We start from the raw sequence: 60,948 nt of genomic DNA, 5'->3' as shown, positions 1-60,948 counted from the left end.
TGTTTAAGTCCAACTAGAAATCATAGCACAGCACTGAGCCAGACCAGTGACGATGCAGTGAAAGTGAGTTTCTTTATTGATGCAAAAAAGCATCAGCATTAAAGACAAACCATGAGGGAGAGTTTGTGAAAACACGCTGAAGGCTGCAGAAGTCCTGAGTTCTGAGAATTGACAGCTGAGTCTGAAGAGAAGCGTTGTTCCAGCTCACATTTCACATTGAACTTTGTTTTCCTGTCAGACCATTTCAGCTTGTTCATCATAGATTTTATACAAATGTCAACATTTTAGGATGGAGTCCTAATTTCTGGAGCTGGAGTTATTAATTTCTCTGCCCATTGTAGTTTTTTCTTTTCTTTTTTTTATCCTTCTCTTCTGCTTTTCGGTGGTGTTGTTTACAATGTTGTCAATGTGATTAATGTCTCTCTCAGTGCAACTCTTCTATTTCTGTGGACATTTGTCAACATTGTTATCATGAGTAAGATCACTGTCTGTTCTGTTGTTTCTGTTTTGTTCACTCTCTGTTTTTTATCCTCAGAGTGTGAAGTTTCAGTGCTCCATCTGTCAGGACGTGCTCACTGATCCAGTCAGCACACCATGCGGACACAACTTCTGCAAGACGTGCATCTCTCAGCACTGGAGCACCCAGGTTAGATGTGACTGTCCCCTGTGTGGAAAGGTTTTCAAAAGGAGACCTCTGGCGATGGTCAACGTTTTGCTCTCTGAGCTTATTGCTCAGTTCAGACCTGCTATCAAACCAGGAGAAGTTCCCTGTGACATCTGCACTGGAACCAAAGTGAAGGCCGTCAAGTCCTGCGAGGTGTGCATGGTCTCCTACTGTCAGACTCACCTGGAGCCTCATCTGACAGTATCAGTCCTAAAGAAACATCTGCTGATTGAGCCTGTGGAGGACCTGGAAGCCAGGATGTGTCCGAAGCACCAGCAACCTCTGGAGATGTTCTGTGTTAGCGAGCAGACGTCTGTCTGCATGATGTGTGCTGTTTTAGAGCACAGGACTCACATGGTTGTTCTTCTGAGTGAATATGAAGAACAGAAGATGGAGCTGACGAAGACAGAGGCTGAAATCCAGAAGAGACGAGTGAAGATGGAGGAGATCAGAAAGTGTCAGGAGAAGAGTAAAGCTGCTGCAGACAGAGAGAAAGCAGACGGTGTTGAGGTGTTCACTGCTCCGATGGAGAGTGTTGAGAGAGCTCTGACCCAGCAGAAGGAGAGGATTGAAGAGGAAGAGGAAGCCAGAGAGAAACAGGCTGAAGGTTTCCTCAAAGATCTGGAAGAGGAGACCTGTGAGCTGACGAAGAGGAGCTCAGAGGTGCGGCAGCTCCTTCACTCTGACGACAGCCTCAACTTCCTCCAAAGCTTCCCCTCCCTGAAAGTTGCTCCACCCACCAAGGACTGGACGGAGGTCAGCGTCCTTCCATCATCATATGAGGAGGCTGTGGCGAGAGCTGTGGCTGAGCTGGAGAAGACTCTCAGCAAAGAGATGAAGAAGCGGTGTGAGGCTGAGCTGGCGAAGAAGCAGCAGTTTGCAGTGGATGTGACTTTTGATCCTGATACAGCACATCCTTATCTTATCGTGTCTAAAGATGGAAAAAGAGTGAGACTTGGTGATGTGAGGAAGAACCTTCCAGATACCTCAAAGTGATTTTCTGTTTGTGTGAGTGTTTTAGGCCGACAGAGTTTCTCGTCTGGTAAATTTTACTTTGAGGTTCAGGTTAAAGGAAAGACTGAATTGACTTTAGGAGTGAGCAAAGAGTCCATCAACAGGAAGGGAAAGCTCACAGTGAGCCCTGATAAAGGTTTCTGGGTAATTCACTCGAGATATAGAAATCAGTACATAGCTCTTAATTACCATCGAGTGCCTCTCTCTCTGAGGTTTGTTGTTGAGAAGGTGGGGGTGTTTGTGGATTATGAGGAGGGTCTAGTCTCTTTTTATGACGTAGATAATGCAGCTCTGATCTACTCCTTCACTGGCTGCTGCTTCACTGACAAAGTACTCCCATTCTTCAATACCGGTCTATATTATGATGGAATTAACACTGCACCGCTGATCATCTGTCCTGTCAATCAGACTGTTTGATCTGTTTTCACCTTTAAACACAACCCTGTCTCACTGCACATTGTCAGATGGTCACAAAACTTAATCTATTGATTTGTGTTCAGTATTTTGCTACCTTTTTTGTATGTGTTACACAGAACGAACTTCAAACTAAGAAATTTCAATTGGACTTATTTATCATGTCTGGGTCATGCTTTCTGACAAGACCACAGAAAGTTGGTTCATTTCTAATGAAAAACAATCTTCATTTGAAATCCCTACATTGTCTTTATCCAAACGTAGTCTCTGCAGTTGAAATTGTATTTTATGTTCAATTATTTTATTTAAGTCAGTTTTTAATTTTCGGAGCTCAATCAATAAGTGGTCATCCTGGGAAGTGTCATAAGCCGTTTCATGGTTTTGATTTTATCTTCCAATTAATTTTCCTTTATTTTTTCCTTTTGGGTCTTGTATGTGGACTAAGAAATTATTTTGCCTCTCATGACGACTTTAGCCGTCTCCCAGAGGACACAGGGAGAGACACCAGGCTGGTCATTTGTTTCTAAAAAGATTGTCCATTGTTTTTTAAAGAATGTGAGGAAGTCTAGATCCTTGAGCAGTGATGTGTTAAATCTCCATTGTCTGATAGGAGAGGTGATTGTTCTATTAGTGACTGTCATAGTGACAGGTGCATGGTCACTGATAGTAATGGGGTGAATCTGTGTGTCCAAGGTGTCCTTCATCACTGAGTTACTCACCAGAAAATAATCTAAGTGTGAATAGGATTGGTGCACTGCTGAGTAGAAGGTGTACTCTTTAAGAGTGGGCTCAGAGGTGTGCCAAGCATCGCAAAGACCATCGTCACTCATGTACTGCTGGACTACATCTATTGAGTCCCGCTGACGGCTATTTTCTGCTTTACTAACTGTCTACTTGTGGAATGAGGACCTTGTTGAGGTCTCCTCCCACTATAAGTGTTTTGTCAGAGTGGGTTGAGAGGGTGGTGAAGAAGTTGTGATTGTTGTGGGTGGACTGAGGCTCAAGTACAAGAAGCAACCAGGAAACAGATTGAACGTACAAACAAAGGATTTTATTTAAAACTGAAATAACAACAAGTCTTGAGTCTTCCCTCCAGGTGATCCTCCAAGAGGAGTAGAGTCGGAGAGCGGTGACTTGTGGACTGGATCCGAGCTGAGCAGAGTCAAGCTGAGAGGGGAGCATGTCTCTTCTGGACAGAAGCTCCCGTGAAGCCGAGCCAGCTAACATGAATTAGCATCATAAGGGTGTGTAGCACAAAAGGTTGGATGAATGAGCCCGGCAGAGTGAAGTTTCCTTTCTTTTATTAGCCACAATAATAGCTCTGCAAAACAGGAGACACCGCTTCAACATGCTGCGCTCAACAAGGCACGCTCCGATATATCTCACACAACAGGGGACGTGTAAAATGTCTAAAATGAACTTTACAAGAAGCTGCTTTGCTTATAATTATCGCTCATCTGCAAAACAGGAGACACTGCTTCAACATGCTGCGCTCAACAAGGCACGCTCCGATATGGACCCGCAAGGACCCCTAGCTGCCCCCACCTGCCTGCATGAGTTCCCCAAGCATCTCCTGACCAAAATTACACTTTGTCCCACACTCTCCCCTGCAAAACAAATGGCGTCCCGACATTACACAGCCCATCACAAAAAAAAAAAAGTCTTCGACCTCAGAGCCAGTTATAAGAGTGGGAGTCAGTTTGTTGTAAGGAGGCATCGAAAGTCCATCAACAGTCCGCATGGCGTATATCTCCCTTTTCCACCATGTTCACAGAAAGACACCACTGGCCGGGCGATGTCTAAGAAATGCCCTGTCTCACAGGCAAGACACCTCCACTGAAAGATGATTCTTGTACTCTAAGCTATGGCTCCTGTTACAAGCTTATAAGGCTATTACCCATATACATGTGATATGCTTGTATTCTATAATAAGGCTGTGTGAATGTATCCTAAATAATCAAAGTTGCCAATGAGCGGCCAATGTGCATGTGACTTAACATTTAACTTAACTCAATTTGGAACAAGAGTGAACTAACAAACTATCACACTAGCGTCTTCACACGTCTCTATGTGTAAGAGAAGGCTGGCCTAAAGTGTTGTATGTGAGTTTCTTGGGCGGCCTTCTGCATCTGAAAGGATATCTGAAGGTGGCTGGCTGGAGTCCAGTGTCCTCGTCTGCTTCATCAGATGATGCCCCAGGGCTCTGGTCTGCTGTAGGACTCCCCTGGGCCTCACCCTGGACTGGCTCCTCCGGCTCGGACCTGGCGTTGTTATCACTATCCAATAGACCCTCTGGGGCGGCCTCGGAGTAATCTCTTAGAGGTTCCTCATTGATACTCATGTCGTGATGTCTAGGGGTTGGTTGTGTGCGGAACTCCTCTGCATTTGCTCTCAGCTGACTCCTGGTTGGCCTTGAGATGAATGCTCGCCACTCCGTTCCATTATCAGAATCCTCAGAGCTAGAATTCTCATCTTCTCCGTGTCTTACACTGTTCTTAGTCTTAGCAGATTTGGTGCGGGTTGGTCCAACCTCTTCTTCAATGGGCAGGTAGTCGCAAGGCAGCAACAAATTCCTGTGAATAACACGTGTTTTTCCAGGACCTCTCTCTGGCTTTATCACGTAAACCGGAACGTCAGGTTTCTTCTGAACAACAATGTGAACTTTCTCCTCCCAGTAAGACCTGAGTTTACCCGGGCCACCTCACTCAGAACAGTTGCGCACCAGCACCCTGTCGCCTGGTTGAAGCTCTGCACCATAAGTTTTTCTGTCATAGTATGTTTTTGATCTGATCTGTCCTTTGTTGTCACTTTTTGAAGCAATTTTGTAGGCTTCCAGCATGCGTTTGCGCCACTTGTCAGCATACTCGCTGTGTGATGTGCTGTCTTCCTCATCACCACCAGGGGTCAAGCCAAACATGATGTCAATGGGCAGCCTGGGACTCCTACCGAAGAGTAGAAAATGGGGAGAAAACCCAGTTGCCTCATTTCGCGTACAGTTGTACGCATGCACCACTTTATCCAATGAGCTCTTCCAGTCAACTTTAGATTTCTCTGGCAGGTTTCTTAGCATGGAGAGTAGTGTGCGATTAAACCTTTTCACCTGGCCATTCCCGGACGGGTGGTATGGCGTCGTATGGGAACCTTGAATGTCACAGTAATCCTGGAGTTTGTGAAATAACTTATTTTCAAACTCCCTGCCTTGATCGTGGTGCAGCTTAGTGGGGAATCCAAACTTCAGCACATAATCTCCAAACAATTTGCTTGCTGCAGTTTTTGCTGATTTGTTGGTGCATGCATAGGCCTGGGCAAACCTTGTAAAATGGTCCATGACCACGAGCACATACTCATAACCTCCTTTGCTTGGCTCGAGATGCAGAAAATCAATTGAAACGAGCTCAAACGGGTAAGTTGTTACTATGTTGGTTAAAGGTGCTCTGGTGGAAGCCTTGAAAGGGGTCAATTCTTCTTCCAGTTGTGCTAGACTTAGCCTCATACAATTTAAGGTGCTCCATAGGCTGCATTATAGTAAAGAAAAACTCTCCAGATTTTATCCAGACAAAGTCGAAGACAGATGTGACAGATGTGCGCAGGCCCCATGTAACTTGACACACATGTTCTGGTCATGCCCAAAACTGACCCACTTCTGGGAGAAATTCTTCGAGGCTATCTCAGAGGTCCTACAGACTAACATAGCCCCCTGCCCTCATGTAGCAATATTTGGTAGACCACCAGATAAAATTTCCATAACAAAAAAACAAAGGACAGTCATAGCTTTCACCTCATTGATTGCACGTAGAAAGATCCTCCTTCTATGGAAGGCCCCTTTGCCTCCCTCGTTTAAATCTTGGCTGAAGGATATCAGGTCTTTTCTCAAACTGGAAAAAATTAAATTTACATTGAGAGGGTCTTCCAAAAAATTCTACATAACTTGGAGACCACTTATTGACTATGTGGACGGTCTTCCTGCCACAATGTTCTCTGGGGCGACTGCATAGTGTTGCTGCTCCTCCGCTTGTCTGCCACACGGTCACACTGGGATCCCTTCTGCTTTCAATTTGAATGTAGATGTGAGCACAGGGTTTTTGAGCTTCCAATAAGTATGTAGTTCACTTTATTCTTACTTATTTTTAATGTTGTTTTTTTTTTTTGTTGCTTCTGTTTTTTTTGGGGTTTTTTTGTTCTTGACTGAGAGAACTGAGGTCGGTTTGGGTGATGGGGTTGAGAGAAAATGATACTTTCATACATCTTTTTGGTGCACACTATTGTACTATGTTCTATTGTTCGCTGTTTTGCATATTTGTATTGCACAATTTTGTACTTCAATAATAATAAAAAAGTTGAAACAAAAAAAAAAAAGGTGCTCTGGTGGGTTTGTTAGGGCGCCTACGTTTGAGACAGCTACATACCTTAGTCACATAATGGTTCACGTCACGATGCATGTGTGGCCAGAAGAATCTGTCTCGAATGAGGGTCAGTGTTCGCTCTGCCCCAAGATGACCCATTTGTTCATGTAGTTCTTTGAAGACGAGAGGGTGAAATACTTTAGGCAGCAGCAGTTGGGAACCAGCAGCCGTTTTTCTGTAAATGAGTCCATTATTCTCAATAAACAGTTTCTTCTTCTCCTTCTTCAGTACTGTTAAATCCTCATGCTGTCCTCTCTCCTTACTCTGTGGCCACTGTTTTGACATAATGTAATTTCTGACTTTCTGAAAGACAGGATCATCTTCTTGAGCTTTTTTTAGATCTTGCTCTGAGATGGTGGCTCTGGAAAAGGTTACACAGTCACTTTGTGAGCAGGCGGTGGAGATTGTGACTGGGCACATCCATGGCTCATGTTTTTGGAACTTTGTGTGTACAGCTTGGGTTATGGTAGCTATAACATCTGGCCCTACCTCTTTGGAGCATGTGAACAAATACTGGTCCATATCAAGAGGCATTCGTGACAGCCCGTCAGCATCACCATTTGATCTCCCTGGCCGATACTTAATCGTAAACTCGAAGTCAGCAAGTTCAGCTACCCACCTATGCATTGTGGCATTGAGTTTAGCAGATGACAGGACATAGGTTAGGGGGTTATTGTCCGTGTAAACGACAAAAGAGGGTGCATAATAAAGGTACTCCCTAAACCTTTCACAAATGGCCCATTTCATTGTTAAAAATTCTAATTTACCAGAATGCAAATGATAGTTCTTTTCGGGCGGGGTCAAGGTCCTGGAGCCGTAACCAATAACTACCAGTTTGCTTTGCTGTCTTTGATAGAGTACTGCCCCAAGACCCTCTTGAGATGCATCACAGTGCAGTATAAAAGGTTCCTCAAAATCAGGGTAACCTAGTATGGGTGGGTGCAGTAGGTAGTCTATTAGTTCACAAAGTATAGACCGGTGTTTCTCCATCCACGTGATAGGCTGACTTGAAGATAACTGATTGGTCAGGTTTTGTTTCCTCGCTCTTCTTTTCATTTCAAGTTTGCGTGGGAGTGTTCTGGGTGTGCCTTCAGATGACAGTAAGCTGTATAGTGGCTTGGCGATTCGTGAGAAGTTCTGAATGTAGGGTCTATAATATGAGATGAACCCTAAAATCTTTCTCAGCTCGCCCACCTTTGATGGTTTGCGATCCTTCAGAGCTTGTACAGGTGCTAACTCTTTTGGGTCCATACTATATCCATCTTTGGACACAATCTTTCCCAAGAACTTGACTTTGTCTTTAAACACCTCACATTTTCTCGGAGTTAGCTTGACACCATGCTGTTGATAGCGGCGCAGTACTGCTCTCAGGTCTTGTAGGTGATCATCAAATGTTTTGCTGTGAATGAGATTATCATCAAGGTACGGCTGGCATGTGTCATCTCTCAAGCCTGCTAGGCACTCCTCCATGCTACGCTGGAACTCTGCTGGGGCTGAGGCGAGACCAAAGGGGATCCTTAACCACTCATAAAGGCCCCAAGGTGTTATGAAGGTGGTGAGCGACCTACTGTCTTCCTCCAAGAACCCTTGGTGGTAGGCCTTCCCCTGGTCCAGTACAGAGAACCATGCACTACCACACAAGCTGTTGAGAATGTCTTGCACACGGGGAATGGGGTGTCGATCTGGTATGGACTTAAGGTTTAGTTCCCTATAATCCACACAAAGGCGGAGCGTCCCATCCTTTTTGCGGACACAAACCAGTGGTGAGGAATAAGGAGAGCGTGATTTTTGTATCCACCCTCTATTCAGAAGATCCTCTAGATATTCCTTTACCTCTTTGTGTAGTGGTTTGGGAACTGAGGTGTAGGTACGCGTGACAGGAGTAGTGTCTTTGAGCCTAATTTTTAGTTTTAATGAAGGGATACAGCCAACATCTTGATCTCCTTTAGAAAAGGCGTGACACTCCTCCCTCAACACCATGCGGACCTTGTCCTGTTGCTCTGGTGTCAGATGGTCGAGGGCCACAGGTGGGTCCCAAAGCTCCTTTTCTTGGTGTTGTTTTTCTTGTACATTGTTTTTGTCTGTGTCAGTTGTTACCTTATCCTCCTTGTTTTCAGCACTTGGTGAATGAGCACCTTCCAGTTGTCCTGCCTGCAGAGGTTGAGCGCTTGCTGGGTAGACAGCTTTAACCTGCTGGAGCTGGCCTAATACAGTCCGTGCTATGAGAGTAATATTCCGACTACTTTCATTTGTCACAGGCACAGAAACCTTTGACCAGCCTCCCTTATGCACACTGAGTACTGCCTCTGATAAAGTCAGTCCATCTGGCCACTTTGAGCTATCTACCGGTTCAAACAAGGCGTCTTGTCCATCTGCACAGGGTCTGCGTACACTGCACCTCACCAGCTGAGTTTGACCTGGGGGAATAGTTACTCTTGGTTGCCCTACTCTCACTACTCCCTCTCTCACGTCGTCATCACATTTCTTCACGAGCTGTATAAATATCTCAGTTTTTGAGCAGTCCAATGAGAATGCTTCCTGTACTGATGCTGAGGTAACCTCTGGATACTGCTCCATCCCATTTTTGACTAATTGTTCAATGAATTAACCAATTATGGGCGGATCAGCGACACCTGGCTCACTTGAGATTAACACAGGGACAAGCAGTTCTTGTGAGAATTGGTTTGAGGGATTTAGCTTGAACTTTAACTCTACCCAACCTGAAAAAGGAATGACTGTTTGGTTTGCAGCTTTCCCAATGAGTGTTTCCCCTTCATCCAGAAGTTCTTCTAGGCTGCGTGTCTCAATATATGGAAGGTATGTACTACACCAACTTTCATTGATAATAGTTACCTGCGAACCGGTGTCCCATAATGCCTTTGTAGGTACTCCCTCGAAACAACAGTCAACTAGACACTTCTTACCAATAAGTGCATGCAGCTTAGCCTGACGACGTGAGGTCATGGAATTGGTGTAAGTGGCACCCACCCCTTGGTGTGTACTGTTGCTGTTTTGTAACTGAGCTTCAAGTCGTCTTATTCTATCTAATAGCAGCTCTTGCACCTTACTGTCTGTTTCAGAGGATTTCCTTGAGGTTAGCGCCACCTTGTGGGGTTGGACAGTTACAGTCTCTGGTCGGTTGCCTGTTCCCCGAGCTCCTCTGCATCCCCTTGAAAAGTGTCCTTTAGATCCACATTTGAAACAATGTTCACATTGATCGCTCTGTCCACTGTCTTCACATGCTGCGCAGACTCTGCGTTGGGTGCGTTTTTGGCTCAGAGTTGCACGTTGCTGGCGGCCCTGCAGACTTTTCCTGATGTCGGCCATTTCCTCTCTGAGTAGGTGCACTGTCTCATATAACTCAGTATCTCTCGAGTTGTCAGGTGCTTGAGTTTTACGTGTCTTTGGTTTAATAACGTCTTTTTTGTCCTGCACCCCCACTCTCATTTCTGAACTGGAACTACTCTGAGTTGAGCCTGCTTGTGCTTCTGTCTGTAGCTCGTTGACTTTTGGAGCTCGACTTACAGTATTTTTACGCTGTTTCGACTGGCGTTCTGACTCTACACTCGCTGCTTCATTCAGCTTCTCAATGAGAGTCTCATCTGTCACTGTGGTGTCATCTAAATGTGGCTTGAGCTGGAACTTTATGTGATCACTGCCAAGTCCTGTGCTGACAGACCTTAGAAACTTCCTTTGTATCACATCTGGACTGTACTGATCATCTGAACCCGATTCTTTTGCAGCAAGGAGAAGTCGCTCTTTTAGCTCGATCGCTCTGAAGAGGAAGTTCTGGGGAGAGTCACGGCTGTCCTGAGTGACGTTTACAAGCTTGTGATACAAGTCCATCGAACTATCTTCTTTAAAGTGACCCTTTAATATTGTCTTTAACTGCACCAGACTGAGGTCACTTTTAACTTCAAGCATGTCTCGCAGACTTAAGCCTGGGCTGATGGCTTTTACTACAGCCTCCACAACTTCATCTTCACTATGCCCCTTTGATAAGCCTCTCTCGATTTGGTGCATTAAGTTTGTAAAGGAAAGCTTATCTTTTTGTCCTTTTTCCCCAATCTGTCCACTGATTTTAAATTCTCTTCTTATTGTGACTTCTTGTAATCTGTTTGTGGGCAGACTGGTGCTTGTCTGGACTGAGGGCACATTTTGTAGTAAACTTACTTTATCACTCAGCCTTTGTCCTTCAGTTACAGGTGCTTGGTTGCTTTCCTGAAGTTGTTCCTTTACTGTAGAATTAGTTTCAGCTGGACTTGCCTTGGAAAGCATTAGCAAAGTATCCACATATTGTTTAGCCACCTCGTCTTCCTCCTCTTCCATGGCCTTGTCTATTGACTCCATAATGGTTGATATCACTGTCCGCCTGTTTGCTGCTCTTCCATAGTCTACTTTGGCCTGCACACACACCTCTTTGAGCTCACCCAGCTTCAGGGTCCATAGCTGCTGCGCAAGCTGCTCTGCTGACTCTTCCAGGCTCATCTTGCTCGTGCCGTGTGCTGCGTGGCCACGCCTCCCTTCTGAATGCGCGGACCGTCAGCGGTGGAGTTATCCGACAAAGAGTCCGGAGAAAACACTCTCAACAGGCTTCATCCATCCCGGACGAGCCCCCAAATGTAGCACAAAAGGTTGGATGAATGAGCCCGGCAGAGTGAAGTTTCCTTTCTTTTATTAGCCACAGTAATAGCACTGCAAAACAGGAGACACCGCTTCAACATGCTGCGCTCAACAAGGCACGCTCCGATATATCTCACACAACAGGGGACGTGTAAAATGTCTAAAATGAACTTTACAAGAAGCTGCTTTGCTTATAATTATCGCTCACCTGCAAAACAGGAGACACCGCTTCAACATGCTGCGCTCAACAAGGCACGCTCCGATATGGACCCGCAAGGACCCCTAGCTGCCCCCACCTGCCTGCATGAGTTCCCCAAGCATCTCCTGACCAAAATTACACTTTGTCCCACAGGTGTACGAGTCTAATGACCTTCTGAAGTAAAAAAAATAGGATAAATGTTTGTTTTTTAATTATTTTCCTATATTTCCCCACACCATAACTCAGATATGGAAGAATGAGGGGTTTATATGATAAGTTGAATGTACTTTGATCTTGTTGGGCTGAAGATTCCATTGAACTTCTCCAAGAAGTTTCTCCCCCAGAGGAAAATCACCAGGGACAATGAACAGGCCATAAAACAGCAGGGGAGCAAGCCAGAGACCTGAGGAAGTTTTCAACCCCCCAGGTTGATAACCAATGAGGATGGTCGAATCCGACCCGAACACCACAGGGGTCCGAAATTCAAGCTTGATGAAGCTTTTTCCTACCAACACTCTCTGCTTCTCAATCTGACCATCGAGGGAGAGACATGTCTCTCCTACCTCAGGATGGTATAGAGAGCACCCCGTAGGTCCAAAAGAGACACCAACGCCAGCCTGCTGGACGAGCAGGACCCACTTTGGACCACTTCTTCTGTTTCCTCTATTTTTCCTTTTTTGGGGGGATTCTGGAGACCCGAACCAGCATCTCCTCTCCTCCTTCAACTGCCTCGCTGTCCATTCCTGCAGCTGAAGCCAGGCCTCTGAAATCAGGACGCTGAATTCAGACCCGGTGACAACCAGTTACCACAGCCTCACAGAACCAACAGCACTACGGATGGTGAGAGCTTTTGTCTGGGCAGATATATTGGTAGAATGATGTTCTGTTAACATGATGTGTGTTTCAATGTGCCGCTCAGAAGGCCGCAGCATCTCATACGTTTGTGTACGCGCGTTCATGCGCACCAACCAAGTCCGGGAATCGGGTTTTCCACCTCAGAACCAGAGGTCCAAGTGAGCTCCAGTCCACTGGAAGTTCTGTGTGGAGGAACCAGGGTTCTCTGTCTTTCTCTCTCATTCACCCTCCTCCTTCTACTAATCCTGATCTGTGATCCCCCGCAGCTACGCACCCCCCTTTTCTGATCAGATAAGGTCGCAGACACACACACAACTGCATGTAACACCCAACTGGTATCTGCTGCAAGAGCACATCTGCCTCGATCACAAGAGTTCCAACTGCAGGTCCTGACCTCCACTTAGGACTCCAGCGCTCAGAACCGGGCCAACGGAACCGCCCGTTAGTTACGCCCTCGGTAGACTGCCTTGCTCAGAGACCGGACTCACGCATGCGAGCTCAACGGACATCTTGTTTATCTGGCCACTAAGCAATCGCCGTGTCCCCAGAAAGAGCGAGTCAAACGCCTCTAGTGGTCGCGTGGGTCATCGCACCCACTCACACTCATCACTCCAGACCACACACACACACACACACACACACACACACACACACACACACACACACACACACACACACACACACACACACACACACACACACACACACACACACACACACACACACACACACTCTTTGTACATAGTGTTGTTGTTTAATAGATTAGATCTCTGTGTTTGATGTCATTTGCTATTTGAATGTGTTGATTTATGAGATGATTTCAGAATTATTTATGAATTAATACATTTTTATTAATAAACGCCTGTTAGCTGAATTGAACTCTTCTTGGTGATTATTGTGTATTTATTGTTGACAATTCACTGGTTTGTAACAGTCTGTGCTCGGATCTCACACCTTCCATTTTACTTAAGATTGTTATATTTTATGCAGGAATATTAACTAACTTAAATAAACTTTTTACAAACGAGACTGATATTTTGGTATTAGCTATTTCCAGTTTATCTGGTGGTGCCCCCATTTATTATTAATACATAAATAACAAATTTATGCAAATTAATATTTTTTTTAATCAATAAATTATTTTTGATAATGTATTCTTTTTCTTAAAGTAATTACTCAATTACTTTATGAGTTGTTAATGAGTAAACGACTGTTTACTTCCATTAATAATTAAAATTTTTCATAAATTACTTCCAGTGATTTATTACTTTCAGTAATCTATTACAGTAATTTAATGCTAATAACCAACCATAAATCCCAACAATCTAATACTGATCTGATTTTACACACTATGCCAATATCGTTTGTTAATTTTGCCTTTTCCAACTGAGCTTTTCATCAAAATTAATTCCTAAAAAAATATTTATATGCACTTGTTCAATTTGTTTCCCATTAAGAGAATGGTAAACAAAGAGAAACAAAGCCATATGATACTATTCTCTCTCTCTCTCTCTCTCTCTCTCTCTCTCTCTCTCTCTCTCTCTCTCTCTCTATATATATATATATATATGAAAAATATATCAAATATAAATTAGTAATACAATATGTAAAAGTACATTGTCCAGAATTTATTTTCTCAAAAGAATTCTGAAATCTCATTGTGGACAAGTTGTCCGTGGACTGACTAGATGCTAATGCTAGCATCAACTAGCAATGCTAGCTGTAGTCGGCAGCGAGAAGCAGGCACACAAACCTTCCTCTGGAATTTACTATTGTACTGTATTTATTACTGTGCAGTCAGATCATTTACATGTTTGTTTTGTTTTTCCTTGTAGCCTATTAGGGCTACAAGACTATTGGGCCAATGTAGACCATTGGGAGATTGTTTTCATTTAATTTTGTTTAATAAACCAGACTAAACCAGAGCTACACCAGAGTTTTAGCTCCTTTTTAAAAGGAAATCTATTCCTGACTGTAACCTTTGAGCCCGCCTCCTATGTTTCATCCTTAATGAGCCTTTACTGTGCCTTAGTAGCTTTAGGGGTCACAGTCATTATACCACATCACCTCCACTGAATGTCTAATCAGCTGTGATAAACTACATGTCACCACTCTTCCCTGTGGGGTGACGCATTGTCCTGCCTGGTTCTCGGGGAAGTCGTGATTCCCCGACTGATGCAAAAAGCTGTGGAAGCAGCTCTTCTGGCCCTTCTTAAAGACAGTGGAACTTTATCTTTACATTAGTTGACCAGCTGTAATCAACACAAGTCTCTTTACAATAGTATAACGTTTCCACAGACACTTGTATAGATAACGCCATGGTTTGTTTGTTTGATTTGGAAGAACATACTTTATCTTTAAATGTGAAAGCAGGGAAGTATGTTGAAGGAAGGAAGAGAGACAATCTTTTTTTAAATGATCAGTGAACTATGTTGAATGGTACCCCAACAACGCCACACCTCACTGTTATAGATAGGGCACTTAAAATACTGTATTTCTTCAGTAAATCATGGCTCTTGGCCTGTAAAATGGCACAGAATGTTTTAATACTAACTCCTAAAAGTTACATACACTTGGTGACTTTTACTAATATTCGCTGAAAGAAAGTGTGTTTGGTTTCATTTTCTCCCCCAATGGGTTGTAAATCATATTTGTAAATAAATTATAAACTGTAAATAAGAGAAATGTTGTGTACTGATGCTTTTAAATTCCTAGGTTTCAATCCTTTCTGGTACAGTCCAGCCATAACCTCTCTGTACGCCAAGTGCTGTTCAATCACCTCGGGACAGGAGCCTTCACATCCAACCACTGGCTTCCCCCCGAAAGTCAGCTTGCCTCTCCTCCTCCAGGCCTCCAGTGCTCGTATTCAGGAAGCGTCTCAGAGTCCCTCAGAGCTCCTAACGTAGCCTAAACATTCCCAGCAAGGACTCTCAGCTTAAAAGTGATTCAGGTACTTTCTAAGAGCAACTCTGATCAAGAAGTTGACAGCAACTTTTATCTTAGTGAGGAGGTGTGGTCGACCCCGTTGCTTCATGAGGCAGTCTGCTGAAAGCTGATTGGTTGTTAAGAGAAAGGAAGAAAGAAAAACGCCTCTGTGCTCCTTGTAATGAAGGGAGAGTACAATTAACCCATCAAATATCTTTTATGTCATGTAGATGAAAGTCAGAAAAGTTTATATAATTTGTACACACTTAAATTATTGAACTTACCTCCTTCACATGTCCATTATTATATTGACTTGATTATTATTATCTTTTCTCTCCATGCTGGTTATTTTTACCACTTAATGTATTTGATATTAATGATGGACGCAGCGTCACTAATTCCTGTGATTGGTGGAGCCCTTATAAAAAGAGATTTGATTTGGCAGTATGATGAAAACAAGAAATAGAACAGAAACCAAAAGAAAAACGAGAAAGCCCAACTGGACAGAAGAGCAGAGCTGGAAGCTCCTCCCTGATGAGGTCGATCACAAACATTATTCCTGCATGATCGAGCTGGTAGCATGTTATTAAAGCGTTGTCATTAGACATACGGAGAACATCTTTCCTTTCTCTTGTCTAAGAAACTTTTAGGCTTCCTAAGTCTTCTCCACTTCTTTTAGCGGTTTTACACCTTGTGACACATTTACATAAAGAAATACAAAAGTGAGACAACACTCGACAAAGTGTGGATTTACAATATTAACAGGAATAATTTCACCCTCAGCAACACAAATGTACAGGGACCGTCTGCAAATGACAAAACCACTACAACAGTGAAGACAGATACAGTGCCTTGCGAAAGTATTCGGCCCCCTTGAACCTTTCAACCTTTCGCCACATTTCAGGCTTCAAACATAAAGATATAAAATAAATTTTTTTGTCAAGAATCAACAAGTGGGACACAATCGTGAAGTGGAACGAAATTTATTGGATAATTTAAACTTTTTTAACAAATAAAAAACTGAAAAGTGGGGCGTGCAATATTATTCGGCCCCCTTGCGTTAATATTTCGTAGCGCCACCTTTTGCTGCAATTACAGCTGCAAGTCGCTTGGGGTATGTCTCTATCAGTTTTGCACATGGAGAGACTAAAATTCTTGCCCATTCTTCCTTGGAAAACAGCTCGAGCTCCGTGAGGTTGGATGGAGAGCGTTTGTGAACAGCAGTTTTCAGCTCTTTCCACAGATTCTCGATTGGATTCAGGTCTGGACTTTGACTTGGCCATTCTAACATCTGGATCTGTTTATTTGTGAACCATTCCATTGTAGATTTGGCGTTATGTTTTGGATCATTGTCCTGTTGGAAGATAAATCTCCCTCCCAGTCTCAGGTCTTTTGCAGACTCCGACAGGTTTTCTTCCAGAATGGTCCTGTATTTGGCTCCATCCATCTTCCCATCAATTTTAACCATCTTCCCTGTCCCTGCTGAAGAAAAGCAGGCCCAAACCATGATGCTGCCACCACCATGTTTGACAGTGGGGATGGTGTGTTCTGGGTGATGAGCAGTGTTGATTTTAGGCCAAACATATCGTTTTGCATTGTGGCCAAAAAGTTCGATTTTGGTTTCATCTGACCAGAGCACCTTCTTCCACACGTTTGGTGTGTCTCCCAGGTGGCTTGTGGCAAACTTTAAACCAGACTTTTTATGGATATCTTTGAGAAATGGCTTTCTTCTTGCCACTCTTCCATAAAGGCCAGATTTGTGCAGTGTACGACTGATTAATGTCCAATGGACAGACTCTCCCACCTCAGCTGTAGATCTCTGCAGTTCATCCAGAGTGATCATGGGCCTCTTGGCTGCATCTCTGATCAGTCTTCTCCTTCCTCGAAACGAAGGTTTGGAGGGACGGCCGGGTCTTGGTAGATTTGCAGTGGTCTGATATTCCTTCCATTTCAATATGCTTGCTTGCACAGTGCTCCTTGAGATGTTTAAAGCTTGGGAAATCTTTTTGTATCCAAATCCGGCTTTAAACTTCTCCACAACAGTATCTCGGACCTGCCTGGTGTGTTCCTTGGTTATCATGATGCTCTCTGCGCTTTAAACAGAACCCTGAGACTATCACAGAGCAGGTGCATTTATACGGAGACTTGATTACACACAGGTGGATTCTATTTATCATCATCAGTCATTTAGGACAACATTGGAGCATTCAGAGATCCTCACTGAACTTCTGGACTGAGTTTGCTGCACCGAAAGTAAAGGGGCCGAATAATAGTGCACGCCCCACTTTTCAGTTTTTTATTTGTTAAAAAAGTTTAAATTATCCAATAAATTTCATTCCACTTCACGATTGTGTCCCACTTGGTGATTGACAAAAAATTTAAATTTTATATCTTTATGTTTGAAGCCTGAAATGTGACGAAAGGTTGAAAGGTTCAAGGGGGCCGAATACTTTAGCAAGGCACTGTACAAGTACTTATAGTAGTATAAGTGTCATGTGATCAAGTGAAGCTGCAGTGAATTTGGTGACGCTGCAGTGAATACCAGTCAGGTTATTTGGTATTTTTGTGGTGACAGTCTTTGTTTTTACGGCGGTTTGTAGTTTGCTGACGGTCTCTGCAGACTGGTCACAGAGCAGGCTGCTCATAGAGAACAACGTTTCTGCAGAAAAAAGAACCAATATTGACAAAATGAGCTTGTGGCATATCGCCTCCCTCCCACCGATGGGAAAGAGGCGTCGTTTGTGAGTTGGTGACGTTTCGTTAAAGAGTCATTGATGCTGGAACTTTACTGAGCTGCTCTCAGCAGGTCTATCTGGGTCCAATCCACAAATTAACTCCAACTTCTTCACAGACCTGCTCCGTGTGGCGGATCTGAAGCGTCTCTGGACCGGAGCCTTTGTTTACTTGCCATCGTTTGCTCCAACTCGCCCGACCTGACAAATAAATTGTAGCAGCGGCTGTGGAGTGTGTTAACGCTGTGGGAGGACGGCGCAGAGCATTATGCACTTTACTTCCAGGAACTTCATTTGGTGTAGTTCTACTAATAGTTCTGTAATTCTGTTCATCGTCCTGTTATCGTCCCTTTATTGTTCTCCCATCGTTATTGTCTGGTTCAGGCAGGGTTTGTGTTGAACTGTGTGACGAGAGATGGATGTTGAGATCGGTCACTATGAGTGAGTGATGCGTCTGACTACGACTTAAAAGATCAAACTCAGATTTTGACAGTAGAAATAATGAAAGCGACATCTTGTAGATGCACTGCGACACGTCAGTGATGTAACCTGGTGTCATCTGTATTTTGAGTCCATAATACAGTTTTAAAATGGCAGGACGAGCAGGGAAACCATTTTAATGAGTTTCTTTGCAGCTTGTAGAAGTTTTTCTAGCCATCAGTGACCGTATGTACTTTGCATTGGAGAAAAAAAGACCACTGACAATTTAATCCTTGTATTAAGATAACTATTTATATGTATAAAAAAATCGGACAAATCATTGAGAATAAAGTTCCTTTGAAGGTATCAGCACACAGATTTGACAGCACAGTGCATAAAAACATATGAATTGTATTTTGTGTTATAAGAAAGAAAGAGAATTGACAACATGGACAACCTGCTCTGGAGGTGATGTGACTGGCTGGATCCAATCCTGATATTTTATAACTCTACTCAACACAGTATTAGAACCTTAAAAAAACAAAAAACAACAGGAAAAGAAACACACTTGGTCAATTTAACACAAATGTTACCAGTGTGTGTGTTCCAACACAGGCTTAGGTTTGTGCAGTGCAGCTCAGAAGCTCTGAGCTCAATAGAAAGCATTTAAACTCATTAGACAACAGGTCAAACATGTAAAAGTCAACAATGAAACATCATGTATTAAAAAAAGAAAAAAAAGAAAACCAAAATGATCCTTTGGCTTCGAGCACAGGTAAGCCATACCACCATCCACAGAGGAAAAACAAGCATGTGAGGAGTTTTCCTGCGTCGCTTTCATAGATCACACTGTCCGTTCATCCGCTCACAGCATGTGTCAGCAGGCGTTTTCTCTCTGCTCGGTTTACAGCATGTCATCGTCGTCTTCTCCTCCTCCGTACATGTCGGCCAGCTTCTTGAACCGTGGTCCCCACTCACCGAGGCAGTTGTAGTCCTGGTCTCCGCTGTTCCACGAGTTCAGAGACGAGAGGCTTCCTGCGTCGGAGCCGCCGCCCTCGAAGTCAAACACCAGCAGGGAGTCATAAGGGGGCGCTGTCGGGTCGTTGTCCGCTGCTTTCAGGTTCTGAAAGAAGAGCAAATGACACATGGTGTCAGTTGACAGACTTATTCTGCTTCTGGATTTATTGAAATACTATTTTTGGGTTTTGAAACAATTAAATTATTTAGGAAAACAACGTGATGCGACGAGCCTGTTTTTAAAAGACGCGAGTTAAAGTTCCTTTGTTTCTTCATCCTGTCAAATCGCCTGTCAGTGATGAATCACCATCACAGTCCTGTCACATCCTGTCTGGATGAACTCTGGACAATTCCACTCACATCGTCAATAAAGTTGCCGATCTCCTCGGGGTTGGCGGGGCGGGGACGGTACTGTGGACCTGGAGTGAAGTTTGGAGGCATGTCGTTCCTGAACACCTCGGGCCGGTTGTCCAGACCACGGTGGAGAACACCGAGGTCGTAGTCCTGAAGGAGGGTCAAAGAAAATGTTTTTAATCACCAAACACTCGCTGGACCAGCTGCAAATGTAAATGACTGACTTGACAATTCAGTTATGTTACTGGGCTTCAGAGGCGAGGTTACCTTAGTATTTTAAAACTCAGCTAGGATTAATACACATTATATATTAGGACAGACATGAACACACGCGTCGTACTCTGTGTGTGTGCAAATGCTTTGCATGGGGGTCTGAAGGGCTTCAATAAGGTAAGCTTACATATATGTCTTTTCATGAATCAAATCAATTGTTGCAAGTAAAAGGGGCAACATGATTAAAGAACGAATCATTTTAAACATATTTTATTAACCATATCTTATTGGAATTGTTAGACTTCACAACATTGATGGATAAAATGAAATGTTCTTAGCTCGGAGAGTCCCTGTCTTCCTTTTTTAGATGTCCCTGTGTGAATCTAATGATTGTCATGACCAAGCTCCACAGAAAAGCCAAAACTGAGTCCCCCAGATCCTGTAGCAGGACGAAAGTGAAATCATTCATTAAAAAGTGGCACACCGGCACCGAAGTTAGGTTCCCTGTGATAGGCTGTTCTCATACACAGTGGTAAACTAAAGTATGAGAAACCTTGAGAATTTCCTCCTTTTCTGCATGAGTTGGTCATAAAATATGATCTCATCTATAACTTAGTCACAACAAGTGTAAACAAATATAATGTACTATCACACAATCCAATAAAGTATGACTTTATTGGATTCCCACATCCATCCATGTACTGGGAGAAAAAGTAAAAAACAAACAAAACAAAGGTAACTGAAGTCAGAAATGTTCCAACTAATCAAAGGAATAACTGTCGGACTCAGAGATGAGTCACTCAGCCAACAGCTCCTGGAGATGTATTGGAGGTCCAGGCCATCCATCCAGCTTTACCCTGTTCAGGATCACAAGCCACTGAAGCCAATCACTCAGAGATTTCTCAGTAACTGAGTCACCTCAAGGCCTCAGGCAGGACTGAGTGACACCACCGATGAGTGACACCAGGTAATAGTACCTCAGAAAATGCCAGAAGAACATAGCAGGAAGTCACTACACTCATCACTGTCCCATACAAACTTGGACAAGACGACTACCACTAAAGTAGTGCATCAAGCCTCTAAATAAGCCCTTCATAAAAGTCTCTGTAAAAGGACGGTTTTAGGCAATACAGGAAAAGTCTTTGCAGAGTAAATGGATTTAAACAAAGGAGGACAGGTAGAACAGTTGAGGACAGCTCAGCGAAGAAGAAACTATTGGGTGTCCAGAGTCCTGAGCAGCTCTAAAGATGTGGAGCTCAACATGTTTGACCTTTTGTCTGCGTGCATGTCTGCCTCATCAGGAGGCAGGTGTGGGACTGTGTGTGTGAGTGGGTGAATGTGATGAACAGTGTAAAGCACTTTGGGGCTGTTAAATCAGTGGAACAATTTCTATATGTGAAATCCGACTACCTTTTAGGCTATTTGGTGCGCGACAGCGGTCGACAATGGTGTGCAGCTGAGACTAAGCAGTCCTGACGGAGACCAAGGTTATCCCGGAGAGCTGGAGGTTTCTGTCTGCTACACCCTGCTGGTAAACACTCCTGGTAATTATGTGTGTCTGGTATAGTGCTGAACATTTGGTATGTGGTTTGATCATCTGACTGCTGACTTTTTGGCCCATTAATATGTGTTTTAGTAAGCTCCAACATGTACTTGTAGTCAACTCTGAGCATTCCAACCAAACGGCCTGTGTTAATATTGAATATTTCTCCAAAATGTACATGAATTATTAATATTTGATTTTCTTTTTCTTTTGTCTGTTGATGGCCTTTTCGTTTGGCTTTGTATTTTAAATTCTCGAGCTATAAGCTCCTTTAAGTTTGGTTTGTAGTTCGTCCTGGTGCCAACTTGACTTTTCTCGGGGTTAGAACTGTTTCCTCCCTGGTCTGAATGATAAAGTGTTTATAGACCGACACTTCATCTTTAATTGTCTATGTTTGGTTTGTTGATGCGAAGTGATTGAGTCAGTAGTCCACACTTTGATCACATCTCAGCTGGATTACTGTCTTCCCTGCAGTTAGTCCAGAACGCTGCAGCACACGACTTCTAACTGGAGCATATCATAGCCGGGAACACATCACTCCCGTTCTGGCTTCCCTCCACTGGCTACCTGTGCCTTTTAGAACTCCTTTGTTGGCCTCCCTCTCTGAGCTGCTCCACCCCTACACTCCTGCTCGCTGCCTCCGGTCAGCTGATCATCTACCTCTGGAGGAACCGAGGTCCAAACGGAAGCTCAGAGGGGGCAGAGCTTTTTCTGTTTCCGCCCCTCTGTTGTGGAATGAGCTCCCGCTACTTGTCAAGACACTCCCCCCTCACTGTCCACTTTTGAAACCAATCCTAGGACCCATTTTTATTCCCTGGCTTTTAACCATGTTTGAGACTGCACCTGTTTTTATTGTTGGTCAATTTTATTCTTCATTTTATATTTAATTGCTACTCTTTTATTGTTATTATCAGTTTGTTCATGTAAAACACTTTGGTTTCAGCCGCACTTGTTTTGAAGTGCTCTACAAATAAAGCTGACTTGAATTGAAGGGAATATGATTGGACTTGTTTTTCAGGGGAACACACTGACGGCTGAATACCGAGCCCGGTCTACCAAAACCACACCTGTCAACCTCACCAACCACACCTACTTCAACCTGGCTGGACAGGTGAGCACATTTCATCAGTTTGTCTTCTGACTCCAGAAACTTAGTTCTCTGGTTTTGAATACAAATCACCTCAGGGTTTCTTTTTTTGAATCAGTGTAACCAAACATAACTTCTTATCCTCTTTTCATCATTTTTTTTCCTTCCATTTGTTCACATAAGTTCATTAATTAAAAATTTTGACATTTTTTAAAAAGGGTGATTCAATAACACGAATACGGCTCCATTTCTGATTTGTCCCGACTTTGAAGTATAGATTGGTCTAACTTCGTTCTGCTTCAGATATATTTCAGAATAAATGAATTCTATTATTTTTCACTGTTGCTGTTAATGCTTTACAAACAAAGTGGATGATCAGTTTGGTTCTGTTTTGATGGAATTTCAAGTACTGAGGTTGGTTTTACAGGAATCTTCTGGTGTGTCTGGTCTGTGTGGCTTCAGAATGCAAAAGACATCTATGATCACGAAGTGTCCATCAGTGCTCCATCCTACCTACCTGTGGACGACACATTGATTCCCACAGGTGAAACCTTTATACATCGAACACGTGGGTGACAGAATGAATGGAACTCACAATCATGTGGGAAAGTAATGTGATTCTTAAACAACTATGCTCTCAGTGTTTCATACAGTGCTTCACAAATATGCACATTAAAAAAAAAAAATAAAGAAATATAAATGTTCATAATTTATTAGCCTATAAAGTGGCATGATGTTCTTTTGGGGCACAAATTAACACTGCATAGCCATGATAGATATATTTGAATCCTCAATAGGATTATTCATTCATTCTTTTGGGGCACAAATTAACACTGCATAGCCATGATAGATATATTTGAATCCTCAATAGGATTATTCATTCATTCATTCATTCATTCATTCATTCATTCAAGAACAGATAAGAGTTGAGAAGTACCCAGGATTGAAGGAGCAGTCAGAGTTGGGTAAAGCTGACGTGGTCACAGTAGCAGTAGTTGGACTCATGACTCCCAAACTTGGACAGTGGCTGCAGCAGATTCCAGGAACAACCTCTGAAGCCTCAGTCCAGAAGAACACAGTCCTAAGAACAGCTAAGATACTGCACAGAATGCTCAAACTCCCAGGTCTCTGGTAGAGGACCTCAAACTCCCAGGCCTCTGGTAGGGCTTTTCCACCAAAAAGAACCAGGAGCTAGTTCAGGGCTGGTGCCAGAGCCAGTTCTTAAATAAGCACCACCAAAGAACCGGGTATTTTTCCACTGTTAGTGGAGCCAAGTGAGAGCTACGTCATTGCGTCACTCCAAAACGTGATACGTCACTGATTTCAACAATTTGGCGCTGACAGCGCTCAAACAGGAACCAGGAGACAGACTGTATTCATCGGTTCAGTCCGGGTCGCTCCATCTAGTTTGACCTGAACCTCAGATGCAGACCAAAGTGCCAGAAAACATTATGTCTCTTCTTGTCTCTATTGGTGTTTTTTCACGTCCGTCTTTCTTTAGTCCGGAGCCCCGGAGTGGACATAGAGGGAAAGAAAAATAACGGGTGTATGAGTTTGGGGCTTATTTTTCAACATTTGGGCATTCCATAGTGAATTTCTGCTCCTTTCACTTTATTTCTGGGTGTGTCTGAATCCAATGCTTCAACATCAGAGAAGAATGGAGGTTTACAGTGATAGAACGAAGCTCTAAAAGCCGTTTCCAATGGTAACCTACGTAAACACACTGATTAAAATGCTCTTTCATGTGAAGCCGTTAAAAGGCTCATTTTATGCCTATAAAATCCAAGCTGTCATTTACAGTAGTATGTAGTTTCTTTAGTAGTTGCTGATGGACCAAAAGTAATAATTATTAAGAAGTTCTGTGGGTTAGAAAATAATATTGGAGCGTCTCGGAGCGGAGCGCCCCCTGCAGCTTCATACTGCATTGCTCAGCGGCTGCAGCTCCTCAGCCTGTGGTCAGAACGCGAAACAAGACCTGGACGCGACGTTAGTTATAATAATGTTACCATGAAAAGTGTGAAAAATAAAAGACAATGGAAAACTGCTTCTAATGATATCCGACGCAGCTGACTGACAGGAGGAGCTCTGCAGAGCTCTCGAGACCCGCGGCTCCACGAACACAAATTAAATAATCCCGTTCCCTCGTGGTAGAGGACCTGAGCTGGAGGATGCTACAGATACCACCCTACAATAAGGGTGTGTGTGTGTGTGTGTGTGTGTGTGTGTGTGTGTGTGTGTGTGTGTGTGTGTGTGTGTGTGTGTGTGTGTGTGTGTGTGTGTACCTGATCGTCCTCTCCGCCTCCCTCTTCATCGTAGTAGTAGATGTTGTCTCTGGTTTCCTCTCCTGGTAGAAGGAGCTCCTTCTTCTCTCCTCCCCGCCGCCGTGCAAACAGCAGCAGCAGCAACACCAGCACTGAACAAAGAGGACAAAGTCAACACAACCCGGGAGAGGTGTTACAGAGAGACTGGTCACCTCACTGAACGTTGACACTTTGGATCATGGTAGTGAGAACAGGAGCTGCACTGCTTCATCATAGTTTATTATGACTGAAGCTCTCACACTGTTCTGTTCTGTGTCCTGATCCTCCCTTTAACCAGAAGCTGTCACATGACTTCAACCCAGCAACTGAAGCGTTATGGAGTTCAAAGTGAAGTCCTTCTTCATATTCCAGGCTCTTTTGAACAGACAAACTCAAATATCTAACTTACTGAGCAGTAACAGGATTCCTCCAAGTATTCCCAGGATGACGGGCAGACTGGTACCACCGGCAATGCGCCCTTTGCAAACCACTTCCTCCCCCGAGCAGTCACACACTGTGGCCTGGACGGTGCTGTCCTGCTCCAGACCCTGGTTGTCTGCAACTCTGAGGACCACAGTGTACTCTCCACTCTCCAGCTCCGTGGCCAAATTCAGAATGATGCCCGTTTCTGTCAAGACAAAAAGAGAGAAATATACCTCAGAACTTTTTCACAGCTACAGCTTGACATTCTCACTCCTCGACCAATCGAATGCCTTCATATTGTTGTACAAAAGGAAACAGATCCACGACTCTTCATCAACTGCAGCATCTCTTCCTTGCACACAAGTCGCTCAAAGTATTTGGTCTGTGGCAGTAAACTGCAGTGTCAAGAGAAAACCCATGGACGCAGAGAAAGAAACAGAATATTCTGAGCCAGGATGGAGCTGGGCTGTTTCCATGTGAGCTGAGTGCTAATCCCTGCAACACCACAGACAATGAGGGCTGAGCTATCTGGGAAACCTGCAGCACCAAAGTGTTTCAATCTCACTGCATCGCACCGCTGTATGAGTTTCTCTTGAGCATCGTTTTATTGAGTAGCTTCACTCGATACCTGCTTAAACTAATTTTTCTAAACAGCAGCACTTTATTTTTATTGCTGGATTATATCCATGTACGTACTTGTGTCATTCATCCTCGCGGTCCAGTTGCTCTTCGACGAGCCCTGTAAAGAGACTCTGTATGGCGCTGCAAAGCCGGGCCCGTCTTTATCGGTCACTGACAGCAGGCGAGGGGCCGACTCTTTGTTACACACCTGAGAAAACACAAGGTCCAACTAAAGCTTTGCCCCATTGTAGTTTGACATCATTTCACTTTTTGTTTGATCTCATGCTGAAAGTGCAAATGTTTTACAATGAGTTTGTCAAATCTTTGTTCGTGTCTACCGTATTTTCACGACTATAAGGCGCACATAAAAGTCTTAGATTTTCTTCAAAATGTGCGGCGCGCCCTATGGTGCAGTGCGCCCTATGTGTGTGTTGTTGTTGTAAAGCGGACGTAGTAGAGAACACCATGAGAACGTTAAAGGGGGAAGTGTGGGCGTGGATTGTATACAAATGAACGGGTATGAGCGTTATGCAGAACATCGTTGTTTTAACAACCCTGAAAATGGCGAAGAGACACGCTTATGAAGCACAGTTTAAACTGAAGGCCATCAGCTACGCGGAGGAACATGGAAATCGAGCAGCCGCGAGAGAATTTAAGATTAATGAATCGATGGTTCGCAAGTGGAGGAAGCTGGAAAACGAGCTCCGACAGGTGAAGAAGACGCAGCTGAGTTTCCGTGGACATAAGGCGAGGTGGCCCGAGTTGGAGGAAAGACTCGAGCAGTGGATCATCGCACAAAGAACGAGTGGGAGAAGCGTTTCGACGGTCACCATTCGACTAAAAGCAGTAACGCTAGCAGAAGAAATGAAAATTGAACATTTCCAAGGAGGTCCGTCTTGGTGCTTTCGTTTCATGAAACGGTGCCATTTTTCCATCCGGGCCAGAACTACGGTAGCGCAGCAACTTCCAGCGGATTATAATGAAAAGCTGGCCATCTTCCACTCCTACTGCAGCAAACACATCGCCGACAAACACATCCAGCCCAGCCACATCACTAACATGGACGAGGTGCCGCTAACTTTCGACATCCCGGTGAGTCACACTGTGGAGAAGAAGGGGACCAGCACGGTAGTGATACGCACAACGGGGCACGAAATGTCTTCTTTTACTGTTGTGCTTAGCTGCCATGCTAATGGACAGAAACTGCCGCCTATGGTGATTTTTAAGAGAAAGACTTTGCCTAAAGAGAAGTTTCCATCAGGAGTCATCATTAAGGCAAATCAAAAGGGCTGGATGGATGAGGAAATGATGAAAGAGTGGCTGAGGGAGGTGTATGTAAGGAGAACAGGTGGTTTTTTCCACGCATCACCATCGCTGTTGATCTGTGACTCTATACGTGCCCATCTCACAGCCGATGTGAAAAAACAAGTGAAGCAAATGAACTCTGAGCTTGCGGTCATTCCGGGAGGCCTGACAAAGGAACTCCAACCGCTGGACATCGGTGTGAACCGGCCGTTCAAAGTAAGGCTGCGAGCGGCGTGGGAGCGATGGATGACCGATGGAGACCACAGTTTCACTAAGAGTGGAAGGCAGCGCCGGGCGAGTTACGCCACAATTTGCAAATGGATTGTAGATGCTTAGGCTAGCGTGTCTGCTGGCACTGTTGTTCGAGCTTTCGCAAAAGCCGGCATCATTTCCAAGGAGCCGCACGGCACGGAAAGTGACTCTGACAGTGAAGAAAATGAACCTGGTATGTTTGATGGAGATTTAGCGCAGCTGTTCAATTCAGAAACAGAGGATGAGGAGTTCGATGGGTTTGATTGATGACGATTACAGGTAAAAAAAATGTTAGTACTTTGTAATCAATACTTAAATAAAGCACAACCAAACTCAGTTTTGCTCCCGCTCTATTTTTAAATACGCACACTTGTATGCTTGTGTGTGTGTGTTGTTGTAATGCGGACACCATGAGAACGTTAAAGGGGGAAGTGTGGGCATGGAACCCGCGCCCTATGAGCAGGTGCGCCTTATGTGTGTGTTAAATGCAGTAATGGCACACATAACTGAGACTGCGCCTTTTAGTACGGTGCGCCTTTTGGTCGTGAAAATACGGTATATTGTCTTTCGACGTGCATCATTCGCAGTGCTCTGAACATGTCAGCAGTGTAGCTGATGCGGAATAAAGGCAAACCTTGACAGAGCGCTCCTCGATGGTGGGGGCATTGTCATTGACATCCTCCAGCTGAATAACCAGTGTGCCTGTTCCTGTGGCTGGGACTTCGTCTGGTGAGGAGAAAGACATTCAGACAAAAATAAAAGTCAGCGACTTCACTGCAACACTGGACCTCAGCTGGTGGAGCTGAATGATCTCTGGTCTGATATTCTTATTCAACAGAAACGTGAGTGTGAACCTAACAAAGGGATCCAGAGCATAAAACTGAGCTTCGAACAAGTAAAATTAAGCTTTAAACATAAAGAAAGAGTAGATATTCATCATAGCCTATTTAAGCTAAATCATCTAATTTTTCTTGAGGTCCCAGAAATCACCATCCAAAAATAGAGACAGGAAATCAGTGGATTTTTCCATTTGAGAGATCTTTGTCTTTAATATACCCGACAGGCTCATCAAAATAGGTTTAAAACCTTTAACATCCCACATACTAATAAAACATTGCCAACCATCCACCTACCGTTGTCATATGCACCAATGAGTGCAGAGTATTTGTTGTCCTTGACAAAGTGAGACTCTCTGTCCATGTTGTTCTTCACTGTGATCAGGCCCGTGTCCTTGGCCACGTTCAGCCAGCCTGCAGGGTCACTGATTACCTTGTACCTGAGCAACCAAAAGACAGATGGAAATTATGGACTCAGGAGTTTAAACGTAGGACAAGTTACAGCAGATTACTTCAGTATCAAGCCCTGAACACAAATGAGCTGTAATGTCTTTAGAGTTTTTACGTAATTTTCAGGAAACAGTTCAGTACATTGCTGTTGCTGGTTTGGTGCTGAAAGGCTGTGCGCCTTATCAAGGAACTGAGACGTGATAGAACTTTATTCAACAGCTTTATCATGGTCTAGTTATTCTCTCCAGAGTTTCTTCTTTAAATGTAAAAACACATTTTAATTCCTCACAGCACCATTACAGCACATGCCGAGTAGAAAGATAAACTTACAGTGGAGAGTAACTACAAGTTCACACTGAGCTCAGGTTGTACTGCACTGCAGAGCTGCCACCAATATTTATTTACTCTATCATTTATTTTTGTCCTCCTGTCTCAAACGGTTCACCAGGTTTCCGACTGATTGTTGAGGAGACGGCAAGATAGTCTGTACTTTTTATTCAGTCTTCAGAAGAATGGCTGTCCTAGGGCCCCTCCACACTCCGTGTCCGCAGACGATACTGGACCGCGGGTGCTACATGATTACATCCATACTACACTCTGGGTTCACTTCCTTAACGTTCCACAACGTAACATAACGATCCTGAAAGTATCTCCACTTCTGCTGCCCGGCGTTTCCCACCTTTCCTGAAGTAGTTTATGTTTCACTTCAGGAGTTTTGAGCCTCTGGCTCTTATTTGCTTTAAATTGTGATTGTTCAGATGGAGGATCTCCTCACACAAGCGTCCAGTAGCTCTGGTGCATGGGCAGTCTGCGCACACAGGTTGTGCTGTCGACCACAGAGGGTTGGAGCCTAGCGCACAGGGTGGATGACGATTGTGACGTCACGAGGACTGGGCACATGCGGAAAGCGTGGAGGAGCCTTTAGGATGATGAGCAGGCTACGTAGACTGTTCAGCTGTGATGTTTTAAGAAATGTATTGATATACATCTTGTTTTTATTGATAAACAGCATCTATATTTTGTAAACTTTGTATTTTTTTCACTCCATGTTATTCGGTCATATTGAATTCATTTCATTGTTTACATTTGTCGTGGTACAGCTGAGATTGAATGTTTTGACCCTTGAGTTGTATTCAAAAGAAACACAAATGAAATAGCAACCACTTGATTTCTCTTTTCTTTAAGTCAGTGTTTTAGATGATTGAGTGTTAGTGGCAGCACTATTGTACCGAGACGTCAGGAGTGTCAATGTGGCTCACTACAGTAACTTAACTCAACATTCTCTCTTTTACAGTTGAGTAGGAGCAGTTTGTGCTGATGAAGATACAAAGGGAGTGTTTCAGGTGATCAAGTGTTGGTTCAGTCTGGTCTTACATGACTTTCTGCTTGCGCTCAGTGTCTGGGTCGGAGGCGGTGTACTGCACCACCTCACTGTCGACAGCGAGGTCCTCCCGTTTGGACAGGACCTTCTTCACCGGATCAAAGATTGGAGGTTCATTGACGTCCAGCACAGTGACGACCACCGTGGCTGTAGCGGTGGCCAGCGGCGTTGCAAAAGGAACTTCATTCTCCACTGCAACCAACAGAGTGTGCTTGCTGACCCTCTCGAAGTCCAGACCCTGTTTGGTTGGAAGGGAAGCGAACACAAGATTTCTAAGTTTTGATGCTCGAATGTTCAGAAATGATTTGTTCTGCACATGTTTGTTTGGAGGTTGGTCCTCTTACCTTGGCAGTTGAAATGATGCCCTCTTGTTTGTTGCTGGCTGTTTTCACAGTGAAAAGTCCACCAGGATCACCATCCACAATTGTAAACTTGGCGTTCCACGCTGGGGAGTGTGGCTCGTCACCATCCGTTACCGACATCGTAGCCACCTGAGCACCCATTTTATTTTCTGCAACTGACGCAGTATACTGGAGGAAAAGCCAGACATGGGTATAGAGTTTAAAAAAGAGGAAGAAAGACAAAAAGGATGTTGGTTTTACCCTTCATGGGGCAAGTGACCATATTTGGTAACCTCTTTGTTTCTTCACATTTCTTCCAAACGGACATGTTAACAACCACGACTGAACATGTGACACGTGTGCTACACTCTGACATCACTTTTCACAATCAACAACAATTATTGGTTTTTAACAATTTAACGCCCCAATTCCTGACATGAGTGTTTTTCATCTTTATTTCACAATTGATGTAGTTTTAATGACCAAAAGAAGTACTCATCGTTCCTCATTCTCATATTTCCACATGAACTTTAGTATTATGAATGAAGACTTGGTTTGAACAGGACTCGCTCACAAAAAGCCAAACCTTGCAACTGAAGTGTAATTTTAATTCCTCTATGCATTTCAATGTTTGTCACCTTAGATAATCACGTGAAAGTTATTCATGCATCACGATTAAAGATCGTTTCCTAAGGGATGCTCCAGATTTGTGTTCAGACGGTTTAAATTTTCTTTGTGATGCAAAGCAGCAAACTATGAGGAGGTTGACACGATGCTGAAGGACAGTGGAAGGTGTGAGCTGACTGACGGGAGACATTGTTGTACTTACGGAGGGCTGAGTGAATTCGGGGGCATTGTCATTGCTGTCCGTCACCTTGAGGATTACTTTAGCTTGTCCGGTCAAGCCTTCTCCGACCATGTCTGCTGCTTGTACCACCAGAGTGTACTGCGGGTATTTCTGCAGGAGGAGACGCGTCACCGGGTGAAAACGAGCAGGATGATTGTCAGACTCAGATGAAGGACAACATTCATTAAACTACTTGCTAAAGCAATTAAGATAAATGAACTCGTGTTTTCACTTCAAGTGTTTAACAATGCAAGTTGTGATCAGAGAACGGATACTGTCCAAACAGGTGCAGTCAGATGTAAACCCTGTTGAAATCACTCACCTCTCTGTCCAGACCGCCCGCATTGACTCGGATGACACCATTAATTGGGTTGATGACAAACATGATCTTACTGGGTTCCTCTGGATCTTGGCTCAGGATGCGGTATCGTATGTCTGAGTTGTCTGTATTTATCTGGTCAATATCCGTAGCCTCGACCCGAATCACCTCAAAACCTGGAGAAAACACATTCAGGAGACAGTTAGGAGCAAAGAACTACTGCAGTAAAAAGAGGATTTACTCCCAAAGTTAAACTGCTAAATACAGCTCCCCGCAGTGTTGATGGCGATTCCACCAGCACGTATCACTTATGGGCTTAGAACCATGGAAAGGTTTTTTTAAAAGAATTATTGGGGATACAAAAGGTCTTTTTAGGTGAGACTGTGTCAAAACTTGCACATCTTCCATTAGGATGATAATGAATGTGTACAATCAGCAATACAGAGTGAACTAAGTCCACACACACTGCATTCATGAGTACATAGTGAAAACTGCGAGCTGAGAATCAAAGAGGAGAAAATCCTGCACATTAACCAGCAACAGGCAGCAGACTGTTGGTCCTGACCACAAAGAAAAAGTATCACGATTAAAGATAATTTCCTGAAGGATGGTCTAGATTTGTGTTCAGCCTTGGACTCAGATTGAATAAATAAACACCTCTGATTATCTCCTCAGTGTTTCATTCCATCAATTTGACAAATTCTGTAATTCATATTTTGTCAGAGACTTAATTACAAAGAATTATGACTGATGCATTAACAGTCAGAATGAAGTCCAGATAAATAGACATTTATTTTGTTAAAATAAACCACTGGTTGTTTTCCAAGGTAAGAGTTCTCAGATACGTTAGAACGACACATTGCACAGTGTCATTTGTAAATGGTTCTTATTTCCTTTAATCCATCGACAGTACCTATTTTTGAGGCCTCTGCGACTTCTCCCACAAAGGTTTCTTGAGAAAAAACTGGTTTGTTGTCATTCTGGTCGATGACATTGACAACGATGTCCATGGGATCCTCAGCATTTCCTGAACCTTCAGCCACAGCGTGGGCTTTAAACTGCACACAGACACAGTTGTACCATTTCAACAAGAGCAGGAGGAAGACTTCTGAAGAAGGACACACACGTTTCCACATTAGTGAGTAAAACTTCAGAATCTGGGTTCAGTTCTACTCACCAAATACTTGTCCTGCTTTTCTCTGTCAAGCGGCTGAGTCAGATACAGAATGCCAGTGGCTCTGTCCATGTTGAATAGATTAACAGGAGGCTGGTCGGCTCCTGGACCAGTGATGCTGTAATAGATCTTCTTTAATTTATCTTCATTGGAGCGGATCTGGATGTGAGAGGAACCGATCACATAGCAACAATGACCATTACAACACTGCAAGTGAACAAGTCATACAGCTTTGCTGTATTTCAAGCAGCTTCTGCCACCTGGTGGCCAAATTCATCTTAAAATTAGGGATGCACCGATACCGACACTAGTATTGGTCTGATACTGCACTGACTTGTAACAGACACCAGATACAACCTGGCAAGTAATATGTGACGCCATGCATCAGCAATGTCGCCAGCAGGTACACTCAGAGGTGGTCAACCAGTCAGAGACCAAGAGCCACAAACATTTAGGCGATGCTACAAAGAGCAACATCATACAAATGTGAGCTTCTAAACAAACTCCTTCTCTCACACAGACAGGAAATGACATAAAGTGAAAATACATATACAATGTATGATACATCTGCATACAGTCATCAAGGTGTGGATTTACAGTATTTACAAGAATAATTTCATTCTCAGCAACACAAAGGTACAGGGACCGTCTGCAAATGACAAAACCACAACAACAGTGAAGACAGATACTACATGTCACCATCAAATCAAGTGTTGTCATGTGATCCAGTGAAGCTGCAGTGATTTTGGTGACGCTGCAGTGAATACCAGTCACGTTATTTGGTATTTTTGTGGTATCGGTCTTCGGCAGCACTGGTTATGGGGTGGCATGGCTCGGTTGTAGCCCAATGGGAATGTTGTAGGTTTGATTCCCATCTCCACCTGTCCTCAGGCCAAAGTGTCCTCGAGCAAGACACTGAACCCAACATTGCTCCAATTGGAGTGACAGCGCCTTGCATGGCTGCAGCCTTGGTGAGTGAATGTGATTAATAGGGATGTACCGATCCATATTTTTTCACTTCCGTTCCGATACCTGAATTTGGTTATCTGCTGATATCAATACTATTCCGGTAGTAGGGAAATTGTTTAGCAACGCAGCACAAACAGAAATGATTGCAGCTCTAACCCAACACAAATGATTGGGACTATTTTCAGGGAGTTTAGCGCGGAGTAGGACGCAGTTTCACGAAGGTGAATCACCTGCTATGGCGGAGGAGCTGCTGTTGTTCACTGTTTTGATGTCGCTGTCAGCGCCGTTCTCCTCGGTGAGCTGACATTTTAAAACTGTGACGTCTGACTGCAGAGCCCTAGTGATTAACAGTATAAAGCACTTTGGGGCTGCTTATGCAGTTTAAAAGCGCTGTCCAGATACTATTTGCTTTTGATGCAGTGTGTAATTTGCAGACGGTCCCTGCTCTCTGGTCGCACAGCCAGAGAACGATGTTTCTGCAGAAAAGACAACTACTTCTGATAAAACGTTTGCCTACCTCACACCGATGGGAAAGAGGCGTCATTTCAGTGTTGATGTTTCGTTAGTTATTGACTCTCAGCAGGTGTAGCTCAACTGTGTCTGCAACTTCTTCACGTATCTGAAGTATCTATGTGCCTCATCCTTTGTTCACTGTCATTGTATGCTCATTGTAAAGGTCAGTACTCATACTCTGCCTTAAAAAGTGGTATTGGTGCATCTCTAGGTAGAATTAAAAAAAAGCTTAGCGCCTTCTACTCAGAAAACTAAAGCTAAAAAGAAACAATGGTGATCAGAATGCTTTTCGATACTGAAGGCACTTTTAATATGAAGCTGTAACATGGTGAAGAAAGCCTGCAGGATATATGTATCAGTATATGTATGTGTGGAATTATTTAGATTTTGTCTGAGAGTTTAAAACCTTTTAATCAGCGATTTTAACTAAATCCCACAGTTTTACCTGTAATTTCAAAACTATCATTGACAGTCTATTTTAAGTTTAGACAATGAGATGTGTGTTGTTTGTGGAGCATTTCCATAATGGACATTTTAAAGTGGAGAGGACTTTCCTTGTGATTTTCCCATTTACACATTTGATGAAATACATTTTGCCAGTGAAACTAATGCAAGTTACAGGATGTTAGTATTTTTCAAAAATGGGTTCAATGTTCCCAAAAGAAAGGCTAATCTTTTGGAAAAACCACTTTATCAGACACGAGGACTGAGTAGTGCATCAAATGTGGGAAAAGGATGTAAAACCTTTCAGAGAGAATTTCTTTCCCATTTACAGACAGTTTAAGATATTTGACATTACATATGTGGGATTTTGGTCAAGTGTTTATCCAGTATTAATGGCAGATAGTCAGTTGAACTTTTTTCTGACCTAAAAATCCCCAAATGTTTAAATCAGTCTAAAATAAACAGCTCATTTCTGTGTGCAGGAGAAAGGCTGCACTGATGAAAACCTACACGTAGTCATGAGGAACGTACCTGAGAAACTTTCAGGGGATAAGGTCCTCTGTCATTTTCAACAACAGTGAGTTCTGGAATCACCCAGTCCCTCTTCCTCCTCTTCAGACCCTCGCCAGACTTGGGGAAAAGCAGAACAGGCACCGTGGCTTCCTGTGGGTTAGTAAATAGGAAAACCATCGGTAAGATGCTGTATAAAAGGACAATTTAAGAAAATCATAGTAATGCTTTCAAGTGAGACTTGTTATAAATCTTCAAGTTAGATTATTTTTAAGATAACATGGGTATGAGAGATTATTGAAATGGAGCCAGTGGTTTTTGCACATACATGCAGAGAGTTGATCCTGTTTAGGAAAAACACGTCTCAACATGCGGCCTCTATATGATGGGACCTGCAAAAGCTTCTAATAAGGAAATAAGACTACAGTCTTCCAAAATGATCATACCAGTGAGGAGGATGGAGGTTGTACTTCCTGTTGGTGGTTTTCATTGTGATGCATGTTGTGGTGGCCATGGTGAGATAATCTGACAGGAACCGTTATTCTGAGACCTTCTGAATCCCGGGTGTGAAGGAAGAAATCCAAGTCTCCTTCGTGAAGAAAAACTGGTCTCGTTACCTGAAACAAAGAAAAACGTCCATCAGCAGGTATCAACATGCTGCAAACAATCAGTTGCATAAAAAGAATTAAAGCTGCAAGCAGCATTCAACGCGTTCTCGCACACTAGAGGAACACGTTGTACACGTTGGAACGTGGTGCACGCCAGAGTGCGATGGAAAACAGATCTCGACAGAGATCCGCCACTCCACCCAGCTAAAGTCACTGCTGGCCTGCAAATGACCCGGCCTGAGGTTTCTCAGCAGGTAGCCTGTCTGCAGCATACAGCACACTGCGGGACCTGCGTCTCTCTGTCAGACCCTAATTACATTTTTTTTTTTTACAAGTTTTAAGCGGTTAAGCGGGTTTAAACATGAAGCAGATTGGCTGTAAAGGAGTAGTAAAATAATTCCTTGCAAAAAACCCTCTACATTGCACAGTGCACTTGTTTCACAGATGCAGTGGGATGATTCCCCAGTGGAGGGCGCCAGATAGCTGGAGGTTGGGTGCAACAGAATTAGAACTCTAAAGTTCAGGGTTCACCTTTTCCCCATTTATTTTTCCTTTGTAGTGACGCAATGACAATATTCTTTGCAGCTCTTCCTGGTCTACAACATTACAAGTAGATTCTGACGTCCTCTGCCCCACTCTGAGGAACAAATTGTGACATCGGATTCTTTCTGTGGTGGATTCCAGGTTTCAATACAGAATGCTATTTGGTCAAAGGGGTGCGCTGTGGATCTATGGACCTTATTTTACTTGTGTTTGTCATATAAAGTTACTTATAATATTTAGTGAGTGTGCTTGTGTGTGAAGTTTAAGAATTAAATGATTAAACCTGCTTTGATGGATCTTCTCTGTGTGAGGGTGTGATACTATATTTTATATAATACACAGTAAAATGGCAGGTCTAGTCCTTTTGGATTGTTGATTAATCAGAAGTTATGTCCATTCAGTGCATGTCATCTTTGTGCTGCGAGCTTGAAATAAAAGAACAAAAGAATAGAAACCAAAAGACAAAGAGATTGTGTGTCTTGTCATGTTATCAGGCTGCAGGTTTCATTCTAGTGACTCCAGCTCTATTGTGTTTTATATGAATCGGCCTAGACTTTAAACATCTGCAGCATCTCCTTCATAACTTACCAGACTCTGATCCTTTGTCTGCTTCAGTGATTCTGACGCTCGTTGTTACTCATCGTATTGCACCATGAGTCTTTACTCTGACTTTTATATGAGGTTGCAAGTAGTTTTAATGGCCGACAGTCATTATGCTGCATCACCTCCACCGAATGTAGAATCAGCTGCAATAAACTACATTTCAGCTATTTAGAATGCCTGCTCATATTTCTGTGGTTATTTTGCTGAAAGTAACTCAAACGTAATACAGAAGTAGTGTTATGCCTGGTTCACACGGCAGGATTTAAAAATTGTCAGCAGATTTGCCAAACCTAAGACACCACACACACGGCGATAAATAATCCCAGGTTTAACAGTTTTGGTGGTACAGTGTGCGGTGTGCAGCCACATCAACACACCACACACGAACCGACTTCACTCGCAAACATCCCGACAACGAGATCCAACGTGATTCCAGACTTCAAACATGGTGGACGGAGAGGAGAGGCGTTGGTCAAAGGAGTGGAGACAACGGGAGCATGGTTGTCTGTCCGGTCCGGCGTTTCCTCGCCACTCGCTTTCTGATTGGCTACGCGTCACAGTCAACAGGCTCGTGCTCGTTTTCCCGTCGGGGGACACCACACACTGTGAGAACTCGGTACAAAACAATCCAACATGTTGAATATCTCCAATTTCAGATCGAAGCGGTCCCGACATCCTTCCGAGAAGACGAGGCGTGTCTTAACACACCACACACTACAGGAATATCGGATTATCTTCTGATGATCTGAGTGTCCTTAAGATTGTCGGAAGGGAGAATCGGAGCCAAAATCGGCCTAATTATCCTGCCGTGTGAACCGGGCATAACTTACTACAATTCAGAGACAGTAAGATTGTAATGTAACTGATTACTTTGAAATGAAAGGGAACTAATATATATCATATTTTGGAAACAACTTGCCCAACACTGATCATGGCAGGACACATTTAGATCTGAAAGAATCAACAGTTAAATTTTGTCCAACATAAAACTTTATTTTATTTTATAAGTCAACAACTTTCACATTGTGAAATAATGTTTGTATTCAATATTATTGTTAGAATGTTAAGTAGTAAAGTTTACCAAGGGTCCACAGACACAGTGCTATCTCCCAGTTTAAACCTGTAGAACATCTATTGGTCCCATCAATGGAGACTTAACTTCACAGCACAGGACTTTAACAGTCTGAGAGGCTTGATGCAGTGAACACATGAACAGGTCACATATGGAAGCAAAACGTTCATCATTATTAAATCTTTCATACAAAAAAAAAAAGAAAAAAAAAGAAAAACAGCAGACCTCCCACTTTATTCAAATCATACAGGTTTAATAGAATTACAAGAGGTTTCCAGAAAGCTGGAACATTAGAAAGAGAAGCTGTGTTAAGAGTACTCACAGTTAATGTGCCATCTCTTTGCACCATGAAACGGGTGTCACTGCTGAGAACAATCCTGTGGTCTGTGCATTCAGTAAGGCCCACTGGGAAAGGACAGGACAGTCATGTTACAACAAGGCAGATCTTCAATACTGACAAAACAAAGTCATTTATCAGGTGTTGCCATTTCCTCCACCAGACCAACGGTAAAAGAACAATGAACCCGCTGATCAGGCATCAGAACCGGAGGAAGTAGAGATGGAGAAATGATTAGATAAGACCTAACTGTGTTGATCTGAGTGTTTCCATCTATGGATGGAGCAGCACTGTTACATACAGGAAGTATGTTTGTGTGATTTTAACGAGATACGTTTTATTCTTCTGGATGGCAGACAAGAAAAGGGACCTTAATTGTGTAGTTCGTGTCTCTCTGCTTCAACACACCTGCAGAGCTTAATGGAGACGCAAACTTCAGATTCTGTAATCAGTGAGTAAAGAGTAAATAAAAAGAGGATCAGAATTGCCACCCTCACCACCAGCTACAGGTACTTCCTGTTCCCAGCACAGAATGCAGCTTTGGGTCGTGACTCTCTGTAGCCAACTTGTACAAAATACTATAGAGGTTTTAAGAGAGCTAGGATTTCTCAGACCTAAATCTATTCAACTAGTGAGCCCAAAAATTTAATAAACTAAAAACATTTTATTCAAATTTATTCAATTTGATGTCAACTTGTATATCTCCAACTTCAGAAACATTTGATAAAGATTCAGGCTGTTTGCACTTGGCTTCCGATTGGTGTTTGATTTAGGGTGGCCTGATTTTTAACTGGTTTTCCCAAGTGTGTAGGAAATGGTTAATTGTATTTTTTTTTCCTGATTTAAATAAATTTTTTTCAAAAACAAAAAACAGCACAACAAATAATAAAGACAATAACAACAAGGCAAATGGTACACTGTACAGACAAACTAACCCTTCAGGGTTCTAGTATTAGTGAAGCAAAATTTAAAAAACGGCTGAGATTGCGAGGAAGAACATTCATATATGGAAAGGAGGTAAGGAGCTCAATCCACAGTTATAAGAGCAGGCAGGCTGTCATAATCCCTTATTTATGTTATTGTTGGGGGTCAAGCAGAGTTTTCACAAGTTTTTATACAAGTCCAAAAGTGATCCCATGAAGTGGCGGCGCCCTCTTGTCTTTCCTTTAAGTCAGTAAAGCATAAATTCATAGGACGCCGTCTCAATCATTATATTTGTCCATTCTTTCAGGTTTAGAGTTCCAGCTGTGGTTAACTGTATTTTTGATCTGTGGTTGGACCCGTTTCTTCACAACATGGCTTGTAACTGTTTAAAGCTGGATTTTTGGGCTTGGTTTAGGATTGCGCCAACTGGATTTACACTATGGATGCACCGATACCAGCAATTCAAAAGGAAGAGAACAAGTATGAGTACTGACTTTTAGCTACTTGCCGATACAGAGTCCTTACACAATTAGGTGTTTAATGCCATAAACCCTCCCAGTTCACATGCAAATGATACGTGAAGCTAAGTATTGCCAGGAACGACCTCCGCACGGCCTCGGCCAACAGCCTAAGGACCTACAGTAGGTACAGTAGGTCTACACACTGCCCTGCACATGCTGTACAACTAAACTGACCAACCGAGCTTGCTACCAGTCATACTTTAATCAGGTGTAGCGTAATAGAAAATAAATTATATATTTAATTTGTAGTACACTTTACATTTGTGAAACTCTTGAAGCGTCTGGTGTGCGAGCCCAAAACCCTTTAGCATGTAGCATGTACTGCGTGTAGTAGAAAATCCTCCTGGATCTACTGAGCAGTAAAGCTAATGAACGACGTCACTGCTGCTCTAAATATCTCTGGTGATCAAGTCGCTGTATGAACTAGTTTTCACCTCCTCTTGAAATTTTGCCAGATCATAGTTTACGGTCCATCTTACTTTTGTTATTCTCTTTCATGATAAAGAATCTCCAAACCGCTCGTGCGACTAGTATCTGTACATCACTAATCTATACAGTTAAGTTTAAAGGTGTCAAGACGTGAAAATGCGTCATGAATTTCAACTGGTGCAGGGTGGTCTGTGAGGAGCTGTAGGATTGGGTTTAGACTTTGGCTGGATAATTAAATGTAGGGATGCACCGATCCACGGATATCTGCCGGTACCGATACTATTTCGATACCACAGCTGTTTACTTCAATATTATCATCATTGTTGATTTTATATGAGGCCATAATAAAATCCTCTCTACAAGCAAGTATGAAATGTAGGAATGTACGAGTTCTCTCAAAAGGCAACTTAAGGTTAGTATAAGTTCAGAAAATGAAGCAGTACACATTTGTGTTCAATTTGGACAATGTGGGAGTCTGCATGACGGCATATTCTCATCATAAACTTGTTATTTCTTTAAAACCTCAGAATCACTTTATTAATCCTTGGGGAAATTCTTTAGCAACACAACACAAGCAGCAATGATTCCAGCTTGAACACAGCACAAACGATTGGGACTACTTTCACAGAGTTTTACGTGGAGCAAGACGCAGCTTCACAGAGGTGTGAATCGCCTGCTATAGCGTGGAGAAGCTGCTTTTCATTGTTTTGATGCTGCCGTCAGCGCCGTTCTCCTCGGCGAGCTGGCGTTTTAAAATGGTGAGATCTGGCTGCAGAGCGGCGGCTCATTTACAAACAAGGTGCCCTCTGGAATGAATATTGTAAAGTCAGGTAAGTCTGTCTCCTCTGATCACAAAAGTACTTTTGTCTAACCTTCTACTCAAGAGGACACACACCACAAACATAGTGTACGGTTTTAAACAAAGCCCATGAAGCAGATTTTGGCATCCAGACCTGCAGCTTTGAGAGATTGTGAAATTAGACTCTGTTTAAAGCAGTTTATTCACATGCAGAGAGACAGACCCAAAGGCCCCCCCACTATCAGTGGGAGATACGCCTGCTTGCACGGAATAAGTGTGCCATCTGAATCTAGACAGGCGTGTAAACAGCTTTAAACCGTGTTCTCGCCAGCGCATTTCAGCATAACAGCCCATCACGCCGTCACTTGTGAAGTTGACGCAGTTATTAGGGCCGTTACATCGTCTTTCGGTTCAGCGTAATGGCGGTTACCAGCGGTGTCAAAGAACGAATCACCGGCATGCTTTGCTCCCAAGCGAACTCAAAAATAAGGGCCGCCGGTCCATTTTAGCGTGACGTGAAAGTGAAACAACGCGAGGCGCGTCATAATCGCATTGGTGGGGTGATCCTGCATTTTGTTCCAAATAAAGTGACCAACACAGAGTGGACATCATACATGGGCAAAAGATACACCAGCAGATGCAGAGGGCAGGGAATTCACACATTATTTAACGGTTTCCACATCCCTCAGTGGACAGAAACAAATTGATAGGGCCCTTAGAAGGGCCTGCTGCTGACTTACAGTAGTCCCACCGCTATGCTGTCAGAAAGTCCCGGTGAGAACCCTACAGTGTTAATTATAAAAGGCAAAAATATTTAGGTGACAAAGTCTTGTGAAAAACACACAACATGTATCACCACTTTCCAGTAAATACAGCCTAAAAAAAACCCTCAAGTTCTGCTTTTCTGGAGTGTTTGACACCATTTGAGATGCACAACCTGCCAAACAGGAATGGAGGCATAGTTTCAGCCTGCAGCTCAGCACAATACATGAGGTGCAGTGTGAGACGGAGCCGACTTCTGACATTTCTTTTGGGCTTCATGTGAGAACGAGGTGAACAGATCACGTCGTTTCACCTGTGGCTGCAGTGGAGGCGTCGCTCTGACCACAGCTTTCTGCTCATTAAAATCCTTGTAGTTCACACTTGGAGCAGGAAAAACAGCAATCTATCTCACTTTCAACACATTTTAAGCACAAAACTGCTTTATATCATCACTCGCTCAGCACACAAACACCAGGAGGATCAAATTAAAGGCCTTTTTGATTATCTGCTTCAACATCACGTGGTCCACACCTGCCCCCGAGGCACTTTAATTACAGACATCAAGGAATGACAAAGAGCACAGTTTTGGGAGCGATTCTTACCATTGCCGAGCCTATGGCCACGCACCAGGAGCTTCCGGGTCACAGACACACTCAGCTTCTCAGATTTAAAGCCCGGCTCACATGCTGGCTTCTCAGAAGCCGTTTCAGCAGACACCTAGAGGAGGGGATATATGTTAGAGCTCTGTCATCCTAATTTAATAACCAAACAACTTCAAAACTAACAAAAAAAAAACAAAGCACAGAAAGGCAAAACATTGATTTGAACATTCACAACATAAAATCAGCATGTCGGTATGTAAAACCCCTGAATATCTATGTTTATATTAAAGCAGAAGGTTGTGGAGAGAATATGTCATTGTGCATGAAAGTCAGACAGCGGTGACGGTTTCAGTCGTGCAAAATACAACGAACTGCCTCCATTAAGTCGGTGCACTTTCAATACAAACCACAGAGAGGCACATTGAAGCAAAGCATAACTTCTACACACACTGGCTTTCTCAGACAGACGGAGGGGGATTTTGTCTCCAATATCACTTTGGTGCAGTAAAATGTTGGTGTGTGATATTTCATGACTATTTATGTGTTAAGCTGTAAAGACGGAGTGTTTCAATTCAAAGGATTGAAGCGTATGTTCGGAGAGCTCTTGTTAAATGGAACGAATGATTTAAAGCTGGCAGGCAAAAAAAGTAGTCATTTTATTTCAATTAACTTAATTCAAAGTTGAGTAAAAATGGATTCAACCAGTAAATCCTCAGGTTACACTCAACAGTCCTACAATAATACAGTATAACCTCTATATAGCAGTTCTGAGTATGAGCAACAAGATGATTCGTTTTAAACTTCAGGAGGCTTGTGGCATAAAGAAGCATCTTTAATGGCCCAATAAGCAGTCATTTGCAGTTTTATAACAACAACAAAGAAAAAATAAAAATAAAAGTATCGCTTAAAATCCATACTGTGTTTGAGATTTAAACTATCAAACTTAATATGGTCACACAGTTATAATAAGGCCTTACCTGCACAATACTTAGTAAATGAAGTGAGTTAATGGACACTGAAGCTGAAGGCGTTTCTCCACAAAAACATAGGCAAAATAACTTGACTGGCCACAGCGAGTTCAGAAGGCAAGATTGAGTTACTAACGCCGTGCTTAGATACTTCTTCTAAAAAACAGAGCTATTTCTCCTTCAGTCAATTAGGTGCTTAGAAATGAACATACATTCACAATTATATTTCATGGGAATTGTGCACGTGTTTGCCAAAGAGGTTAAATAGAGCCCTCTACATTTATCACGTCTAGTACAGGCAGCACGTTTCCCGAAATTCCGTAGGCATATGCAGCACGTCGGGTCGCACCAAAATGCCAGTGAAACCCAACAGGAGGTCCGCCATTTTGCATAATGCGTGAAATCTTTGAAACAACCTCCTGCCAACGGGGTAAGTCCTAGAGACCTGAAGTCTAGGGAGTATGTACAGCGGGTAAAATAAATATTGAGCACGTCGCCATTTTTCTCCGTAAATATATTTCTCAAGTCATTATTGACATGATGGTTTTAAAAGATGTTTGGTAACAACCAATGGAATCCACACATGCAGAAAAATCAAACCATAGATGTCCATAAATTATGTGTAATAATGTGAAATGACACAGAAAGAAAGTATGGCGTGATGAAGAAAGAGGTGTTAAAAAAAAAGAAAGAAAGAAAAGAAAGCATGGCAACCCAAGACACCAGCTGAAATCAAGGAATTCAAAATTCTTTAAAGAGTCTGGCTGCTCATAACAACTAATGAAGAAGCTGTAAATCCTCTTCAGGGACATAAATGCAATCCTCAAAGAAGTTCAGAAACACTGCAAAACTCTGCAGCAGCATTAACTTGTTTTTGAGAAACCTTTTTACTGGGATTTATTTTTCCTTCCATAAATCAAAACGTTAAAACTTGTCTAAGACCACAAGACACAAGCGTACCAACAATCTGTAAATACAAGACTTTGGTAAAAAAGTACAAATTAAACTCATTTCAACGTGTGTCGTCATGCATATACATCATGTACACCAGAGATGGAAATTGGCACCCCTGCCAAATGCGGGTGAACTGAATCAGTTTACTAAGTTTACTAGCCACTGTGGCGGGTTGATCTCATCCAATGATCAATATCTTGGTTAAGACAAAACACTGCACTTTTTACAACCCTGGCGTTAGATGAAATTATGTTTCTGATTGGAGCAAATTGTCAGTCGGACACTTCACTGCTAATAATTCTAACTGGAGGCTCTGGCCAGCTGAGCCAGTGAGTGCGCCAGCATGCCCGGATCTGCACACAAGTCGCACGCATGATAATCAATAATGATTGATCCTCTATTTTGATTGTGTGGTGGGTTTTGTGAGTGAAACCATAGCCTGTATATAGTGTGTTTTACAGCTTGAATAGTGAGAAATAAAAAGTGGAACCTTCCCAGCAGAGTGTTAGATTTAGATTTTTTGGGGGGGGGGGGGGGGGGGGGGGGTAGGACACTAATTGTTGTGTGCTGTGGTGAGGACTTGGTGTTTAAAAGCTGAACTGTGGGAACTTCTCTCATTTTTGGACGACTTTTCTACAATTCCCACTTTCTTTGAGTGGATCCACAATGGGGAATATTGAATTCTGTACACACTGAACACATAAAAGCTTAAATGCTCAGTGGCTGGCAGACTTGAGAATTTACCAGCCACAGTGGCAGGTGGACAAAAAAAGTTGATTTCCACCCTTGACGCACGCGTAATGTAGTGACACAGATCATCACTAAACTTGCGTCACAGTTTTGATTAAGAAACTACATTCCAAAGCAGAAAACAACGTGAATTCTAAAGAAAACATTTTCTAAAAAGATGATCATTGAACCTGTGATGATGATTAAGGTAGCTTCACTTTGGAAACCTGCCATCAGTTGCTTTCCTTCGTTTCCTGTAACTCTGAATCATTAATTTATCATTACGATAAGGATTCAAATGTTAATGTCTCCGTGCCTTGAGATTTGATATTCTAACAGTGCTCACGCTGTCAATGGGTATTGTATTATAGTTTATTGCAATTTCTCTAAAAAGCTTTTTTATGTTGAAGTCGCAGATTTTTCATGGCATGAATTCACAGTGATGGAAACATGATTTATTGCAGTTAAGTCAGTCTTGCGCAATAGGTATTGTGTGCATATTGTGATATATTTTGCAGCTCTAGTTTTAAGTGAAAGTTGTCAGAAATACTCGACACTAGGAAGAATCTATGCATGTACAGCAACTAAGTACACATATTTAAATAATAAATTAGGGATTAATTATTAGTGTGATAGTTTACCAATAAATACATCGACATGCATGGGCGTCCCATTTTCTTTATACATCAAATAAAAGCATCATGGAAGCAGGACATCAACGTCAAGCATGAACAGGCAAGTGTATTGTGTGCCTTCAGATTTCAGAATCAGCGAGGTCAGGAAGACATTTCACCTACATCTGCAGTGTCAGACAAGCCGATCTCTACCTACAAGTTAATGTGGGTTTAAATGTTTCCATGATTGAAGCACAGACATTTTAGAAATCAGAGTTTGACAAAATGATAGTTTGTTAAAGTTAATGAGCCATTTAATGGACATTACTTGGACAGTTCCTAATTCTTTTCCATTTCTCCATGATAACATTTACTACTAATCACTGAATACATGATGAAACAGTTGTGAAACACTGGGATAGATGTAAGAGGAAGTCTGCTTCAAACTTCTCATAAACAAATACAGTTGCCTCATACTGTGAAATACTGGAAAAATGTAAAAATAAAACTATTACATAATATCTGACCACATGTAATGAGTTATAATGAAATTTACATCCAGGAAGGGTTTTTTATATATATATATAACTATTTTAACTTTAGTGCTCAATAGCTTCACGAGCAAGAAACATGACACGACTGAGATTTAACAGTAAATTCTGAAAATAGTATTTATGACAAAAACAAAAAAACACTGCTTTCCTGTAATATCACAGGATAAAAATTGCAAATCGTACCAACTTTAAAAGTCGCCTAATAATTTAAAATAACTTCCCCGTGCTTCCATAAAGCCTGTGTGTCAATAAGTGGCCCATAAAGAGTTAATCAGAACTTTTAAAGTCACTCAAAGGCTTTTTCTGTATGAAGACATGGAGGATCACTTTAAACTAAACTCCAGTGTGGTTGAATTAAAGAGCGTTTCTTCAGAAAACAAAGACAGAATGAAGTCAAACGAAAGGAAACAGGTTGAAAGTCTAACGATTGGTTTGAAATTCAACCTGCTGACGGCGCCATTAACGGAACAAGGGCGAGGCTCCTGGAGAGAAACCTACCGGGGTCCAACTGCCGGCCGCGGTTCGAACTACACAACTTTAAACCAGACATGGTTCGGCTCCATGTCCACTTAAAGGTCCCTACTTGGAGAAGGGTCTTGTTTAAACCCACCGGGGTGAACAGGGGGTCCAGTTTAGACTGGTTTCAGCGGATTTAACTAACGAAGCAGGAAGCCTCACCAGAAAAACGACGGTCAAAACGGCCAGAACCGTGCGCCCGGCGGCCCCCATCGTTCTCCGCAGCGTCTGGTCAATCCTCAGCGGCCACACAAAGTCCTGGAAGTGGAGAAGGAGGAGGTAACGACGGGTAATCCTGTCTGTTCCGTCCCGGGTGGTTTCAGTGACTGAGGAAGCACCGCCGGGCGAGTCGCTGCAGGTACTTTCGACTCATGACGTCAACACACAGGTGCGCGCGGTCCGGGCTCCTGATATGGTCACGCGGGGCGGCCACACCTGGAGGGGCAGATACCAGCGGTGTGTGTGTGTGTCAGTTTCTCAGCAGCACGAGCTCACAAAAACAACTCAGTGTGTGAAACTCAACATTCATGTCAATCAGACTATCAGAGCTGAGTCAGTGGTTTCTCCTGAGGTCTGCCAGGACCTCTCTCTCTTTCTCTCTCTCTCTCTCTCTCTCTCTCTCTCTCTCTCTCTCTCTCTCTCTCTCTCTCTCTCTCTCTCTCTGTCTGTCTGTCTGTCTGTCTCTCTCTCGCTCTCTCTCTCTCATATACATATATGTTTTCTTTTACATGTTATTTATCAAAGCTTGCCAACAATGTGTTTATAAAATGAACTGACAAGTTTGTATATTGAGTGTAAACAGAAGTAGGTCCCTACAACACTAATAAGTATACATCCACCCACACTTAAACTACAATATATACTGTATAACTCACTTTTTTCACATAATAATCGTTTCACATTTATCGATACCCAATTTTAAAAAAGTGACTTGATGAATTTTAGTTTGTTTTTTTTATCCTTAAAAGTTGCCAGTCTATCACAGGACAAACACACACTCACCAGAAACACCAGATATCCTCACATGCATGTTTTTGGACTGTGGGAGGAAACCAACACACACACGCACGCACGCACGCACGCACGCACGCACGCACACACACACACACACAGGGAGATCATGCAAACTCCACACAGAAATGGATTTGAACCGACGACCTTCTCGCTGTGAGGCGAGAGCGCCACCGTGCAGCACAGACATCATTTAAACACTCCAAAAAAAAAAAAGCCAGCTGGTTTGATGGATAATTCTGTTTCTGTGTCGGTCTATTAGAGTTCTTTATTCCTGCTCCTGTCCAGTCATTTGTTCAGCGGCTGCAGACAGCCCGCTGTTCAGAAGCATTTCCTTAATGTGCTCAGTGAAGTCATCCCCTGTGCAGAAGATGAATAATTGATCCTTATGAACGGAGAACTTGCTCCATCCTCATGCGTTCCTGCCCTTCACTGTCCGGTCGTCAGCTCACTGGAAGGTTCTCCCTCACATGAGGTCAAATCTTCTCCCAAAAAGTTTGTTTTTGTATAAAAATAGGAGAACGTCGTCCCCTCTTTCTCACTCATTGAGAACATGATGTTTTATCTGTGAGGTTGAAGAAGTTCTACTGACAAGTCCATTCATGTCCGTTCTGTCGGTTGACTCTCCGCTCAGGAAGTGTCAGCTTTCCACTAAGTGTGCCTGTAAGTTGAACTGGTCCTGGATCAGCTTCCAAGCGAGTCGTGACGTATCAGTTCAACACAAAGGCCAGCTTCGTAAATACAACTTCTATTGAGCTCAGAGGAGCTTTTAAAAAAACAAACACACAAAAAAAAAAGGGTACACATTCTTCATCCCACTCATCGAACGTTAAACACAAGGCTGGATGGACAAACTCCACCACAGTGTTGTTTGCCCTGGGGACCACTGATGACTGGACGGGTCACCCGTCCATCACAGGCAGGTAGATTATAGGAGGAAGAAAATGAGCTAAACCTGCACAGACACAGGGATAAAGTGCAAACTCCACACATGGAGCAGTATTCACAGCTCTCCGGTTTGCTGTAAGATACCGGATTCACAATATTCAGAGGCGCAAAAGTTACCGGAAAAGCAATATTTCAAGAATATTTATTAAGATATTTCAGAAAAGTGTGTTTCCCTGCATTAACAGCCTGATGTGTATATATTAACTCTGCCACGGCCTCACAGTGATGGAGCAGGACTGAGCAGATAAAGCAGTTAGGTGATGTTATCAGCTGCTCCATCCGACCTCGACCCTTCGACTTCCCCTCAAAACGACCAGTGGGCGTGTGGGCAGAAGAAGGACTGGTCAGTCTACAATGGCCACCACTTAGTCAGAGATGGGGTCAGTGTGGGATGGAGAGGGCGAGAGGAAAGAGCAGGAATGGAATGAGGGGGCAGGGAGGATGGAGACAGAGTGGGAGGAAGACAGGGAGCAGTGTCACGTTACAGAAAGGAGCTTCTTGAGATTCACTTCCTTAGTGATGATGGGGGTGATTGTGCGGCTCTTCATCCACATTTCACATCTCGTGTCACATGACGTGTTAAGTCATACTTAAAAACATTAGAAATTGTTTCGAGTGAAGAATAAAAGTCTTCCCACAACTTTTAAAATGTTCATTATAATTCCAGAGGCTTGTGTGTATTTGAACGAGGTAGTGTGTTTCCTTTCTGGGAGTCATTTTATGGAATGGACTTAGCCACGACTTAAAATTGTGTAAATCTTTGTTGTGCTTCAAACAAAAACATTCAAAGGTAAAATAATTAATGGTTCCAATGAAAAAGGACTTCTGTTACTTTTAGTTTTTCTCTTTTGTATTACTTCTGTTATGTTTAGTTTTTTATTTTCTTATGATCTTATATCACTGGTGTCCTTGGTAACTTTATGGTTCGTTCAGATGTAGGTGGAATAAGCCATGTGCGTGAACTTCAAAGTATTATAAACTGAATGCACAAATCTCTATTTATGCACCGAAACTGTAACAGAAATAAACCGTTCATTCATTCTTTCATTTATTCATTCCATTCTACCAGAATCAAAGTTAATTCACTCACAGTTTATCTCTGAGTCCATGGAAAGGAAATGTTTGTAAAGAATCACACTGGTTTAAACATAGAAAAGAAAAATTAATCCAGGAAATAAAAAACAGCCATCAGAGAGCAGCTCTTAAAAATGTGCTGGGCAAAGCAGAAATCCTCCGGCAGAACCTCGGTCGAGTGCCAACAAAGAAACACTCCGCACAGAGAAGTGAAGACGTGTGAAGCAGCAACAGTAACGTCCGTGGGAAAGCCACACATATGTCAGACACTCCATGACAAAAACAGTTAATAATAAATATATATATGCCTCGTTTAGATCAGAAGCCCCAAACGATGCACTTTGTTGTTCATCAAGCACACAGTAATTAGTGGTTGACAGGGAGAAGGAAGCACAGTGGCACAGTGACACAGTGGCACAGTGACCGGGCCTCCAACCTTCTTTTTTTTTGGTTTCCCCGAGTCTGCAAGGTTTTTGTTTCTGTGGCTCCAGCTTCCTCCATCAATCCAAAGGTTTTCAAATATTTTAAAGATTTGGTTAAACAGTGACTCAAAAGCTACTCATACATTTGTGTGTGTGTGTGTGTGTGTGTGTGTGTGTGTGTGTGTGTGTGGGTGGGTGGGTGGGTGGGTGGGTGGGTGGGTGGGTGGGTGTGGGTGTGGGTGTGGGTGTGGGTGTGGGTGGGTGTGGGTGTGTGGGTGTGTGTGTGCTTCTAGATGAGAACTTGACCCGGCCAGTCAGGTCAGACTGGATAAACGGAACGTAAGGTAAATATATGATTGTATTTAAAGCGAGTTGGAACAATTGTACACAGTTACAAGTTATTTAATACATACATTTAAACATTATTATTGTCCAGTCATAAAATTGTTTGTCCATTAATTAAGACACCGTGTACAACTTTAAATGACTAATTGATATTTTATAGTTACATAATTGGAGCTTTTGAAAGAGGAATATTTCCCTCCTATTGTTTATTTTTCATGCATTTTCTTTAGGGATGCACAATACGCACTAGACCAGTATTGGTTTGAAAAAAAACCCAAAAAAACTTACAACAACCGTCTGTAAGTCTCACCCCCCTCTGACAGGACTGTGAGACACGACCAAGTGGCACAACACCTGAGTCATATGTCTAAGAGTTCCGTCCTTTTTCCAGAACTTTTGTACCACGAACACACAGTAATCCCAGTAATGATGATGTTTAAAGGAAGTTTTGTAATCATTACTTTACAGATTAACGAAAGTTGAGTTGATGTATTTTGTGTTTGACTGTTGACAGCTTCCTGACACTAATGATGTCATTGATACAAAGCTGAGTTTAGAGTCGGAGTTACTTCAGTGCCTTTTCAAGCCTTAGAGAATTTTGTTTGTGTGTTTGCAGCATTTTTTGCACTTGATTGCTGAAACGTTATTCGTATAAGTATATTATTTATTTATTATTTTTTTGAAATTTTAATTGAACTTATTCGTCTTGTAACTGGCTGTTCAACGTTGAAGTGAAGTCCAGCTGTTTATGACTGTTATTCATCTTGTGTTGCTGACAATACATATACATGATACATAACCAGTCTTTCATGATCTCAATTATATGTGGATGCATTACTGAGCGTGGCTGTTCTTGTGATGTTGCTCCGGGACGGGGGTGTACGAGGCTGGGAGGAGGAAAAAGTACACCCACTAGAATAAACTACACCACTGGTCTGATCCTCCTAACGCCATCCGTCAGCAGGGTGTCATCCCAGATAGACGATTCCCAGTTAGACGATAGTGGTTTTCCCCCAGATAGACAATTCCCAGATAGACGATTCCCAGTTAGACAATAGTGTTTTTCCCAGATGGATAATTCCCAGATAGACGATTCCCATTTAGACGACCTATTATAATAAGTGAATTATTTGTAACATTTCAGTGACCGAGGATGAATAGTAATGTATATTTACTAGGGATGCGCCGATAAAAAAAATTCTAGGAATTACTCTTGATGAAAAGCTTGGTTGGAAGCCGCATATAAAAATCAAGTCAAAATTAGCAAATAATATTGGCATAATGTGTAAAATCCAATCAGTATTAGATCAAAATAAACTCAACTTATTATATAACGCTCTCATTCTTCCATATGTGAGCTACGCTGTGGAAATATGGGGAAATAATATGTTGATAATAATTATAAAAGTGAAGAAACGGAGAGGAGCTTCACAGTGCAGCTGACGACCGCTGTCCGTGGGCGAGTTGTCCATTTACCGCTTTATGTGTCTTTATAACATTGTGTTTTTAGTCTGACATTGGGACACGGATTTTTATTTATTTTTTCTTTCCCTGGCCGTTGTTGAGCTACTTTGTGTCTTTATAAAACATATGCTTTTAGTTCGACATGCTTTTTTTTTTTTTTTTTTCTTCCCGCTGCAATTTTAAACTAATGTTGAGTTACTTCTTCAAAGAAAAAATGTATATTTATGTGTAAAAATTAGTGCTGTCAAAAATAATGCGTTAATTTAATTAGTGTCTCTGGCTGCAGCACTGTTACTGCAGAGCAGCACAATACCGAGTGGAATAATAGTAAAGTACAAAGTTTAATTTTAAAAAGTTCCCTGACGGCTGGTTGAGAAAGTAAAAGTCATTAGCTTTACCTTGAAAAGACGAATTTAATGACCACTGAAGTAATTCTGCAGCAAGACAGCAGGTTTCCATGTTGGCTGACCAGCAGCCACCAAACTGCTAAAACTGGAGGAAATACTTGCAGGTAAAATATACATTTTCTCTCTTTCCCTGGCTCTCCTGTATACTGTGGGTGTGTGTGTGTGTGTGTGTGTGTCTCTCGTGTGTGTACATTACAGTATATTATTGCCACTTTGTTCATGTGGTAAGTTTACCACTTTGTTGGACCTGCACTCAAACAAAACCCAGACTTATCTTAGATGTTTATTAATGAATTGATTAATGTTTTTATTATTTTGCTGATCTGGGAGAGAAACAGTTTAATGCAAAGCTAAAATGATGTTATAAAAATAGTCTTTGAATTGAAATATGGTCTCTGTGTGTTGAGTCAACATTAATACTGTGGTTTTCCCTGAATAAATGTTCATTTCAAGCTTCAGTCTTCAGTAGAAAAACACTGCAATTAATCGCAATTGATTACAGATAATTTTGCAATCAATTATTTTCGATTGACGGCACCAGTAAGAATTACAATTCATCCTAGGTCACTGAAATGTTACAAATAATTCACTTATTATAATAAGTCGTCTAACTGGGAATCGTCTATCTGGGATGAAACCGCCTGAAGTGAGTGGCTTCGGCTGCACCTAGCGGATCTCTGGCTGCTGAATTGACTGGAGGATCTCCACCTCCCTACCTGAACCAGGGTTTGTATGCTATCTCAGATTTAGCATCCCACAATTTATCATTATACTACATTATTAGATCTTTCTTTGAACTTTGAGGTCCTCTGCCACCTCGTTTCTGTGACACATTGATAGACCTCACACACAAACTTCATTCCACATGTACTAACTTCAGGCTTTTTTAAACGTGAGTGTTCTTCTGTGATCATTTGCTGTTTACATTCTATGGATTGAATGCAATTCCAGTTTTCATGAACATCTTGGTCAAAGATGTTTAGTTTCTGTTTTGAGTAAGATTACACCTGAAGATTGAAGTTACTCTATGGTGGGTAATTAAACCTTACCTTTCACACAGATACGCCACAGCAACAGCATCACCAGGCCCTGTCTTGTGATAAGAATCTAGAAATTCAAACACAGCCAAGCTAAGGTGGTCTGCTGTGTCAACAAAGACAAAGGGGTGACTCGTATCTCATTATTGTGTTTGTACTCGGCTCAGACACCGTCTCACCTCTGTTGTTCCTCCTTTCAAAGCTGACACAGAAACATAACACAGGTGGAGGAGTTGATCCACCCTTTAACTTGCTGTTCAATCATTCAAGAGAGCAATTTATGTGTTCCGGATTTAATCAAACATTAAAGGTCTTGTTTAAGAAAAACAAACAAACCAGGTGGTTTAGAAGAATATGAGGTCATTTAAAGTAAGTCTATGTACTTCATATAGTTACAGTCATTGTTCAAAAACTCTGAAGAATCTAGTTCTCTTTTGAAAACAAGGGTAAGGTTTAAAGAGTTAAAGCCCATTAGAAAGAGATCAGGTCTGGATGAAAAAGCCTTATTAAAAGAGTCACAGTGTGCCTGTAAAGCGTCCTGGTCAGGTCTAAAAGCCAAGGCGGAGTTTAAAGACTCCACATCAAGCTTAAAGAGTCCAGAGGACTGAACTGCAAAGCGATATTTTCTCTTATCGAGGTAACTTCAGGGATCAAGTCAAGGTTTTACATACATAAAAGCTCCACCTTAGGAGAGACGCGATCCTTTTGACACAATAAAATAAAGCTTCGTCACTGAGGCTTTGAAGGAGGTTTTTGTTCTTCGCTGGTTCCCAAGTCTGTTCAGCTCCTTGAGGGTTGAGCTGAAATAATGCAGTTGAAAATAATGGTCACATATGACATAACTGCAGAACACACGAATTAAGGAGCGCACAAATACTCATGCTGCCAAGGTGAAGAATTAATATTCCAACACAAAATGGCACTCACAGGAGGGGCGGAGCCTAAAAATATAAACTGAAGGAAGAGCAGTGAGGAGGCTCTGCCCAAAATGCCGTTATAAAGTGAAATTGATTGATTTATATTAGCCGATCAATTAATATTGTATAATCATTTCAATTCAACTTTATTTATATATCACCACATACAACACAGTCATTTCTAGGTGCTTTTCACAACGAGAGGCCCAACAATAATCTCTCAAAGTTACACATTAACAGCTGCCAGCATTCCTTCCTGGCTCCTGCTGTGGCAACAGTTTTGCCTTTGGCCTGGATGATGTGTTCAGATTCTTCATATGACTGGAGGATCCTTGTCTGCTCCTCCAATTACCTGAGTTGCTCTGCCGGCTTTGCAATTGATCACATGCCGCAAACTCTGCCCTTTTTATGTGGACGTGCACTGATCAAGATGGGAAACCCCTGGGTTGAACTACTGAGTAGATAGCCAGCTTTGTTGTACCGCTTATCAAAGACTGTTTGTGTTTGTTGATCCAGATAACAGAGAGGTATGTTACACCTGCTTTGTATGTGCGGCATTAAAGTCCAGCTTCGGCGAAGGTTTTGTTTTTGTTTATGTTTATTTATGTATTGGTTTGTATTTGAGAAGTCGGGTCCACGTCACAGATCATGAGACGGGACAGGCGCCATACTTGATTGGGGGGAAACCAACCAACCAGTCTAATGTTTCAAGTGCGATTTCGCTTCATTCATTTTTTGATTAACTGTAGAAAATGGCATACAACCACCAAGAGGAATTCTGCCTTAAGGAATAACTGGAGGAGGCCCGGGTGCCAATACAATGCCAAGTTAAATATTTTAGGGTCGTCTGAGTGTCCATACAAGCCCCTGACAAACACCTGCAGCAACAATTCAAACTGACTTTACCTACCCTGACCTGTACGGTCACCTGATCAGTGAACTACGTGAGTGTTTGCTACCTCGACACTGAAAAAAGACAAAAGTTGGACCAACTTAACTGAATTTCTTCAATAGGTAACATCAAAATAAATCAAGTTCTAGAAACTTAATGTAATTAGTTACATTAACTTAAGGAAGTTAATTAAGATGTGTATTACCTTCACCTGGACATTTGGTGGCTCTCAGCAAGGGGAGGGTCAGCACTCTACTTTGCCTCACATAGAAAAAGACACGAGACCAGAGAGTGCGCAATTCTAAACACGATCCATTAAATGATTACCTCTAATAACATAATAATGGCTTTGTTAACCAAGTAACTCAATGAAGCACATAAAGCCTTGTGGGGGAGGGGGAGGAGGACTCGCTTCATAACTCACTCCCACTTAACACTACTTGGTTTGTGTGGAGCTGCACTTAATGTGGCCAGTCCTCCGGTGAACCAGCTAATGGGGTGAGAGATTGTTGGGGAGGAGGAGGAGGAGGAGGAGGAGGAGGAGGAGGAGGAGGATGAGGTATGTTGAAGCTGGGTCTATGACCAATAAAAGCGCATGCTAATGTCCAAACATGAGCTTTTATTGTCATTATACATTTTGAATTTACCCAACAACCCCCTTGGAGACCATCCCTGTGTAAAAAGTTACTGTAGTGGAAAAATAGTTTTTAGCATTCGATTACTTATGTCACATAAATTCTTCTCATGTGTACAGTAAAGAGGTAAAGAGACTATCTGTCCATCCGTCCTGATATTGAGTAAAAGCCGGCCACGCTCTGGCCAAATGAACAAGCATGGCTTTCCATTGTCTACACAGGCAGAAGAGGAAGACGTAAACTCCAATCAGTGGGGAATCAAGCTCATCTCTTCCAGGAAATAATGTGAGAGTGCAATCCACTGCTCCACCATGCCACTTCGTCTCTTGTCCTGGAAAACTCAACGATAATCGATGAGGCCGTTAACAAGAATGTATATGAATGAAAAACAACAACAACAACAAAAAAAACCCCATTGTGGTTTTAAAAAAAGAAAGTTCAAGAGACAGAACAAGAAGCATGTATGAGTGATTGTTCTCTTTCTGACTAATAAGCCGCTGACCTTGACAGGGTTCATGTATCTTACTGAGAGGCACAATTTATTCCCACCAGATTACTTATCATGTCTGGTATTTTTCAGTGAAATATTTACACACACACACACACACACACACACACACACACACACACACACACACACACACACACACACACACACACACACACACACACACACACACACACACACACACACACACACACACACACACACACACACGCGCGCGCGCACACAAAACCCTGTGTCCTGCTATCTTAGAGGAGTTTAGAACAAACTCCTCCCCTCCAGATGAAGCTCAGTCGAGTTAATTAGAGCAGAGAGTTAATGTGAGGGAGTCGGAGAGACTGTTCCGGAGAAGTAGCACAGAGATGGACATTCCGGTATCGACGGAAAGAAACAGAAGTCTGATAGTGGCAAGACAAAAATGGAACAGAGAGTACAGGCAGTTAAAAAAAAGTGATTCGTACGAAGAAAAACAAAAACAAGAAATGAAACTAAGCACCACTGTCTGTTCTGTTATCACTAGCTGGGTTTATATCATCAGTCTTTTTTCTTTCCAATACTTTAATAAGATTATCCCGTCAACATGAACGCTGAGTAAAGTAATGGCAATGTTGTGTCAGCTTATATGAGATGTGACCCGATTAGTTTCCGTGGCTCAATCCCATCAGACGCTTGCTGATTGTGACATGCACACAGAATCCCACAAACTCTACGTCCGTCAAGCTTTTAAACCGTTTTGAAGTTTTTCTAATATGTTCAAAAGAATTGTTGTCCACTAGTTTTGCTTTGCCCCCCACCTTCATCCATCCATCTATCCATCCATCCATCCATCCACCCATCCATGGACCAGGCATCAACATACACAGTGGAAATCTCCATTCTGCAGTCAACTTAACCAAATAAGAAATCCCAAGTACCTGGAATAAAACTCAGACCGTGTGTGATTATCTGTCTCTCTAGGTTTGTGGTACTTGGAAAAAGTTGCATAGAAGATGGCTGAATGTAAGTGTTCTGTTGAGGATTTGTTGGTAATGTTTCATAAGATTTTGCAGCCAAATTCCTTCAAAAAAAAACCAAAACAATCATAAATGATTTTTATGTGATTTGATTGAGTTGGAAAAAACATTTTGTCATCTTGATAATAACCTCTATGCTTATTTAAACACATATAAATAATGTTTTTACATAAGAAACACATATAAATGACATTTTTCTGCTGTCCTTGATATCTTTTATTGAGATTCGCTCCATTGAGTAACAGTCAAAGGACAGATTGTGTCTCTCAAACCAGCAAAATGACATGAGGGCTCCATCAGATGGAGACAAGACAAGGCTGGTGTCTGTGGCGTTTTCTTGTGGCTGTTCAAGCTGGAGAGATGGGAGCATTTTCTGGTATTTGCTGGTGAGATTGTCCTGAGACCACTTCTGCTTGAGTTCCACCACGATGACACACCCAGCATTGATCGGTTCCGCCTACATTGGGGAAAAGTACAACGCTGTTTTGTCCGGGGTTTTGTGAGCAGTTTAGAGACGCAACAGTGTAATATGAATCTGTATTTTAATATGTCCTCGGAACTTAAGGGTTTTTAACGCATGGCTTAAACTTACAGAACCATTTTAATAGAAGAGTCCAGCATTTTTTTCCATCAACACATTTGACATTTAAATCAAAATAAAGATCAAAGTTTCCTAAGTGATTGAGGTCTAACTATTTTATTTGTTTTTGTGTTTGCGTCCAGAGTACACAAACTGCAATCACGTGGTTCTCAGACATCGTCAGCATCACTAAAGCGTCATGTCAGTTTAACGTGACCCAGTTCAGATTTTTTGCTCTTACATGGCACAGATCACCTCTGCTTTTAGACAGTGTAAGCAGGAAAGACGCATTCAGATATATTGACGTTGGATACAAACTTCCTTCATACGTGGAAATAAATCAGATATGTGTTGGACATGCGGCCGCTGTGTGACCAGGCTGATCGGATTTACTCAGATTGCTTCTCTAACATCATCAAATCTGCAACAGTCGAGCTTATTTTATTGTATGAATAGTGAGCACGAGGTAAATAAATGAGGAGTTTGGACGCTATCCAACAGGAGGAGAATCCGGCACAGTAGCAGTTGAGGAGATCAGCTGCCTTTTCAGTCTTTGGGGTGAAGAGGAAATGATTGCAGCACGTTGTGGCGGAGGGATGCCGGTGACCATGCAATGGTGAAGCTTTTGAGTTCCTGTTAAAAAAAAGTCCAAATTCTAAGTTCTGAAATCTCACTGATCCATTCAGAGCATGGCCTGTCAATGCTACAACGTCTTTAAGATGCAATTATGACCCTTTTCCCCTTCTCTTCCCCAAAAACCCTGGAGATGTTTGGCCAGCTTCTGAGGCACCACGACATCAGCATGAAATATGTCTGTTTACCAACACGTTTCAGACGTTGTAGACAAGTGTAATCACGAGGATCAGATATGGGCCACTTGATGAAATACGTGTAAATGTACCGTCACCCAACAAATCAGATTCAGGCAGCAAATCCAATCTGAGCTTCAAGACTTGCATGTAAAAGCAGCCTAAGTGGCCAAGCGACTCTCTGGAGCTCAGTTACAGCTGCTACTTACAGACTTTACTGCTCTTCCATCTGTACAGTGGTGATAAGTGAAGTGGTTCTGGTTCGCGAATGTCTGTGCACCAAACCACTGTGAAGCAAAGAGCAGGGTGTGGTTTGACAGGGTGGATGCAGGGACTTTATCCAATCCTCTGGACCACCTATCCACCTAACTCCTCCTAATGACTTCTATTCATAGGGGCAATAAAATCTCTTCCTGGCGGGATACTCTAAGTGAATCCTCTGCATCCACAGTGAAAGTAAAGCTATAAACACTAAACTCACATACAATGTAGATAGTGTGTGTGCATTCATGTGTGCTGCATGCACTCTAATGTATTTTAAATTTTTTTTGTGATTCTTGGTGTGTGTTCTGTGTTTTGTGTTGAATATCTTTTGATTGGTCTCTCATGGTTTTTAATATTGACTTGTAGAGGCGTACTGTGTCGGTGCAGAGGTGTAACGTGGACATAAAGGATTCTGATTACGTGATATTGGCATTCTAGTGTCACTTATCAGACGTACAGTAACAGTTTTGGTCCTGATCAATGAGTAACTGCACTATGATCCATGTCCAGGATGAAGTCACCTTTCTGGCGCAAAGCAAACACTGAGCTCCTTTGTTTTACTGCCGGGCAGGTTGACTCTCTGTCAAGGCCATTAGCCCCAGGGCATCGTGTCAATTATTTACTATGATTGGTCAATGTTTAGAGACTTCGGTGTCTGCTGACAAGCTCAGAGTTGTGTTGGACCCAGAAACTGAGAAATGGTGGGAAATGCTAAACTACCGATTTGTCTTTTACACAGTTTTATTACTTATTACTTCAGGGGTTGTATTTTTTTTTTATCATAAAATGAACATAATATTTGTTTTGGAGGGAAAGCAAGCTTTCACACAAGGTATGATATTAATATATTGTAAAATGAAAACTGCTGTAATACTGGGTTCACAAAAATACAATACATATTGGAGGGTGCTCAAGGGGTTAATTAGAAATAGTTCAGATTTGTTATTGTATTTGAAGGAATGTAATGTGGCATTGGCTTCTTTAAAATGACAACTTGTGAATAAATTTGAAACCTGGCTGTAATCTTTTGTTGCATTTCTTTCCGTAGATTTTATTTAATGCCGGAGGTTTAAATGGTCCATTACATTTAATGTCATTTAAAATATTCAACACTGGACAGCATTCAGATGGTAGGTCTATAATTGGCAAAGTAGGGCCCTCAGAAGGTATCCAGCTCAGGGCCCCCAGATGTCTTCTGGCCGGCCCTGGTAACAAGAAGTCCTCCGTGAGACATGAGAGCCCAGTTCTGTGTTCCTGCTGACATTTCAATCAGCAGAGGGTTACAGGAAGAGCGTCGCGGGGAGGACAGTAAATAAACCAGAAGAACTTCTCCATAGGTCTGCTGCAGCTGACAGCAGCATAAAAGCACTCCCGTCAGCCAGTAATGCTGGACTTCCTGTTAAAAGTCCATCATCGAGCTGCTCAAGAGCTTTTAGTTACCATCCGATCTTCATGGCTGAGAGTCCGTGTACTTTGCGATCGCAGTCAGCACTCAAACACGGAGAACTGCAGCTTCCCAGTCAAAGGCGCCGTGAACTCCTACGCTGTCAGTGTGCGACCGCTCAACTCTTATCTGTGTTCTGATATGAATCCTTCGCTGCCCCACTCTGCTGCTGGGTAGAGAAAACTGCATGTTTTTCCTCCTGAAGAATTAGTGAAACCCAGAGAGCCTGACCAGGTCTGCTCTGCAACTCAGAATCCCACTGTATTCTGATGCAGTGAACTCCGCTCTATTCTAATCCATTAATTACATAACATTGCCTTTTATTCTATTAAAATGCACTCTATTTGATTCAATTCTATTTTTCCTCAATAATATACGTTGTCCAATGTTATCATTCTGTTTGCCTCATTGTTCTATTCTGTTCGGTTGGATTCTACTTCTCTTCAAGCCATTTTGGTTCTATTTAGTATTTTGCATTGTATTGAATGGGATTCTCTT

General features: G+C 42.5%; 2 protein-coding genes and 1 pseudogene across 4 annotated transcripts; 2 read left to right on the top strand and 1 right to left on the bottom strand.

The window, feature by feature from the left end:
- Positions 1-471: 471 nt before the first annotated feature.
- LOC308120378 (E3 ubiquitin-protein ligase TRIM21-like) lies at positions 472-2,095 on the top strand (annotated as a pseudogene). The gene is made up of 2 exons: positions 472-486; positions 536-2,095. The product of its transcript is annotated as an E3 ubiquitin-protein ligase TRIM21-like (transcript).
- Positions 2,096-18,346: 16,251 nt separating this feature from the next.
- On the bottom strand, positions 18,347-47,238 carry LOC308120731 (B-cadherin-like). Of its 2 annotated transcripts, XM_080481513.1 has the most exons (18): positions 46,846-47,238; positions 42,349-42,463; positions 38,297-38,379; positions 35,595-35,765; positions 35,170-35,301; positions 32,716-32,871; positions 32,452-32,596; positions 31,542-31,714; positions 31,202-31,330; positions 30,376-30,561; positions 30,025-30,269; positions 28,498-28,640; positions 27,999-28,090; positions 25,883-26,015; positions 25,173-25,391; positions 24,746-24,876; positions 19,627-19,770; positions 18,347-19,372 (listed from the first exon to the last, which is right to left on the bottom strand). In XM_080481513.1, exons 1-18 carry the CDS (start codon positions 46,894-46,896, stop codon positions 19,154-19,156), a joined length of 2,667 nt encoding a protein of 888 aa, XP_080337639.1. In that variant the 5' UTR covers positions 46,897-47,238; the 3' UTR covers positions 18,347-19,153. The 2 variants fall into 2 exon arrangements, with proteins under 2 accessions (XP_080337639.1, XP_080337640.1); XM_080481514.1 differs by lacking the exons at positions 18,347-19,372; positions 19,627-19,770 and adding an exon at positions 20,058-20,272 and having other exon boundaries at positions 46,846-47,219.
- LOC308120747 (galactose mutarotase-like) lies at positions 19,857-23,081 on the top strand. Its single transcript, XM_080481544.1, has 4 exons — positions 19,857-20,010; positions 21,251-21,364; positions 22,395-22,487; positions 22,926-23,081. Exons 1-4 carry the CDS (start codon positions 19,942-19,944, stop codon positions 23,037-23,039), a joined length of 390 nt encoding a protein of 129 aa, XP_080337670.1. The 5' UTR covers positions 19,857-19,941; the 3' UTR covers positions 23,040-23,081.
- Positions 47,239-60,948: the final 13,710 nt, after the last annotated feature.

The sequence above is a fragment of the Lipophrys pholis genome (genome assembly GCF_963383615.2).
Source record: "Lipophrys pholis genome assembly, chromosome: 15".
Lineage (NCBI taxonomy): Eukaryota > Metazoa > Chordata > Actinopteri > Blenniiformes > Blenniidae > Lipophrys > Lipophrys pholis.
The sequence above is the reverse complement of the archived record's forward strand: the minus strand, read 5'-3'. Positions and strand labels throughout refer to the sequence as shown.

What these genes read in the sequence shown, in the direction of transcription:
- LOC308120731 (XM_080481513.1), bottom strand. Translation starts at nt 46,896, where the DNA reads ATGGGGGCCGCCGGGCGCACGGTTCTGGCCGTTTTGACCGTCGTTTTT. An exon ending in AAAGAGATGGCACATTAACT is followed by an intron (nt 35,766 to 38,296) that starts GTGAGTACTCTT and finishes TCTTTGTTTCAG; the next exon opens with GTAACGAGACCAGTTTTTCT. An exon ending in CGGGCGGTCTGGACAGAGAG is followed by an intron (nt 31,331 to 31,541) that starts GTGAGTGATTTC and finishes CTCCTCCTGCAG; the next exon opens with AAATACCCGCAGTACACTCT.
- LOC308120747 (XM_080481544.1), top strand. Translation starts at nt 19,942, where the DNA reads ATGAACACACGCGTCGTACTCTGTGTGTGTGCAAATGCTTTGCATGGG. An exon ending in CTGTCTGCTACACCCTGCTG is followed by an intron (nt 21,365 to 22,394) that starts GTAAACACTCCT and finishes CTTGTTTTTCAG; the next exon opens with GGGAACACACTGACGGCTGA. An exon ending in ACTTCAACCTGGCTGGACAG is followed by an intron (nt 22,488 to 22,925) that starts GTGAGCACATTT and finishes GTGTGGCTTCAG; the next exon opens with AATGCAAAAGACATCTATGA.